At 37.3% G+C, this 72,089-nt stretch overlaps 1 protein-coding gene across 1 annotated transcript; it reads left to right on the forward strand.

The window, feature by feature from the left end:
* Positions 1-24,046: 24,046 nt before the first annotated feature.
* On the forward strand, positions 24,047-39,780 carry LOC111155129 (deleted in azoospermia like). Its single transcript, XM_022515200.1, has 11 exons — positions 24,047-24,066; positions 30,714-30,860; positions 31,130-31,221; positions 31,978-32,029; positions 32,447-32,510; positions 32,599-32,738; positions 34,126-34,197; positions 34,964-35,014; positions 35,729-35,842; positions 36,921-37,019; positions 39,727-39,780. Exons 1-11 carry the CDS (start codon positions 24,064-24,066, stop codon positions 39,778-39,780), a joined length of 888 nt encoding a protein of 295 aa, XP_022370908.1. The 5' UTR covers positions 24,047-24,063.
* The last annotated feature ends 32,309 nt before the right edge of the window (positions 39,781-72,089 follow it).

Raw genomic sequence — 72,089 nt, forward strand, 5'->3', positions numbered from 1 at the left:
CCACTTCACTGTTCATGAAGTGAAGGAAGAAAGTTCTCATTTTCCTCCCCCTTAACTATTCAAATAATTACTCTGGCCTCGAAAACACCCTGTGGATTGTGACTCTTACAGACACGGGACTTTCTCCCTGCCTTGAGGTAAAATGTCCGGTGGGATTACAGTGGCAATGCCAAGAGAGAATTCATCAGACTTCTTTTACAGGCACCCACTGCCAACTAAACCTAAGCCTAAGGCAGGTCTTTCTAAGTTCTCCGAAGCTGCCTGTGTCACTCAACTTAGGGGACTACAGGGCCCCCTTTTGCCAATGGCTGCTCAGTAATGATGGAGTTTAGGGGGCTAGCCATCCTCTTCTTGGAAAAAGTGGCCCCAAACATGTTACTCTACAGCCTACTGTACAAAAGGTCTATTTTTCTTGGGGAAAAAAAAAATCCAGCTCTTGTCATGATAGCCCATGTCATCCTAACAAGAATCTTGAAATTTGAGATTTTAAAAGGCTCTTTCGAGACTATCTCATCTAAGCATGCCATTTTACAGATGAGGAAACTGAGGCCCAGTAAGGCCACATGACTTATGTAAAGCCCTCTAACTAATCAGTATCCTCTGGAACTGGAGCAGAAATCTCCAGGTGCTAGTCCAGTCCTTCTGGGGTTCAAGATAATAGGCCGGCAAGAAGCAGAGCCTTAGGGTTAACACAGCTAATTTTTCCTGAGCAGTTTTCATGCAGTAATAATCTAGAAAACATTGTTTCATACTGGAATGTACAGATTAATTTTTTTATTAAAGATTTTCAAGGAAGTTTCAAGCTTATGGTAGTGTTTAGAGCTGTGTTCCCACGCCATAAACAGTAGTGCTGTCAGTATGGTAGCCACTAGCCATGTGAGGCTACTGAGCTCTTGAAATATGGCTAGCACAAGTCGAGATATACTGGAAGAGTAAAATGCACACCTGAACTGAAAGACTTAGCTCAAAAAGAATAGAATAAAACTTCTCAATAATTTCTTATGATTACATGTTGAAATAATATTTAGATACATTGGTTAAAATAAAATACACTATTAAAATTGATTTTATAGATCTTGGATATCAGCCCTTTGTCTGTGGTGTCATTTGCTAATATCTTCTCCCATTCCATGGGTTGCCTCTTTGTTTTGTTGACTGTTTCCTTTGCTGTGTAGAAAAGCTTTTTATCCTGATGAACTCCCGAAAGTTCATTTTCACTTTTGTTTCCCTTGCCTTTGGAGACATCTCTTCAAAGAAGTTGCTGTCGCAGATGTTGAAGAGGTTACTGCCTGTGGTCTCCTCTAGGACTTTGATGGATTCCTGTCTCACACTGAGGTCTTTCATCCATTTAGAGTTTATCTTTGTGTAAACAGGTATAAGAGAATGGTTGAGTTTCATTCTTCTGTATATAGCTTGCCAATTTTCCCAGTGCCATTTATTGAAGAGACTGTCTTTTTTCCACTGGATATTTTTTCTATTAGATATTCCATTCTGTATTTCGAAGATTATTTGACCATAGATTTGAGAGTCCATATCTGGGCTCTCTATTCCATTCCATTGGTCTATGTGTCTGTTTTTGTGCTAGTACCATGCTGTCTTGGTGATCAAAGCTTAGTAATATAGTTTGAAATCAGGCAACATGATGCCCCCATCTTTTTTTTCTTGGGGATTCAGGGTCTTTTCTGGTTCCATACAAATTTTAGGATTGTTTGTTCCAGCACTTTGAAAAATGCCATTGGTATTTTGATCAGGATGGAGTTGAAAGTATAGATTGCTCTGGGCAGCATAGACATTTTTTGTTGTTGTTACTCCATAATTTTTTTTTATAAACATATAATATATTTTTATCCCCAGGGGTACAGGTCTGTGAATCGCCAGGTTTACACACTTCACAGCACTCACCGTAGCACATACCCTCCCCAATGTCCATAACCCCACCCCCCTTCTCCCAACCCTCCTCCCCCCAGCAACCCTCAGTTTGTTTTGTGAGATTAAGAGTCACTTATGGTTTGTCTCCCTCCCAATCCCATCTTGTTTCATTTAATGCTTATTCTTCTGATCCATGAGCTTCTCAAACTCAACATCAAAAAAACAGATATTCAAGTCAAAAAATGGGCAGAAGGCATAAGCACTTTTCCAAAGAAGACATACAAATGGCTAACAGACACATGAAAAAATGTTCATCATCATTAGCCACCAGGGAAATTCAAATCAAAACCACATTGAGATACCACCTTACACCAGTTAGAATGGCAAAAATTGACAAGGCAAGAAACAACAAGTGTTGGAGAGGTTGTGGAGAAAGGGGAACCCTCTTACATTGTTGGTGGGAATGCAAGTTGGTGCAGCCACTTTGGAAAACAGCATGGAGTTTCTCAAAAAGTTAAAAATAGAGTTACCTTATGACCCAGCAATTGCACTACTGGGTATTTACCCCAAAGATACAGATGTGGTGAAAAGAAAGTCCATATGCACCCCAATGTTCACAGCAACAATGTCCACAATAGCCGAACTGTAGAAAGAGCCAAGATGCCCATCAACAGATGAATGGATAAAGAAGATACGGTCCATATACACAATGAAATATTACTCAGCCATCAGAAAGGATGAATACCCAACATTTGCATCAGCATAGATGGAACTGGAGGAGATTAGGGTAAGTGAAATAAGTCAAGCAAAGAAAGCCAATTATTATATGGTTTCACTTATTTGTGGAACATAAGGAATAGCATGGAGGACATTAGGAGAAGGAAGGTAAAAATGAAGCAGGGGAAATCAGAGGGGGAGATGAACCACAAGAGACTGTGGACTCTGGGAAAGAAACTGAGGGTTTTAGAAGAAAGGGAGGGTAGGCGGATGGGTGAGCCTGGTGATGGGCATTGAGGAGGACATGGATTGCATGGAGCACTGGGTGTTATATGCAAACAGTGAATCATGGAACACGACATCGAAAACTAATGATGTACTGTATGGTGACTAACATAACATAATTTTAAAAATAAATAATAAAAAATAAAATTAATTAAACCTGCTTTTTTTTTTCTAATATTGCTACTAGTAAACTGGAAATTACATTTGGGGCTTGCATTATACTTCTATTGGACAGTGAGTGGACCAAAGGGTAGATATTAGGGCTGGTCAGTAGTTGAGTTCTCTTCCTTCCAGGTTCAAGGTAGGATTGTAGGTCTCTGTCCCCTTGGAAATTAGGTGTGGTCATGTAATTTACTTTGACCAATAAAACATGCGTGAAAGAGACAGGTGTTCTTCTGTGCAGTGCATTTAATTGCCCATGCAGGGCATTGCAGTGCACTCCAAGGAAATTGCAGATATGGAGACTGAACCCCTGCCATGCTGACTGCCAGCTGAGGCTCTTGCTGACCCACCCAAGATATGGAATGTGAGCTCAAAATAGACTTAAAAAAAAAAAAAAAGCAGTAGAGATTTGGGGATTGTTCATCCCTATAGCATAACCTATTTCTAAATATAGCTTTCTGGTGTGAAGGTGGGTAGAGAAGGATGTCACTGCAGCATGGCCCAAGCTTGCTTAACTGCAGAACACTTTTGAAAGTCTAACTTACTGACTAGATAGTAATTAGAGCTCATGAGATAATCATCCTTAGATTATATTAGTAAAGACAGAAAAAACAGATCACACAGATCAATTAATTGAGCCAATGATCGAAATCTGATTTCCATGTCTTATTATTCTTAGAATAAAACCAAAAATAAGTCATTTTTATGTTAAAAATAAACAAATCAAGATAATTTCTTTTGCTTTTCAAAGTTTTGTTTCATCCAGATTTTCTTATGTGACTTTTTAAAAGTTGTCCGTGCCATCAAAAACAATGTTGCTGATCAAGGGCAGCATGTAGTCTATTCCTAAATTTTTTCCTTAATACACTATAATCTGAAAAAATTCACATTTTCCAGAAAATTAAGAACAATATGATCAGTGTGCTTTGCTATATTTGGGGACTACTGAAGCAGGGCTCTCCAAATTTCAATTATTTCATCCTGAATAGCTCACTTCCTTCTTTTTGTAGAAAACAAAGTCTGCGATTTTTCATTTTCACTTTGAAGCATATTACTTTTTGCTTATTTTAGACTAACACAGTTTCCAAGCTATCAAGATTGCTTTATGTTTTAAACTGTCTTTTTTCAATTTCATATCTACAAAGAACACATTTGGTACAAATATTTTTATACACAATCAAAACTAAATATTACAAATTAATTTTTATCAAGATATGTCACAGCCTCTTAAAGTGGTTTTTAGTATATTCACAAGTCATACAGTCATCACCACTAATTTCAGGACATTTTCATCAACCCACAAAGAAACACTACCCCGTTACGCACAATTAGCCACTTCCCTCAATTTCTCTCCTCCTGGCAATCACTAATCTACTTTGTCTCTATGGGTTTGCCTTTTCTGGACATTTCTTATAAATGGAATTTAAATAAGATATAGTTTTTTATGTCTAGTTTGTTCACTTACCATGTTTTCAAGGTTCAACCATGCTACAGTATGAATCAGTACTTCATTCCTTCTTATGGTTCAGTCATATTCCATCGTATGGAGAATATGCCAAAATGTGTTTATCCATTCATAAGGTGATGGACATTTGTGTTGTTTCCACCTTTGGCAATTATGAATAATACTGCTATGAACATTCATGTACCAGCTTTTATGTAAAAATATGCTTTCAATTCTCTTGGGTCAAATTAAGATTTTGAGACAAAAGAGTAATTTTTAAGACAAAATACATAACACAGACGTGGGTAAATTCTGCCATTGCAGCGAAGTGCAGATTAATATTCTCATCTGCACATGAGCACCAAGTATTTCTGGGGAATAGGGGTATGCTGGGAGATTTCCAACTGCCCTTTCTGGTCCCATCCTGGTGAGGCAGGAAATTTCACTTTAAGCCCCCATCATCACCCTACCCCACTCTCTAATCCAAGGAGTTCCTGAGCATCTGGGCTGTTATGTACTTGCGATGAGTCATAGGGGGACCTTGAATAAAATCTCAGAGCCCAGATGGCCATCACTCCTGCTAGATGACTGGGAAGCACTGTGCTGGCAACTATCAGCAGTCCTTCTGGACCACAACAGTGAGTACAGATAAGCCTGTGCTTGACTTCTGGAGGACCCCCTGGAACTGAAAGCATGTGTTGATTCTCGTGGGGCCTTACGGGCTCGCTTGTAAGCTGCACCCCTTTCAAGTAGTTCCTCCCAATCCTTCTCAATATATTTCTCCCCATCCCATTTATCTAGTCTGCCTTTCACTTCCTCTACAATTGTCTACTTTTCACCAGCATATTTTGAATTCAAGACTCAAACATACCGCCTTTATTTTCTTGTCTTCAGTGTCTCTGTCCATTCAGAAGAGAAGGTAATTCATGTCTGACTGCCTGGGTTAGGAGAAGAGGCAAAAGATGCAAGTAAAGGAATTTGATTTTAAAACACAATTTTAGCGTGGAAAGAAGAATGTAAGAAGAGCATCAGTTGATTATTCTCAGTATTATCCCTCAAGAGCAGTGTTCTCAGTAACGTTGTACCATTTCTTAATGATAAATTATCCCATGAGACTATAGGTTTGATATTTTTCTTAGCTATTTAAAAAGAAAGAAATTCATCAGTGTCAGTTTCCTCCCACCAAATCTTAAAGATGCCCTGTGCAAACGTAATCCTCTGTGGGACCCAGTTTTGGGAATGAGGCACCCCAAAACATGTAGCCATAAAATGTCTTTTTTGAGCTTTGTATCATTAAATGCCCTCAATTAGTCCCAGTTGAGGAGTCAAAATAGCTGTTTCAAGAAACAAAGGACTCCAAACTTGAATTGGCTTATAATAACAAGGGTTTCTTTCTTTTTTTTTTTTTTTTAAGATTTTATTTATTTAACACACAGAGATCACAAGTAGGCAGAGAAAGAGAGAGAGAGAGAGAGAGAGAGAGAGAGAGAAAGAGGAGGAAGCAGGCTCCCCACCAAGCAGAGAGCCTGATGCAGGACTCAATCCCAGGACGCTGAGATCATGACCTGAGCTGAAGGCAGAGGCTTAACCCACTGAGCCATCCAGGCACCCAACAAGGGTTTATTTCTTACATAGCCATGTGCTCATGGAGGTTTGCTGTCACTCTGTTCCATGTCATTTTCACTCCAGAATCCCCAAGGACATAGCAGCCATCACAGGGAACATTGCCAGCTGGAGCTAAAAGAGCAATGTAAACCACACACTGCCTCTATGCCTTGCCTAAAAGTGACACACATTACTTCCTCCTACATTTTACCGACCAAAGCAAATCACTCAGCTATGCAAAGGGTCATAAGGTGGGAATGTATAATCCTCTCAAAGGGAGGGGCATAATAGTGAGGAGCCTTGAATTTGAGTGAATAGTAAATAAGTCAGCTACAGTACCAGAATAAGCAAGACCCACAAATCTTTGGAACTTTGTGTGGGACCTGTCACTAAGCCATGCTTTCTCTTTCCCTCAGTGAGTTCTTCTTTGAGATCATATGAGTCCTTTTATACTGGGACCACATCTCCTGGTCAGAGCCATCTCATTCTATACCATCTTCCCCTAACTTTGCATCTCAGAAAGTAGGGATTAAGTTCTCAGACTCTTCCCTCCGAGAAGGCCCTTGGTCCTTATGCAAATTGGCTTCCCTCCTCTTTAGCAGTGGGCACAGCATTCTGTTGACTGGCTATTCTACTCCATACTCAGAGGCAATGTCAAGGGCAGGAAAGCCATCTCAACAATTGGCTACATAGCTAGCTCTGATCCCAGGCTGGGTCATGGAGAACTCCAAAGTTTGAGCCACTGTTTTCCCCTGTTCATGATTACCTCTATATGACTTTGACCAGTTCTAAGATAAATGCCATATCTTGGATATAAAACCATATGATCAATTAACTCATGTTAAGAGGAGCAGTAATAAGTTGACAGCATTCAAGAAGTTCTCTCAAACATACATGCTTGTATTTATATATTTATTCTAAATCTAAAACCCTTCCCTTCTTTGGTCACTATATCAATTAAGATTGTATTTGCCTGCAAATAACAGAAAACCCCCAAAATGACTTAAATCACTAGATGTTTAAGGGAGTATGTTCTTTTTCATGTAGCATGATGTTCTAAGCTAAGCAAAGCTAGTACCAAAGCCCAGTGATGTTATCAAAAGATCCAGGCTCTTTCTCCTTTTCTACTCCCCCATCTTAATGCAATGATTTTCACATCTACGTTTGTCAGTTCATCGTTCTCCAATGGTTGCTGCCCCTCCAAGCTTCATGACCATGTTCAAAAGAAAAGAGCAAGGCACAATGGGCAAGGAGCTTTCTCTTCGGGAGGCTTGGCCTTTTTATCCAGGAAGTGACACGCTAAGGGCTCCCCCTTATGGACTTCTGCCTGTATCTCATTAATCTGAAGTGTGTCATTTGGTCCCTAACTATAGCAGACACTGAAAAAGAAAATTTCAGCTTTTACAGCCTCTGTAGTTGAGACAGATAAGGGAAAAGAAGACTGGAGGTCGAGTTCGGGTCAGGCAGCCTACATCTGCCACAATCCATCTTTTGTGAAGTTTTGCCCACTATCTCAGTCTGGTCTGTATGATTCCCCTAATGCCACCTACGTCTGTGCCCAAATTAAGCATTTACGTGCACTACATGATTATACTCTTGGGAGTGGTTGGTGTTCCAAGCTTCCTTAATACCTCTACAGTCCTTCCTTGGTAAATACCCTAAAGCAGTTGGTTTTCACCTAGTGTGTATAAGTCATATTATTCTTGGGTGATCAAAATTATTGAAATAACTATATGTTTGTTTTCTTTTCTATCTCAGAGACACCAGTTGGTACTAATCTGACCTGATTTTGCACCATCCTTGTATTTTTAATTCTATTCTTGGTTTAAGCCTAGTTTTCCTCATACAGAGATAAATTTCTAAAATACTAATTGAACCTCATCACATTTAAATATTCTCAGTTTTGTCCTCACTGTTTGACTTCCTAACATGCACCAATATAGCCCATGTGAAGACCTGATATTAACAAGGCATAGAAAACTTCTATTGTACTCTTCCCTCAGAGAAGTGGATATGTCTAGTTAGATAGTAAGAAAGACCATTTTAAGTGATTCTTCCCTGAATAAAAAAAAGGCATTACAAAGTAATTTGTTGTGTCTTACTTAGTAGAGTATTTCAGCTACAAATAATATAACAATTAGTTGTAAAAAGAGCAGCACACTTTCAAAAGGGGGTGGACAAATAAAAACTATTTGTTCAAATAGTCTGTGTGCTGAAGCCAATAGTAAACAAAGGTTAAAAGGAAAAGGCAAAAACAAATATAATTACTGTCAAGGTACCTATGACCAATATTCTTTGAATTTAGTAAGATGCAGGAAATCATGGAAAAAGATAAAAGGAATTCGTATCTCAGTCTCAAACAAAAATGTACACGCATATTTAAATTTGAAAGTTCCATCTATTCGATGTAACAGAGTTAGCTGCAATATATCTCTACTGATTCTTATAGCACCATCATTCCCCTTCCAAATTCTGGGTGGCTTCCAACAGACACATTGATGGTTGTGTTGAAGACAGCAAAGAGAGAGCTTTTCAAGATGTCTATCTCTCTGTCATCTGCTGGTCTTCAAAGGAGGATATGGCTTGGTGGCTGCTGTCCTTAGATCTTCTATCTAATGCTCAAGGGAGAAAAATCCCAGAAATAGAGACAGACAAAGGTAGTCATTTAATTTTGAGTTGAGAAATTTCAGAAAATTCTGAACATTAGTAGATAAGCATGATTTCCAGGGAGATTGCAAACACAAACTGAAGTTTCATTCCTGTCATCTTCTCTATCACTTCTCTGTCCTCACCAAAAATATACAGTAAAAAGAAGAAAACCGACTTTGGAATTTATATTCTCAGAAAATCACCTAAGGTAGGAAATATTCTCCATAGAGAACTTGAAGATAAAACAGATATGAAATCCATATATATATCCATACATATACACTTAAGATGAGGGGAGCACTTAGGCAGTGAGAGTAACTTTGCCCTTGCTAAAGGACACATTCAGTCTTTTAAAATTTCCAAGCTATGTCTGGACTTTATTTGTAGGTCTAATTCATAAGCACATTTAAAAATGACATTCAGGATCAAAAAAATGGTTTAACTAGACAATTATTTTCTCCCTGATGATATGCAGTCTTTAGAATTCTAGGGGAATCTAGTTAAACTACATGACCTCAATCTGAGAGACTAAGAATATGTAACTAATGCTGACATCTTTTCTTTAATAATGTTATTTATTATAAACTTAACATCAATAAGACATTCATATCATAATGAATTATATTCATATGCCATAGAATATAGATATAAAATTTACATTATATATTATATATATTATAACTGTTACATGTAATATAGTCACATCATGTGAATATTATTCAAAATATATTTTTGAACAAATACCTATAGATAATATGTTCTGTAGTTATCAATACATATATCTATCTTGCTACGACCATTTAGGTTAATATGTTCTATTATCTGCCAACAAATCAGTAAGATTTAAATTTAAAAATCAGATCAAAGACAATTATAGTCAAGTATTTAGGATAAAAAGTATGGGGGATATTGGGCAACTGCATTATATTAACACAGTTTTGTAATGTGCATACAATTGAAGAGTCTTGATTCTTCAACCCATTGTTGCCTGCCATGATAAGTTCTGGTATTTCTATGAAGTGAAAGTAGGAATTATAAAACATGGGTCTTTAAAATTAAGGTTGGATTTGTAGACACAGGTACAATCTGGGCTTCAAGAACGTTCTGAAGCATCTAGTACACCTTATTTTGTAGAAAAGGAAATGAAAATCAAAGAAGCATTGACTTCCTCAAAGCTATGCAATAAGCTGGAGAAAAGCTAGAATTAGAAAGTAAGGGTTTTTTCGCTTGTTTTCACTTCTAGTCAAATGCTCTTTCCACATAACCATAAATTTGGAAACTCGAGAATGTTTTCCTGCAACTTGTTTCAGGATGGAATAATAAAAACTTTTCAAGTCAGAGACTTCTGGCTACCTCTCAATAACCATGTTTCCTCCTTCCATAGGGAAGGAGTCCTCATTTTGGGTGGGCATATATTTGCCCGCTATGCAATCTTCATTCACAGCATTCCTTCCAGCTAGATGTGAGATAAGTGTCCTGTAGCATCTTCTTGAAGCTTCCTTTTATTTCCTTTTTAAGATCGATTTATTTATTTTAGAGGAGGGTCAGGGAGGGAGGGAGAGAGAATCTCAAGCAGACTCTGCACTGAGCACAGCCTGACTTGGGGCTTGTTTTCACGACTCTGAGATCACAACCTGAGGCAAGAGTTGGATGCCTAACTGACTGCACCATCCAAGCACCCCTTCTGGAAGCTTCCTTAAAAGCCAGCTGACATTTACGAATTGCTTTTATTTTCCTTTTTTTTTTTTCTGAGAGAATCCATATCTTGTCTTGGGCCATAAGATGCTCTTGAGACTAAATGTCACACATGGTAGACTAAGCAGAGCCAAGCAGCCCTCAGTCATGGAGTGCTTCCTGGGGCCATATCTGCCCTGGAACTCCCACCTCCAGACTTTATATGAGAACAAGTCATCTTCAATCTTATTTATTCCACTATTGCTTTGAGGCAGTACTCCAGACAACCCTAACCCTGAAACACAGTTGAAATACTTAAACAATTCTCCCAGATTTTTATATTTCCTTTTTGGGTGATCTGACTTTTTCCCATTTCCATCACAACCCCAGGAAAGGGAGGTAGAGCTTCTGGAAGAAGGAGGAGGAAGTTGGCAAGACAAAGGGAAAAAAAGGCAGCCCTTTCTGCAAAGGGGAGCACAAGCTAGGAGAGCAGTATGTCCTCACATTCCAACTCAGGTCAAAGCCCCAAAGGGCCAGGATGTGTCAGATGAAGGGAGGCAAAACCAAAAACAGAGGGGTTCTGATAGGAGGAGCCTCACATGTTGACTGGTGGGCATGTGGCATAGTGGTGACAGAACCAGGCTGGGCAGGGAGAAGGAACCGGTTAGCCCTGAGACCTCCCTGAGCCAGCTTGTCTCCTCTTCCCTTGCTGTGCTTTGTAGTAGGGACTGTGGTGGGGCTCATAGAGCTGTGTTGCGGGGGTGCTGCCCAGGCCAGCCACCGCATGAATCGCAGACCCCTCGATCTCAGGCCAGTGAGGACTCACATGGAGCTAGGTAACCAGGGAGTCAACCCTGCCTGAGGACCCAGACAGAAGGGTCTCTGGAAAACCCCAGAGAGGAGAACTGGCTGACCACACTGCAAGTGTCACTCAGGAAGGTCCAGCATAGGTCAGAGGCCCTTTTCTTCCAACAGGAGGTCTTATAAAATCTCCATCTACCAGCTGTCATTTTGTATTGAAACTGGAGAGAAGATTTAGTCTAATCCTAACACATAAATCCAATGAATTCACCCCAAAGGGATGCATTAGCGCCAGAAGAAACTTGCGTATTGGCAGGCCAGATTAGAGTTTGTCTCCCCTTCACTCACACCTTCCTTTACCCGCCACAGCCTGTGACCCCCATGGGGACCTGTTGAAGAAAGTTAAACTTAAGGAAGCTACCTTTTTCTTTGCACATCAGAATGTTGCATGGGTGAACATTGGGCACCAGTAACCCTGATATCAACAGCAGTGGATCTTTAAGGATGAGAACTCTGTGTATAGGCTGCCAGTCCTGTGATAGGAAGGTGTGGTACTTACATAACATCACGTCCTGAAGCACTTTACTAAAACAATAGTGTTTATTTACTAGGTACAAGAGTACAGTTTTTTGTGGCCTCAACGTGAATTCTTAAGTGGCAATTGTTTCTGCTTGGAATCAAAACAAAAAATGTATTTTCTTTATTGTTATTTTGGATACATCTGCGGTCCAGTTGCAACATCTGGAATGTGTTGAATTTAGCTCTTTTTATAAAGAAAAAGAATTCTAATATTAATTTTGTTTTTTAAAGAGATGGATATTTACTTACACTGGAGCTGTTTGATATAAACTGTTCAGATGTTAGGAAAAAAACAGATTTGTCTAATTTGTGGCTTGAAACAAAAGCTTTTGGGATACTGGATTCTGGGAGAGTTTTGGTTTTACTTGTCAGACTTTGTACAAATGCCCATTAAACTTTTGAATGATCTGCTAACAAAGTAGCATTCCTTTTAAACAATGAGCAGAGATGTAAGAAAAGCCAAATGATTTTAGACTAAAAACATAGCTAAACAGTCTTTTGTTCATTTTAAAATCATGTTTTAAATTAAATAGGAAACGAAGAAAAAAAATAGGAATTTTATTTTAAGTTCTTTAAGGGAAAATTTATAGTTTGGTATCACGTGAGTTTTAAACTGTGTTAAATTTTGCTATAAGATTAATACTATTCTAAGTTAAAAGGAAATTAAAATCCAAAACTTATACTACAAAATGAAGGCCAAAGTTGGTATCCCTAATAATAAAGTTTAGTTGTATCATACTGTTAGACAAAAGAAGGAAAGTAAAGAAACATGTACTAAATGGCCAAATATTTTTTCCCAATTGCTTTACTTGAAATTAACTTATTTCTTTTTAGATTCTGAAAGTAATTCATGTCCTGCATAGAAAATTTGAAAGGGATTAGTATGATGAAGATGGATTTATAGTATTACCTTTCATACGCAACACAACTACTGTTTTTATATTGAAGTAATCTCTTTATTCTTCTGTCAATTTGCTATATTTTAAAAGATCTTAAATTTACCAAACCAGCAATTTGGAGCTGTATCTAACTAATCTGAGGAATAATATATCATCATATTTTGCTCTCTCTCTCTCTCTCTCTTTTTTTTTTAAGATTTTGTTTATTTATTTGGCAGAGAGAGACACAGCAAGAGAGGGAACACAAGAAGGGGGAGTGGGAGAAAAACCCGATGTGAGGCTCCATATGAGCTTGATCCCAGGACCCTGGCCTGAGCCAAAGGCAGATGCTTAACAACTGAGCCACCCAGGTATCCCGATATTTCCCTTTTTATCTACTTCTGGAATAACAGAAGATATTAAAATATTAAATTTTTAAAAAAATATTTTAAAAATACTTTTAAAATATTAACTAAAAAGAACAGAAACTAAAAAAAGTTAGCAACCAATCAAACAAGCATTCAACAAGTATTAAGGGAACTGATCATACTTTGTAGTTAATAGTGTTTAAGAATTATGGGAAATAAAGTACACAGTTGACTTCTGCCTTAAGGAATTTATAGGTAATATGCAAGATGAGACTAATATGCATGAAGCCATTAAAAAACAAAACAGGGTGGTAAATATTATAATAGTTATTATTTTAGTGATTATTAATTGAGACCATTTAAATGAGTTTGTGGCTTAATCAGGATTCATCTGATTTCAAGGAACAGAAATCCACTAAAAGGAGACTTTATTGGAAAGATACAAGGTATACCATAGAATGTAAGATACTAAGACACTAAAATCAGGAAGTAATTCCTGATTCTTGAGCTCTTAATTCAAATTATAATGGGAGAGAATCTGATTAATTCAGTTTAGCTCACTGTTCATTCCCAATCAGTTGTGGCCAGAAAAAAGAGGTGATGTGGCATCTTGAGTTGCCCAAGGGGCAGACATGGTTGACACCAACATTATAACCATCCCCTCTTCTTTGATAATAGAATCTACTTCTACTTTTAGGCAGGAATCTGCCCAAGTCCAGAGGATGAATCATGACTCGTACAGATTAGTTACTATAAATGCATTTCCTTGGGACACCTGTATGGCTCAGTAAGTTAAGCATCTGCCTTCAGCTCAGGTCATGATCCCAGGGTCCTGGGATCAAAGCATGTGTCAGGCTCCCTGCTCAGCAGTGGAGTCTACTTCTCCCTCTTCCCCTCCCTCTGACTCTGCTTGTGTACACTCTCTCTCTCAAGTAAATAAATAAAGTCTTAAATATATATTATTAATATATTAATATAATATACTAATATAGTGTATATATAGTAATTATATATATATAATTGTATTTCCCTTTTGCCAGATATGCATTTATCTAGACTCCTTTTGAGCTGAAAGTGGATACATCACACAGTTCTGTCCGATGAGATACAAAAAGAAGCCTGTTAGAAAAGATTCTCCTCTCAAATAAAAGAGAGATAGAAGAGAATCCCTTCCTTCCTTCCGTACTCTTGACTCTGAAGATAAGTCATCCTTTATGGAACAAACCAAAGAATTCCAGAGGTGCTAATTCAGAGTCCTGATATCACTGAGCCTCAGAACTAATGCTGGAACTGCTAACATCTAGAGTTCGCTTTAATATATATTTTTAAAATATGTACTATTTAATCATTTTTAATCAGGCATTCTGTTATCTATATCTAAAAAGCTAGGTATCTCTTCTGGGGCTGTGACAGAAGTAGGTTCTCTCAGAAAGTGGTATGAGGACAGGAAGAAAATTACTGGTATAGCCGGTATAGTCTTTTATGGGCCAGCCATGGTGTTAAGTACCACATAGCTATCCTTTCACCTAGTTTATCCTTCCCCTGATCTTCTAAAGTAAAACAGTATTCTCTCCCTTTCATGGACAAGAAAATGGATCTTCAGAGAGGGTAAGTAGCCTGTCTACTGTCATTAAGTGCTGGAGACAATGCAAAACAAATGCAAATCCAAGAACTTGCTATACTCCTCCAATTTCACAGGTGTCACCATCCAAAATGGCACATTACATACTTTGGACATTGAAATAACCATGAGAGAAGAAGACAAAGGTGGAGTAAACAGAAAATTTCACAGAAAAGGAGAAGCTTGACTAGACCTTCAAGAATAGGCAGAATTGGGGTGCCTGGGTGGCTCAGTGGGTTAAGACTCTGCCTCCAGCTCAGGTCATGATCCCAGGGTCCTGGAATTGAGCCCCACATCGGGCTCTCTGCTCAACAGGAAGCCTGCTTCCCCCCTCTCTCCGCCTGCCTCTCTGCCTACTTGTGATTTCTCTCTTTGTCAAATAAATAAATAAATACAATTTAAAAAAAAAGAATACGTAGAATTCAGAGAGGAAAAGCATGGCTGAAAAAGCATTCTAAATGAAAGGAATACAGAAGACAGAATGAGAAGGGAATGTTGATGAGACAGTCTGATTAGGCCTATGTAGGGTGAGGTCATATATAAAAGGGTTCTAAGAGGCTGAAAAGTTTAAATTTAATATGATAAAGTTGGAACTAGAGAACACCAGAAGGTTTGTGAGCAGAGCAAAAAGCAAAATATTGACAGTAGTTGATGGAGACTTAATTGGCATGGATCCTAGTCATATAGCTATTGGAATCCTCCAAGCACAAAACAAAGAGAACATGATCTGATTGTTTTTCTTAAGCAGGTTACCTGCTATGGTCTAAAAGAAAGTGATAAATTAAAGGAAAACAAAGAACTTAATGACTGACCAGATATGGGAAATGATAAAAGAATGTTTCCTTTAACTATTTTTCTTTTTCCTTTTCTTTTCTTTTTTAAGTATATGTGCATTCTCTTCTTTTCATGTGTCTTTTTTTTCTTTCCTCTGTGATTTTCTTTCAAGTTACGTTCTACTCTTCTGTCCTCTCATTTCATTTTTCTTGTCCAGGCTACCTGAAATGCTAGCTGCAGCTACACAAAATAAAACACTTTCCAAAAGGGAAGCCATGGTGGTTCTGAAATCATAGACAGATATTTTTTTTCAGTCAGTTCCACATAGAAACTGAAGGAAAAATTCTTGCTGGGGAAAGGAAACATCTTAGCTTCTCCTTCTTAGGGTGATCAAAGATTAATTTATATTTATTAATGAAATTATTTTCAGAGAGACTTACCTGCTAAGCTCTACATCCTAGCCCTGTGAATGTTGTATTTATTCACCTAATGTCTCATTTTTCTCTACAGATATTCTCACTCTAAACCAGGGGCAAGAACAGAACATCAGAAGTTGTTGGACCTCAGCACATTGTTGGCCTCAGCAGATTTCTTTAAGACTGTCACATTGCCTAAGGAAAATGCAATATATAGAAAGGCTCAGCAGAAATCACACCCCTAACAGCTCTTCCTCTCTTTGGCAATTCCTTGAGATCCTAAAAAATGTTCTTTGAAAATAAGGGACAGACTGATTTAAATAAGAGCTCTAACTGGTTTGTTTAGGAGGATGTTCAGGAAAGGGTAAAGTGCAAAGGCATCGCAAGGGTCAACAGTTGGTGTTTACACTAGACATTTCCTTTTCTCTCTTGTTTGTGGCTTCATTCTGGGGAAAGAAATTCTTGGAAATGAATGTAACTCTAGTTCATTACATTGGACTAGAACTTCAAGGAGGCACCAATACTCTTCACCCATTGCCCAAGAGGCCAAGGAGGAAAAGAAAAAAAGGAGTCAGACTCCCACAAAACAATAAGGAAAAAAAAAAACAATCCAGAAGAAAAATGGCTAAAGGCTATGAACAAACCATTCACAGAAGAACCTGAACATTCAACAAACAGTAGAAAGAGGCTCAACTCCGCAAGCAATCAGGGAAATGCAAAGTAAAATGAAAACAGATGCCATTTCTTGCCCATCAGGGTGGCAATTAAAGTATGATAATATCAATATTGGCAGGTGAATAGACAAATGGGACTCTTAGTCACAGCTGTAAATTGATATATACTGGCACAGTATTTTAAAGGGTAGTTTCATGCGATCCATTAAAATTTGAAATGTGCATATCCCATAATCCAGCAGTAATACTTCTTGGTGTTCACTGCAGCAAAGGACTCATGTGGCTCCAATTAGATAGGTTTGTTGCATGTAATTTGTAACAATGAAAAAATGAAAATAACCTAAATGTCCATTGACCAGGGAATGGCTAAATAACTATGATATATCTACATTATGTTAAATTACGCCAGAGTTATAAGGAATTAGGTAGGTCTAAACAGATATTAGAAGTCTGTTGTTAAAGGAAAAAAAACAAGTTATAAGATGCATAAAGCATGATACTATATGTGTTAAAAACATATAACAAAATACTATATATTCTAAATATATATGTACTTTAAGTATATATAGCATAAGTATGCATTTTCTACAAGTATACTAAAAGAACTACATATTCTTTATTAGTACAAGTACTTTCTGTAAGTACAAACACCAAATATTTTACATAAGTACACAAAAGGGAATGCCTAGAAAAAGGTCTGAAAGGATTCATACCAAACTACCAGCGGTAGTTACCTCTGGAAGAGATCTGGGAAACATCTGGTGGTCAAAAGGGGACTTAAGTCTTGCTTTCCATGCTTTAGTGTTTTTTAAGAAAGGGAAATATAGGGGCACCTGGGTGGCTCAGTGGGTTAAGCCTCTGCCTTAGGCTCAGGTCATGATCTCAGGGTTCTGATATGGAGCCCCGCATCGGGCTCTCTGCTCAGGAGGGAGCCTGCTTCCTCCTCTCTCTCTGCCTGCCTCTCTGCCTATTTGTGATCTCTATCTGTCAAATAAATAAATAAAATCTTTAAAAAAAAAAAAGAAAGGGAAATATATACATGTATTCTCAAAAGTGGGTAAGGAAAGGAAAAAATTTAAACAGAGAAAGAATAAAACTATGGAAATGGAGCTGAGAGTGACTAGGGGTAAATAAAGGAAGATGGGTAAGTTCTACCAGCTTTTTCTCCCTGCACCTCCACAAGCATTCAACAACTTCTGCTTCTCTGATTTACAAAAGTCTGCTCAGTGATGCCTCTTGACTCAGAAAATCAGTTTCAAAGTGATTGGGAAGAATATATGTGTGAGTAGGAAGCCAATGGTGTAGGCCAGGACTGGAGATAAGGTTGTCAGACATTAGATTTAATTCCAACACTTGAGAAAAGGACTAAGACATTCTCTAACAGGCAAAATTCAGAAGGAAATTTCTTTTATGTTAAGTGGGTAGCCTCCTCAAGGGCTGACTGTGTTGGAGCAATTCACTGGTATAGGCTGGTTTAGGTGTCGATTTGGGGGGGTTGCTTCATTTTGACAGAACGTCTGAAGTTCTGATTCTGATCCTTATTAATGTAGATATACCAATGTAGATATATCAGAAATGACTAAAAAATTTTTTTTAAATGGGAAAAGACTTGCACAGCTTCCCTTTTTATTTGGCCATTCTCATGGAAACCAGGGATTTAATATACAACTTTGTCCCACTATATTAATTTTCTTCCACCACGTAGTTTGCTAATATAGCATAATGGTTAAGAACTCACATTCAGGGGACCCCTGGGTAGCTCAGTCAGTTAAGCATCTGCCTTTGGCTCAGGTCATGATCTCCAGGTCCTAGGATTGAGCCCTGTGTCGGGATCCCCATTGGACAAGGAGTCTGCTTCCCCCTCTCTCTTTCTCTGTCCCCCTCCGTCCACTTGTGGTCTCTCTCAAATAAATAAATAAAATATTAAAAAAAAAAAAAAAAAAAAGAACTCACATTCAGAAGCCTAACTAGTTTAAAAGCATCACTCTGATATTTACCACCTATGTGATCCGGGGCAAGTTATCTGACCTCTTTGTGCCTCTGCTTCCTTCTCTATAAAATTAGAATAATAATAGTATCTATTACTGTCATAAAGATTAGATGAACTGGCATGCCTGGTGGCTCAGTAGGTTAAGCGTCTACCTTCTGCTCAGGTCATGATCCTGGGGTCCTGGGATGGAGTCCCTCATCAGCATCCTTGCTCAGTGGGGAGCTTCTCCCTCTGTCTGTAGCTCTCTTTTGCTACACGTTTGTCTGTTTGCACGCGTTCTCTTTCTCTGACAAATAAATAAATAAAATCTTTAAAAAAAGAGATAGATGAACTAATAGAAGTAAAATGGTTGGAATAGTACCTGGTACATAGAAAACACCCTATCAGTATCAATAATTACTGTCGTTGTTGTAACTTATTAAGTCAGCTTCGTTCAGACCAACCCCAAAATTCAGTCAACCTGCCTAAGAGATTAAGTGTTGAATGCATGAACTATTATGCAGATACTAGGGTTAAAGGGGAGCAAGCCAGGCTTAAGCAACATTGCTCAGTGGACAGACATCTCTGCAAGTATGCACAAGTGAATTGGAGATGTATGCTGCTATGCTGAGCCATGTGAATACAGGCCCAACAGAAGCTGAGGCACCATACCTTGAGATTTAAATGGAATTGGCTCAAACTCGGCCTACATACAGTGGGACTAGCACAATGTTTCTTCCTATCCCTCTGGGAATTCTGAGATTATGATTTATGCTTTCCCAGGTCACTTCTGGTGCCAAGCTTCTTTCCTGCTAAATTACTTCATCTGTGGATTGCCCTACTGTCCAGCATGCCTTCCCTGGCTGTACCACATTGCTATAGAGAGGGAAAAGAGATCACTTCCTTGATATCCCTCACAAAACACCACTGGTACAAAGCTTTTGTGTACATAGTAGAATCTTACTAAAGGTTAGGAACAATAGAGTGACATTATGTTACCGAGTCACAGACCAAAGATTCACAAATCTTCTACCTCTTAACCCTCTTCCTAAAAGTGCTTTGACTGACTTCATTTATCACCAATTTCAGTCAAGGTTCTTTGTTACAAACAACAGCCACAGAAATTTTGGCTGATTTAAGCAGGAAAGGAATCTCATAGAGGACTGAAGAACCAGGTTGGAAGTCTGTGTCTCCAGAAATGACATGCAAAATCATGCTGCGGAATTGGTCCAGTGAAGACGCTTCACTGTCCCTGCTGGGCAGTGAATTGCATGGCAGCTTGCACAACTGACAAGAGTAGACAGTGCAGCTCTAACTAATGCCATGGCTGCTGCTGCTGTTGCCACCCTTCTCCAGAATGTATTCTCTATAGTCCCTGCTTTGTGACATCATTAGTCCCCTATCCAAAATTTAAGGCAGGTGCATTTCGTTGCTGTGGTGTAGGTCACGTGCCCAAGTCTAGCTGCAAGAGAGGCTGGGAAAGCAGACTTTTTCCAAATCCATCCATGCAAGTTGTTTATTGCAATGTTCTCTATGCCAGTGCTTCCGGAACTTTCATGTGTTTGTGAACCATCTGGAGATCATGTTGAAATGCAGCGTCTGATTCAGTAAATCTAAGATAGGGTCTGAGATTCCATGGCACCCGGTTGTTGCAAAGCTGCTGGTCTGAGGACCACAATTTGAGTAGCAAAGCTCTATAGCGAAGATTGTCAAATGTTAGTTGCATATTGAAATAACTTGAGAAACACTTTAAAAAAAAAAAAACTGATGTCTGGGTCTGACCCCCAGCTGATTTAATTGGTCTGGGTAAGGCCTGGGAATATAAACCCCTAAAGGCTTCAGATGATTACAATGTACTCAGATTGCATCTTTCACTTTAGGCTTCAACTTCTTGTCACTTTTCAAGGTGAGTTCTTTTTTTTCAAATTGCAAAATGTCCATTTTTCCAGCCTTGCTTGATTTCCCTTTCAAATTCAATTACTCTCACTTATTATGCAGAACAATTTGACACTCCACCCCTTAGTTCCTTGGACCTAATTTTACACATCCAAAGATTAAAAGAATTCTCCCAGTCTAGCCCTTTCCAAAAGTATGTAACCTGTTGCTCTGGAAGAGTGTGATCTGAAGTGATCCTTGGGTGGTGTTTTTAAATTTTAATAGTTATTTATTTTGATCTGAATTGTTTTAAAAAAAAGTAACTAACACAATGAATGTGATTTCATAAATACTACTGCTTAGGACAATAAGTCATTTTTTAAAAATTAGATAAATAATGATATAGAGATTCAGAGCAGATACAACAAAAATCTTGAAAATGGTGTGTAAATGAATGAAGTTTGAGGGTGCTTATACGAATTATAAGGCTTCTGTTAAAAATCCCAGGCTTTAGGAATATAAAAAAACTGGCAGAGAAATTAATATCAGCCTTTTTTCCTCTTCTTTCCCTTCCAGTCCTTGCAAGATAAGGAAACAATATAGAGATCTATTTCTGAATTTATATGAATTATGCTACCAATCTTAATACACAAAAATGGCTACTGATTTCAATAATGGCTACTGATCTTAAATACCAATTTTTTTTCTATTATGTGAAGATTTCATAAAGTTTCAAAGTAATACCACCAACATTTGAAAAAGTCATAACCTAATCAAAAATAACTATAAGAATTGAAAACTGTGAGAATTAAAAATAGGTTAAATTCTTTAACCAGTTAATCTTTGACAAGAAAGGTGAAAAAAATTATAAGATTTTATTATTTATTTTATTATTTTTTATTTGAGAGAGAGAAGGTGTATGTGAAAGAGAGCACATCAGGGGCTGGGGAGAGGGAGAAGCAGAAGCAGATTCCCCACCAAGCAGGGGGCCTGATGTGGGGCTCTACCCCAGGACCCTGGGATCATGACCTGAACCAAAGGCAGAAGCTTAACTGACTGAGCCACCCAGCTGCCCCCAAGTGAAATTTTTTTAGAATTGTTGAAAGTTCATCCACAAACCCACAAAGCCAAAAAACTCCTAAGCAGAAGAAAATTTTCAAACTGCCCCAGTGACATCATTGTGAACTTTTTAGAACACCAAAGCAAAATAGATCTTAGCCAGTATTATATTAACAGATTTCGCAGTAGCAAAAAAACTAGAAGATGATAAAATAACAGGTTCAATATTCTGAGAAAAAAAGACAACTGTAAACCTAGAATTATATATCTAGTAGAATTATCTTCAATGATCAAGAGCAAAATAAAAGTATTTTAGGTGGGGGAAAATCTGAGCACATCACATTGTCATTAAAGGAAATTCTATAGAATTTACTTTAGGCCCAAGGAAAAGCATCCAGAAAGATCTGAGATATACAAAGAAATGGTAAACAAAATAGTTTTACAAATATTGGTGGCTCTAAAAAATATGATGTCTAATTTATAGAAGGAAAAGAATAATAATAGTTTATAAATTTAGAGGGGTGGTACAGAGTTAAAACATCTTAAGAGCTTTGAATTATTTGAAGTGAGTAAAGACATTTATTAGTTTTAGACTTGAAGTTTACATGCTAAAATAGTAGAATCACCTTAAAATATACAGAGTGTATTGCTCCAAGTGAATAGTGTGTTAATATTTTTCATTTTGAGGGTATCTCAAAGGGTCCTTTCTTATGAGTATTCTGTTGAGCGTTTTGTGGAACTATCCATCCAGGTTGGCTTTATGTTTGTCTCTGGAAGGCATTCCAGACCCCATGTCCGAGATCTTTTCGGGGAAGAGGAAAGGGTTGGGGAATCAATTTCTAAGTTTTGAGATTCTAACAACATGTAAGTGCTAAAAATTAAACTCCAAACTCTTATGAAATGCAGGCAATGGGTTTCAAAATTTCATCAGAGTTAAATAATTTTTTTTTTCATCCAGAAATGGAACAAGCTTCCCCATCTGGTTATCTACTGGGTGTTTTATATTTTCCCTAACCTATCCTTTTCCTGAGGATTATGTCTTTCAGGGACAATGGCTTTCTGTAGTGTACTCCCTTCCTGCTCCCACCTTGAACTACTTCAAACCCTTATCTTCTGCCCATATACTTCCAGACCTCTAGAGACTAACAACATCCTGCCCACATTGAGGATGGCCAACTAAATGGTAATCCTAAATGGTTTGCCTGGGACCTGGTTCTCTGGGTTTGGGGTTTTTTCCAGGGCAAAAACCAAGAAAGTCCAAGGCAAACTAGTTTTGTTGGTCATTTTACACCCCAGTCCCCATACCTAGGACTAGAGAATAATCAGTGTAAGAAGTAACTACTACCATATGCAGTTTCAATTTCTGGCATCTTCATATTTCTCTTCATTTCTTATGGGTTTGGCTAAATATTTAAAATAAGGGTAGTTATTATTTTATCCAGTAACGCTAGGTATTGGTAGTGAGAAAGTTTTCAGGTTACAGAAGTTCACCACTATTCCAGCTCACCAAGTGACATTTTTATGCTTTTCATCAGTACAAAATAAAGTTTGAAGATTAAAGTCATAGCTGGTTATCCCGTGAGTAAAGAATGCTGGCGTGGTTCCCAAACGTGTGTTATTTGCTCCACCAACTGCCCTACAGCTCACCCTTGCTCTAGGCCTTGTTTCTCAGACCCTGAGAATGTTCTAGAATTCTCTAAGCAGGCCTAGTTTCTTCCTGTAAGGCCTAGAAAATAAACTTTCGCCCTTACAATTTAAAACTCCCTGAGGTTAGAAATGTTCGCCTGTTTTCTTGAATTCTGTATCTGTGGTACTTGGCTGTAGTCACTCAATACCATCAAAACATTTCTTGGAACTGGTGAACGCCCTGAACACCAACCAAATTGGCCTGCCCTGTTTTTCAATCGAACTCCATCTACTTCAAACTTGGCAGAAAAACGCCCAAGTTTGTGGACTTTTGGGGTCTCCTTCCATGTTTTTATAAGCTTGGTTCTATTTTCTCTTTCTGTAGGCATTTAACTGATTTTTGGGGGCGATGATATGGTAATCAAGATCGGGCTAATCCTACGCGTTCAGGGCGCCATTTTGAAATTAGAGCCTAGACGCATTAAAATTTTTTTTATTTTAACATATATTTAAAGATGCATATTCATTTCAAGTGCACCTCAAAGGCATTTTCAGGGTGACACCTGTGTCGGGGGGCAGGGGCAAGGGAAGGTCTGTCAGTCTGTCTCACGTCAGTACTTCCCCGGTTGCGGAGAGCCGGCCCGCGCGCACCCCCTGCACACCCCCGATCAGAGAGTCGGCATCCCCCCTAAACCCCCCCGCAGGGGGGCGGGGGGCTGCCACCCATTGGCTGAGGCGTCTACCACGAGCCCCCGTACCCGGCGCAGGAGCCACCTCCGGGAGCCCCGCAGGCCACGCCTCAGTTCGCCAGCGCCCCTCAGCCTCGCCACTCTGCTCTTAGGGCTCCTCAGCCTCACTGCTCGCCTTTGATTTTCCTCAGTCCTCTTTTATCCCTTTGCCCAGTCGAAGTCGGGCAGTGCCACGAGAAGACCCCACAGCAGCCCCAAGAGTGGTGCCAGAAGCGCAGCCTCCGCTCCTCCTCGAGCCTCACCAGAGGGAACTGCTAGCTGCCGCCATCATGGTGAGCTGAGGAGAAGGCCTAAAGGGCCCATGCCGGGTTGGGTCCTCCCGGGTGGTGGAAACTCGGCTTTTCTAGCGCAGTGCCGGAGAGTGGCTGAAAGCGGGGTCACCCCTTTCCCTTCCTGGGTGCACTACGGACAAGGCCTGAGAGAGGAGGTCGAGGCAGCCCAGAGGGGTGGAGGAGGGGCGGCATGCCCGCGGGTGTCGCAGTGGGGGGAGGCCCTGAGGGCTCGCTGTCCCACCCGCTGCCTGCTGACCACGTGCGGGGTCGCGGCCTTCACGCCGCCCCGCCTGCCTCCCGCCCTGGCGGGCTGGGTTGTGAGGGGGGCCCTTGGAGTGGGCCTCCGGGACTCAGCCGGGGGAGGGGGGCACCGCGCGCCTGCCCCACCCCCACCCCGCAGGCCTCCCTTCCCGCGCTTACCCTGTGGGGAGGAGGCAGCGCGTCGGCCGCGAGATGGCGTCGGGCTGCCGCCTACCGAACGCCAGCTGGCACCGACTCTCTGAGGGAGTCGCCTTTTGACTTGGAGGGCCGGAGTTTCCTCGGCTTAGGGTTCCTTCCTGGTGGGTGGGTAGGGTGGGGTGGGGTGGGTGGGCGTGTTGGGAGCGGTGTGCTCCTGCGGGAATCGGGCGGCTGACGGGACTGGAGAGCCTCCGTGGCGACCCCTTGTTCCTGACTTGGCGCTGGGGCCTCCCTCGTGCGGCAACCAGGGATGGCAAACTCGCCGACGCCATCATCTGCGCACGAGGTCGGGCCCGCCTGTGCTCCTCCCGGACCGCGGCCCTGAGCAGTTGACAAGTTTTGTGCTTAGGAGGGACCCTTTTTCTCCGGATAAACCGAGAATTTCGACATAACGTACCTACGGTAGTACTTCCTCTTTGGGGTGTACGTTTATGTTGAGTTTGGGTAAATGTAGAGTTGCTTCACCACAAGATGCTACACTTTTAACCAACCTTACCTCACAGATGTATTATATACTGTGTGGATTTATAGTATGATCGTTAGTCTCCAATTTTCGAGCTAAAGGGAGGAAATTTATGTAGTTTATATTCCTATATAGAAGTACTAAAATGAAAATGTATAATTATACGTATTATTCTGTAGTGATTATTTGTGTTACGTCATTATCCATGTTACTAATTACTTAATAACCACTTTGTTACTATAAAAAAAATTCCAGTATTTTTTTCACTATATTTTTAGAGGGAAAGGGGGAGATGCTAATAGCTGGGTTTTTTTTCCGGATTATAACAGTAGCATGTTAACTCATTTGAAAGTAATCAGTGTAAGAAAATATTGTCCCAACACCTCTAACCACTAGTCAAGTTTTGCTGTATGAATGCCCTTCCAGATTGTTTTTATGCATGTATTGCATTTAGAGAGGTGAACTTTAATTTATAGAATTTGGACCATGTCACATAATACTTTTATTTTATATCCTCTATCCTTCACCTAATATAGTGGACCTTATTTCAAAGATAAAATGATTTTAAATATGTAATGTTAAGACTATAAGATTATATCATTTATTTTTATCAAATTCCCTTATAATGAATACTTTTTTTGTTTAAAAAACAATACTGTAGTAAGTATATTTGTGCAAATGTTTTGGCATGCCTATTCCATTAGTTCCTTGAAATTAATTGCCAGGAGGGGAAACAACTGGGTGAAAGGCTGATGCCCATTTTAAAACAATTTTAAATTATAGTATATCCTTCCAAGTTACTCTTAATGGAACCAGGTCCCACTGTGTATTCCCACTGTATGTAGAGTGATCTCTTCTCCACACTCTTTCCAATGAGAATTGTTATAGTTTTTGAATTGCCAAACTAATAGCTGGAAAATATGTTTTAATGTGTTTTTTTTCTTTTTGATCATTAAGTTGAAGTCATTAGTTTTCAAAATTTCTTTCTCATAAATTTTTAACTCACCTTTCTATTTGGATGTTTATCTTTTTTAAAGGATTTTTAAGAACTCTTATTAATTCTTTGTAATTTACAGTGGTGGTACAGAGTTGCCTTTATTTCCTAATTATAGTGGAAGTGGCGGATTCATTTTAAGCCCCATGTTAGCTTAAAACTACATCAACAGAAGATTCTTCCCTTTTATTTAGGTTTTTAAAAATTAAAAAATGAAAAAAAATTTAAAAATGAATGTTGTAGTTTTTAAAATGCTTTTTCATTGGTGAGTTACAGTAGTAGCTTTCCTAAGAATGAACCATCCTTGAATTTTCAATATTAGAGATTGAGGTGGACCATTTTAATAAGGCTTTGTTATTGAGGTGTTAGTTTTGTAAAATGGTTTGAGTAATTCTCTTTTCCTATCTTTTCTCTGGAATTTTTTTTCAGTTAAAGTGACTGATATTTTTTAAAGTTTGTTTATTTAAGTGATCTCTGTACCCAAGGAGCTGAAACTCACAACCCTGAGATCAAAGGTCAGACACTCTACCAACTAGGCACCCTTGAATTTTCTTTCTCCTACCCTCTGTCATCTGTCTACCATTGTTTCTGTCTTGGTGCCCTGCACATGCACAAATAATCAGTTTCTTTACAGTTTGAAAAAACTCCCAGTGAAACTGAGCCTAAGAATCAAGTATTCTTTCCTTTCTTTAGATTGTTTTTTAAAATTGACATTTTTCTAGAAAGTTGACTATTTCATCAAGATTTCCAAATTTACTTCCAGAGAGTTTTTACATAGCATTACCTTACAATCTGTGGTCATAGCACCTTTTTCAAGAAAAATGTATATTTATGCTTTCTATTTTGATTTATTGTTTGGATTTCTCCCCCTAAGAGTCCACTCTTGGATTTACTTAGGAGGTCTAATTCTGATTTTCATTTCCTATTTCCTTTTAGCTTTTCTCTTTATTAGCTGCTACTTTTATGGGTAGAATTTTGATGACTACAAATTAGACCTTTTTTGTAGTCAGTTTTAGATTTCAGTTTGCTTGCATGTAGATATAATAGTTGAATGAAATAATATTAGTTGACAGCCCAGGAGCTTTAGTAATGATACAGCTTTTTTCTGGCTTTTAGTTAATTTTGTCATTTTGTTATCCAAGTAGAACAGTGAATGTATTACTATAAATAGCAGTGATGAGTATTGTGTATATGATGGCCTCCAAGTTCCACCCTATTTAATATCCTAGCATTACTCATCTCAAAACCCACCAACTCACTTGAAGGTATAATTAAGAAAAATAATTACTTATTATGTTAAATCTGCTTTAAATTTACTTTCTGTATACTATTGATGGTTAAGGTGAATACTTTTAACATCAAACTTTTGCTTTAGCCTAAGCATTTATTTGTGGAGTGTTTTTAGCAATAGTTTAAAAGTATTAAAAGTTGTTTATTGGTTGTGGATGTTGCATATATAAATTGTATATTAATCATATGTATAAATTATAATTATGTGTAAATATACACAGAGTAAAAGTTTAAAAATCCCTTAAAAATCAGTCTTGGTAAAAATGGAATACTTTGCTTACTTTGTTAGCTTTGAGCGCTCCCTGCTGGCTGAGGACTAAGACAGGCTAGTGCCTTAAGATGTTAAGACACTAGTAAAATGATTTGATGAATATTACATTTAATTTCTCAATTAACCAAACTGAATTTGAATAAAGCAATCCCAAACCAAACTTCCTATAATATGCAATGGACTTCCCCCCAAAATTATTGTTTAGTGTCTCAAATATCCATTTTACTTCTATAAATAGAATATGAGAATCAGAACTTTGCTTTTCAATTCCGTACACACTATCACAGTTTCTCAGTCATGACTCTGTTCACATTTTGGGACAGGTAATCTCTTGCTGTGGGAAGCTGCTTTTGCATTATAGGATGTTTACTGTATTCTTGGCCTCTACCACCAGATATAAGGAGTACCCCTTAGCTGTAACAATCAAAAATGTCCCTGGACCACAAAATCTCCCCTAGTTGAGAAATAATACATTATCATAACTGTATATAATCTGGCACAGATTTCTGGCCTGATACTATATACCTCCAAATTAAAATACATTAATCCATTGTCGTTCGTGGATAGATAATACTAAACAGTTTGTCAAATAGAAAGCTATCCAAAGTTCATCCACAGATGAAGGGGAGATTGAGGAGAAAAGAAAGTCTATAAGAATTTCAGAACCACTGTTTTATTTGTTTTGACTTCCGAAGGAGCTAACTGAAAAGGATTGGTAAGTTGTTTATAGTGAAGGGAAATCTAGTTAAGTTTCAATGGTTTAAGATATGTGGCTTATGTAATACAGTCCCACGTAGAAAAAACTAAAAACAAAAAATGAGAAAAGTTTAGCAACAGGTTTTTATACTACTACATTGTCATGAAATATTACTATACTAGAGTTACAGGAAAGAATTAGGAAGTACCCAAATAGAAACACATAAAAGTAAGTACAGTTGACTTTTTTTTAAAAAGATTTTTATTTATTTGACAGACAGAGATCACAAGTAGGCAGAGAGGCAGGCAGAGACAGAGGAGGAAGAGGAAGCAGGCTCCCTGCTGAGCAGAGAGCTCAATGCAGGGCTTGATCCCAGGACCCTGGGATCATGACCTGAGTCAAAGGCAGAGGCTTTAACCCACTGAGCCACCTATGTGCCCCTACAGTTGACTCTTGAATAATACAGGGATTAGGAATGCTGACTCACCCTCCCTCCACACAAACTCAAAAGTTGGCATGTAAATTTTGACTCCCCCAAAACTTAATTACTAGTAGCCTACTGTTGATTGGAAGCCTTACTGATAACACAAACCATTGATAAACACAATTTGTATGTTATATGGATTATATACTATATTTTTACAATAAAATAAGCTAGAGAAAAAATATTTAGAAAATTATAAGGAAGAGAAAAATGGATTTACAGTACTGTACTGTTTTAGTTTTTTTTAAATCTGTGAATAAATGACCTGGACAGTTCAAATCCATGTTTTCAAGGGTTAATTGTATGTGCACAGATTAATAGAGAAAAACCCAAACACATTTGGTGATGGGACAGTTCGGATTTCATCTCTAAATAGTATAACAATTTGTAGAATCTTAAATTTATCAGAAACTTCAAAAATCTAACAAAATAAGAATTCTAATTCAAAAAAATACTCTAGTATTGTTACTAATTTCTGTAAAAATCACTGTGCTCCTCTTTTAAAAAATATGTATCCATTGTTTTTTTTTTACCCTGTTTTTCTCCATAAGAGGAAATAGAATAGGTTTCTCTCTTTTGTAGTCTTTTGTATTTCCCTCTTAAAATCAATAGGCACTTCATAAATGAACTTCAAATAAGTGGATATACCATAAACTAGTTCCTTGAAGTTCCAGTTGAAAGTAGTTGTTAATTAATAAAACATCACAAAATAAGTAAATAGTAAAACTAGGAAAGAAAGTTTTTATCCTCTTGAAAATAAATTCAAATAACAGGACACTAACTTATATTGGCATACCACATTATACTTTACAAAATGGATTTGCAGATGTTGTCTTACTTCATTCTCGAAGCAGTTTTCCCAGATATAAACAGCTGCCAAATAAGTGGCTTCTAACTTAGTAAGGCAAATGAATCTTGATCCCCTGACTAAATCCATTTTTCTTTCACTATGTTATACTACTTTTCCAATATATATATTACCAGTAAATTTTGCTTCAGAAAAATTTATATTAATATTAGTATGGAAAGACTAAAGATAGAGGTCTGAATTAGAATCCAGAAAAATAATGAGTTTCATGTGTGGGTCTCTTCAACTGAAAATAAAGATAATATCATTTTTTCTATTAGCCCACTGTGAAAATTAGAATTATCAGTGGGACTTACTTAGTGTTATTGAAGAAGAAAAATGTTATTTCAAAAGATGCTTTGAAAACCCTAATACTAGAGGAAAAGATTGTAAGCCTTTTTCAGCAGGAGCTATGATATGTGAGCAAATAATGTTTTCATTTCTAAAGTAAATGCATACTAACACATGGTGTAGTTAATTATAAAATCCATGTTGATTTTGGTGACTAGAAAGAGGAGGGAAAACAAATCAGTTTAAATCTTTGATGTGTACTTTTGATATAGATTTTTGAAAAGTTCATTTATATTTTTCAAAGATTTCCCGTGTTTTTTAATAAGGCACTTAATAAAGGGAAAGTTTATTTACTGGCATACAACAGGATGACTTTAAGAGCTATTTTTACAAATCTGAACTTTCCAGTTCACAAACTCAGTATAAAGTCAGTATTCTACTCTATGTAAGAGATGATGAGCAACACTGGTTTTAAAAGGGTCCTATATTCTTTTGTTAAAATTTCATGCTGATTTAGTTTAGTTTACTTCAGTTTAGTTTTAGAGAGGGGTGGGCTTCCGGAGAAGGCGAGGGAGAGAGAATCTTAAGCAGACTTCACACCCAGCAAGGAGCCGACATGGGGTTGGAGGATCTCATGACTGTGAGATCATGACTTTGACTGATTAAGCAACACAGGTACCCCTAGTCTGATTATTTTTAATCCTAAACCTAAACTGAGCTGTATTGCTGGCCAATTTACTGTGAAAGTAATTTTTATGAAAATATTTTGTATTTTAAATACAAAGATTTTATTTCATATATATGGTTTTTGCCTGAATGTCTAGTGATGAGATCTACTTTCCAAATTACAGTCTGCTGCAAATCCTGAGACTCCAAACTCAACCATCTCCAGAGAGGCCAGCACTCAGTCCTCATCAGCTACAACCAGCCAAGGCTATGTTTTACCAGAAGGCAAAATCATGCCAAACACCGTTTTTGTTGGTGGAATTGATGTTAGGGTATTGTATATTTCATTTATTTAAAAAAATATTTAGTGAATAAGGAGGTTGGGGCCCTGTTGTAAACATAAGGTTTTTTGGAATTTCATTCAGGTTTGGAATTGGGTTTATGTTTAACGTATAGGACTAAAACTATCATTGACAAAGATCTACAGGTGGTTTGGGGATACTTGGGGGAGATATTTCCACATCTTCAAATCTTCTTTATAGTATACTTAAAAACTTTGAATGTTGAGTTTTTACTCTTGAAGTCAAATTCTTCTCTATAGATGGATGAAACCGAAATTAGAAGTTTCTTTGCTAGATATGGTTCAGTAAAAGAAGTGAAGATAATCACGGATCGAACTGGTGTGTCCAAAGGGTAAGTACGTGTTCAGTGTGAAAATAAAAAATAACTAACCTAGAAAAATTCAAAATTTGTGTTCTTACACTTGTATAAATCTGTTGCTTTGTTCCTTTCTTTTATATAGAGGGTAAGTTTGTTGTCAGCTCTTCTACTTGTCATTTTCACAGTGTTTATATGTAAATATTTTCCATTATTTATTTTATTTAAGTGGATTAATCAGTTTTATCCAAGAGTTATTTTCTTTTCTCTCTCTCTTTTTTTTTAAAGATTTTTATTTATTTATTTGACAGAGATCACAAGTAGGCAGAGAGGCAGGCAGAAGAGAAAGGAGGAAGCAGGCTCCTGCTGAGCAAAGAGCCCAATGCAGGGCTCGATCCCAGGACCCTGGGATCATGACCTCAGCCAAAGGCAGAGGCTTTAACCCACTGAGCCACCCAAGTGCCCCACAAAGAGTTATTTTCTTCATGTATTAAGCAGTATTTTAAATTTTAACCATCTTGCCTTAGATAATAAATTCAGGTTCATAGATAGGAATTTTCTGTTAACAAATGATGTTCTACACTACATTAATCTTTACACATTCTGACATAGATCGGGGAAGAAAACAAAAAACAGTAATATTAATAGAGGATCAATCATGTACATCTAACGTATTTATCTCAGTACATTCTTCATTTTTTATTATCATTTCTTTCAATCATTTCATGGAATATTAGAAGTTTTGTACTATTATGCTGGTGATTTTTACACATTATTTATCTGTGTTTTTAGCTATGGATTTGTTTCATTTTATAATGATGTGGATGTGCAGAAGATAGTAGAAGTAAGTAATCTTATGGCAAAATCTCTTAATTAGCTTAAGGATGCAATGCTTAGTGTTGTTTGAGTCCTGAATATATATAGCCTTGTATAAAATACAGAAATAACTTCCTGTTTGAAATCCAAACCTCGAGTAATCTTATGTAACTCATCAGACCTGTTTATTTGTAATTGGACATCTGGCTTCATGAACTAGAGACAGGAAAGGTTTCAGACAGAGTGTAAAATTTTTTAATCCAAAACTCTTTTCAACACTTGAGTGGTGAGATGTTAAGGTAGCTTCATGCCGATAAATTTTGATTGAGTATGTTGTTACTATTGATCTTCTCTGAGGGTATAGATTTTAGAAGACCTGGGGTGTTTACCAAAGTCTCGAAAGTAGACTTTGAAAATTGATTTTAGTTTCGTTGTTTATTTTCAGTCACAGATAAATTTCCATGGTAAAAAGCTGAAACTGGGACCTGCAATCAGGAAACAAAATTTATGTAAGTAAAGAGGAGAGTTATTCTTTTTGACATGTATAACTTCAGAAAACTAAAAGTGGACTTTATTTTCATTTTATTCTTTAAAAAGGTGCTTATCATGTGCAGCCTCGTCCTTTGGTTTTTAATCCTCCACCTCCACCACAGTTTCAGAGTGTATGGAGTAATCCAAACACTGAAACTTATATGCAGCCTCCAACCATGATGAATCCTATAACTCAGTATGTTCAGGTAAGAATTACCTATATTCTTCTTCCTTTATTTTTTAATGGTTTTGGATATTTTTATTGATGGGGCCACCTTAAAAATAAGCCAATCTCACATTTTACTCTCTGAAATGAGAAATGGTGGAATTTCCATAATAAGTGATATTACTCTCTGAATACTTTGAGTGATGGGAAGGAAATCTGTTACTTTTGTTAGAAATCTTTTGTTCTTAGTTTTGTTTCTTATACCAAGTTAAAATCTGCTGCTATATAGTTTGTAAACCTTTATCTTAGAACTGACCTCTGTAGCTACAAAAACATACTCATCTGTTTTTCCCTGCCATGTGGTAACTCCTAAAATATTTGAAGGCAGCTTTTCTTACATGTTTGCCTGGTTTATTCTCTAAGTTTGGCAGTTCTAGTTATTCTTTATTTGCAGTGATTTTCAGATGCCTTCTCATACAGATTCCTGGCTTCTGGATGTGTTCTGGTTCTAGAATGGGGAAAGGTTTCTAAAGACAACTGTATTTGTAAATTCTGTGAGTTTCTGGTATATAATTTGTTTGGTCCTGGTTTCTTTAATATTTGTAATGGGCTTTGGAATACTTATTGATGATGAGTAACAATGATTTTTTTCTTTATTTCTTCAGTTTAAAAAACTTTTATTTGCAGGAAAAGAGAAATAGTAGTGAAGTAGTTCTGTAGTGTCTCTCATTAGTTTACATTTTCCACCTATCTGAAATGTAGGGCATATATTTGTTCTTTTTCTGGCTCTAAACATGGTTAGAAGAAAACCCCTACTTGTTCCTAATACTTACTGTGAAGTATTATTTACTTGGTCTATTCATGTATATATTACATAGACGATTTCAATCAGTTAATATTGAAGGGTGTAAGACATTCTATTAGGGGTTTTTTTCCCCCTTCAGTTTTAGGTTAAATATGGCCTTTACCTTTTAGAAATGAAATACAGAGCCATTGAGTATGTAAGAGGACTACACATTGGCTACACATTACCCAAAAGGAATACAAAATTTCTTGAAAATGTTTTAACAAAGAAATAACAGGTGTATTAATATAACTTTAACATGGAAGTCTATTCTATTAGAACTTTATCACCAGTTAAGGAAGACACTTCTTAGTGGAGGTAAATATACAAGTAAGATAAAGATAAATGGGTAAAGTCAGTCACTTCCCTCAGTTATCTCTTCCTCCTCCCCAACCAAAAGACTTAATATTTGACAAAGAATTTTTCTTCATGAAGCCAATCACTCCAATAGAATTCTGCATTTGTGTATAGAAAAATAAGATTTCTTTGTTTTCATACTTGGGTTGTATTGAGAATAATACTTCTTTTTAATTTTTAGGAATTTTGTTTGTTAATGCAGTCTTTCTACAAACTTTATTCTCAGGCCTATCCTCCTTATCCAAGTTCACCTGTTCAGGTCATCACTGGATATCAGCTGCCTGTATATAATTATCAGGTAATTTAAGAGGGAACAACATGATTTACTTTGGAATACTATTGAGGCCTTTATTCATACATATTTCTGTAATAGTTTGTTTAGTTGAGTATGCTTAAAATAAGGTAAAAAGTTAGAATGAGTCTAGGATTAGGACCTCTAGTTATTTAGAAAACATGGAATGTATTTTAACAGGAATGTACTTAGCACAAAGTTTTGTCTTGTATTGTCTTAGAACATTTGCTGTCCTCTTCTGTATTTCAGCATACATTATTCCATCCTTGTTCTCAAATAGCTGAAATGTCCTGACTGACTTTTACAATTTCTTCTAGTGGGATTGGTCAAAATCAAATGATTACTCAATTCTTAGAGCATTGGATTCCAATTATATTTGGTAGTGTTTATTTTAGCTGACTACTACAAGGGAGTAGGTCTCTGATTTTCTACCATAGATATGGCCGTATCTGTGACCCATGACCATTATCTATGGTCATAAATTCAAAGCTATTTTTTTTTTATTTTTTTCTGAAAGCCAACAGAAAATTGAGAAAAACTTAGAGTTTATATATGAAAGTAACAAACCCTCAGGTATTAGAAACATAAAGTCCTTTTTCCTTCCATTATGTTTCTGTTACTACAAGTTCAAGGATCCAGCTTGATAAATACCTCAACATTGTCTTTCACATTCGTGAAAATTTGTAGGAATGGTTAACTAACTGTTACTGCCTCTCTCTCTCTCTCTCTCTCTCTTTCTCTCTTTCTCTCTCTCTCTTTTTTTTTTTTTAAGATGCCACCACAGTGGCCTGCTGGAGAACAAAGGAGTTATGTTATACCCCCGGTAAGGTGAATTAGCCAAACATATACTTTCTTTGATTTTTTATTATTTATTTACTTATTTATTTTTGGAGAGGGAGAGAGAGTGGAGGGGAAGAGGGAGAGAGAAATTTAAGCTCTTTCAGAGCAGACAATGGCTGCTCTGCATACAACAGGTGCTAAATTGTATATAGTCCAAGAAAAATAGTATTAATACCTATGCTAATTCTAATTCAATGAATTTAGAATTAGTATTGAAACTGTCTCTAGTTTTCTACCCATAAAAACATCTGTTGAAGAAAAGCATATATTTCACTGTTAATACTGTTATATGAGAAATAAAAGAGGCTGTTAGCTCTGAAACACTTGAGCCTTTACCTTTTTTTTTTCTTTTCTTTTTTTCCCAAGCCTTTACCTTTTATCAGTATTGGACCTTTGAATAATATAACATGAGTTAAAATTCTCAGGCACTGGTAAATTCTTATTCTATTACTACATGTTAGAATGTCTTTTTCTTAGAGTCCTTCTAATCTAATTTTGTTGAAGCTTAGAAGACTTTTCAAATAAAAGACTATCTTAGTGCTTTTCAGCTATTCAGTTTAAAGTTTCTGAAATAATACAAAAATGACAACACAACCCACATTTAAATGCTAAATATAAGCTCACTAATTTGAAGAATAAATTGTTTAGAAATGTATCTAATGTACATCTCTTTAATTATACTTTTATTGTAATTTAGGCTTATACTGCTGTTAACTACCACTGTAATGAAGTTGATCCAGGAGCTGAAGTTTTGCAAAATGAATGTTCAGTTCATGAAGCTACTCCATCCTCAGGAAATGGCCCACAAAAGGCAAACATCTAATTTTGTTTATTGATACTTATATTTTCACAATTATTTTTTGAAGTTTTAATAATGGCCCTTTGAGATGTAAGCATCTTTTTTCAAATTTAAGTATGGAAGCCAAAAATTACAGAGCTTAAGTAACTGACTAATAATTTGGCAGTTTTTATAAAAGTTGATGAAATTTCGGTACCCCCAAGCTTTCAGTGTTTACGTATAGTTTCTGATATAGTAGACCTTTTCTCTCTTATATTTTCATGGTTTTTAAAATCATACTTAAGTAACTATTAATGTAATTGGTAGAATGCAGAAGACAGGTAGGTTTCCTCAAGAATCCTCTCTTCAAGAGAGATTAGTATGAATTACACCTACCTTTTTTCCCATTTAAACATTTATTTAGCTGAATAGTAATATGTAATTATTTATTGTATTCTCTCCATAACATTATATATGGTAGCAGCTCTCAAGAGTGGTGGAGTCACTAGTTATAATTGAAATACTGAAATAGGTGGAGTTGCTTCTTTTTTAATCATTAGAACAAACTACTAGCAGTGCTCTCTTCAGTGCTCCTATGTTTTTCTTGAGTGTGGGAATGTGGAAGTAGTTGATGTGATAGGAATGTATCTAATAATATTGAAGATTTCCCATTGGATTGTGTGAAATTTGTCCTTGTGTTTCTCAATGGAAGAAGCTGTTGAGAACTACTCAACTACAGAGTAAAAAAAAAAAAAAAAAGCCTTGATTTGAGTGATAAATAGTTAAAATTATCAGGTTTTATCCTGGATGTTTTTTCTTGGAATGTTGAAGTTCACTGTTTCTTATCTATCAGGAAAAATTAAAGAGCCTTGAGCAAATATCTGAGGGTTTTACTAAATTGAGCTTTACAACTAGTACTGTTAAGATTCTAAAAAAATTTTATTTGATAAAAGTTACATATTGACATGTAATGAATTATATGAAAATGTAATATATTATAAATTACATAGTATTTTATAGATTACATAGAATTCTTCAGAAAGAAGCACATGTATTCATTCAACTTTCTTTAAAAAGCTTGTTAAAGTGAGTAAAATACTTCTCTTTTCAGAAATCTGTGGACAGAAGCATACAAACTGTGGTATCTTGTCTATTTAACCCAGAGAACAGACTGAGAAACTCTCTTGTTACTCAGGACGACTACTTCAAGGTATGACAGAATAGTATACAGGATAAAAAGCATATCTGTCAGCTATGAAGCATCTTTTTTTCTGTGGTATATATGTTTTGAGATTACAAAGAGCATTTAATTGAACTCTTGGATTAGACTGTAACTAAGAAAACCTCTGTGAGTGAGTTTTACCTGGCTATTTTATGCTGCTCAAACCTTGATATAGTGTAGTTTGTCCTTAGGGAAGATAGCAGAAGTTTATAATTGAAAAGGTTGTGAAAGAAGAGAGTTGAAAGAGAATATTGGCTTGACCAAATGGAAAAAGAGGAAATTTTAGGTACACAAAGCAGAACATACCTCAGAGATACCTCAGGTTCAGTTTCATACTGGTGCAATAGGATAAATATGCAATAAAGTAAGTCAAATGAATTTTTTTGTTTCTTGGTACATATAAAAGTTATGTTCACACTGCACTGTAGTCTATGAAGTGTGCAATAGCAGTATATCTAGAAAAAAGTATATATATATCTTAATTAAAATATACTTTATTGCTTAAAAAAATGCTGTCATCTGAGATTTCAGTGAGTCAGAATCACTGACCCTAGATAACCATAACAAATAACAATAATAATAATGTGTGAAATATTAAGAGAATTACTAAAATGTAACACAGAGACACAAAGGGAACAAATGCTGTGGGAAAAATGGTGCCAGTAGACTTTCAGTTCACTCTAATGGGGGAGGAATATTGTGCAAAAGAAAGTTTTTTTTTTTAATAACAGGTTTATTGAGATATAGTATACTACCATACAATAAACCCATTTAAAACAATTCCATTTTTTAGTGTATTCACAAAATTGTGCAATCATGACCACAATCAGTTTTAGAATATTTTAATCACCTCTTAAGCCATCAGCAGTCACTCTTTATTTCCCCCCAGTTCCTCTACCCCTAGGGAGTCATTAACCTGCTTTTTTTTTTTTTTTTTTTTTTTTCAATAAAGATTTTCCTATTCTGGACATTTCATATAAATAGAATAATGCAATATGTGACATTTTGTGACTGGCTTCCTTAGCATAATGCTTTTAAGGTTCATCATTGTTACAGTGTATATCAGTACTTCATCTCTTTTTATTTATGGATATACTACCCTTTGTGTATTTATTACTTAAGAGACAACTTGGGTTGTTTCCACTTTCTAGCTCTGATGAAAAATGTTGTGAACATTCATGGACAAGTTACTCTGTGGACCTATGCTTTTATTTCTGTTAGGTATATACCTGGGAATGAAATTGCTGACTAATAGTAACTATGTTTAACCTTTTGAGAAATTGCTAGAATTTTTCCAAAATGACACCATTTTATATTCAAAGGGAAGTTTTTAACTATTGTTTTCTGTCTTACAACAAGGAAAGGATAATAGCTTTTTTTCTGCCTATGAATGGGCATAGGATGAAACTTAAAGCCTTTTTAAAGGATATACTAAGGACTTCTTAATACAAAAGAAGAGCAGAGCCATAGCAGGATTAAGTTATCGTCATCTTCACAATAGGAAGTAAAACACATTGATTTAAAATTTTGACGTTTGTTCTCTTAGTATTTCATTATACACAGACAGTATAATTTAAAAGGAAAGAACAAGGGTTGTATGGCAGCCTACCTTTCCCAAAGTTCTGAAGGTTAAATAGGTAGTACTTAAATGATTTGTTTGCAAAAGAGAAGGTACTCTTTAAACTTGAGTTTTTACCCGGTATTAGGCAAAAACCTTACTTTGAATCTTCAGTTTTCGGTTCTTCTGCACTAGGAGTCAAAGGTTGGTAGTCTAAAATTGTCTGGTATCTAGACCTCTTTTGATTGGCTAAATGTTATTGTTGTTTTAACTGAATTTGAATGTATCAAGGCAAGGTATATACTTTTCCATGTTGTCTTTAAAATCTTCACATCCTACCTGACCTCTGAAGATAACTTGAGTTTGTGACCACTTTTCTGGGCTTTAACCTAAATAGGATATTATCCTGTTGACAGATTGCAAAATTTCCAGAAGCCACTCTTCTTTATATGACAAGTGAATTTAATCTTAGGAAAAGGGCACAGTTAAGCTCTTAGAGAAAAGAAAATACCATCTTGTTAGTACTAGTTCATTCAGCTCCATTCCTTTTTATAAGGCCTTACTTCCTAATATTTGCACATTCGCAGGCAACATAAAGTGAAAGGAAATTTTATGTATTTTTTTTATTTATCTCTTCATTTCCTGAAGAATGATATATCTTGATCACAAGTTAAGGGTATGCCTTTAAATACAGCAAAATTTTTGTTTTTTAACCTAAAAGCATAGCATTTCAGTTCGAAGTGGAGTGCTGTACTCAAGCTGTGATTTCTACCAGATGCACTCTGTTAGTAAAAACAGTACTTTTAAAAAATTACATGTTTTCCAACAGCTGTCTTTGGTGACATCACTGCCAAATCATTAATTAAGAATCTTAATAAAGTGACATTGACTCCCAAGTCCTCTGTTTCGGAGTTTACTGAGATTTCTTTTTAAATTGTTGAATAAAACTAGGTCATTGGTATATTTGTTATCTTAAAGTTCAAGAAAGCTTCCCAGAAAGGATCATTTTTCTCTGGTTATTTATAGTTTTTTTTAAACCCAGAATAAATGCTTTAAGTATTTTGCAACTATCTTAGGTCATAGTGATAATACAAAATTTCCAATGAAGTAAAAAAGGACTGTTTCTGTCTTTTCTAGGATAAAAGAGTACATCACTTTAGAAGAAGTCGAGCAGTGCTTAAATCTGTTTGATCCTCTCTGCTAACTTTCTAGTCTCGTGGAAAGTTGCTGGTTTTGAATATTAAGAAGAGACTGAAAGTTTTCACTATTATAGACGTTTAATTCTGAATTTTGATAACTCACACTCAGACTTTCTTACATAAGTTGTGGTAGATTGCCTAGTTTTATTTTACATTGAAACTGTTCATTAGATATTTATTTAGAAACTGGTTCTGTGTTCAATATATAGTTGAAAGTAAAAAATAATTGAGACTGAAAGGAATAACTTTATCTGTAAGGATTTTTTTAAATTGAAACTGACATTTTAAGAGTTTAAAAGCAATTGCTGATTTTCTGAAAATTAGAAAACCTATTTTGAAAGGTCAGAATTTTGATAGTTTGAATTCAAGCATTTCACTTCTCCAACAAGTACTTGTGAACAGTACAATATTTACAGTATTGTTCTTTACACTTTGATTTGTCTCGAAATTTACCACAAAAGCAGAGTTTTTAAAACTGTATTTTTAATCAGTGGAACTCAATATATAGTTAGCTTTATTGAAGTCTTCCTTGTCTAAACCCAGTAAAAGAGAGTCTAAACAAACAGTCCAATCAGTGGGTCTTAAGTTTATTAGTTCAAAGTACTTGTTTTTTATCTAGAATCCACACATAGATATCTTATTTGATTGGGATGCTAATTAGGATAACTAAAATTCTGGGCATAATTTTTTTAAAAATCCAAAACAAACAAAACTTTACTAGGTACATAAGCTGCTTCTCAGTGAGTTACCATTCTCCTTTTTTCTTTCATTTTTTTTCCCCTTGAAATGCTAAATTCAATGGCTGTATCTTAAATTGTGCAAAATACTGCTATTAAAGAATGCTGAAACTTTTTTTATGTCACTTAAAAGGTTAATCAGAGTATCTGAAAGGAATTGTTTTTATAAAAACATTGAAATATTAGTTATTTGTTAAAGAGCAAATAGATTTTATTTTTGCCTGTTAACCTATTATAGTTCCCTTTTTAAAGTAAAATATGTTTAAAAGAGTCAAAGTGGTTGTGTTTCAAAACCACTAAAGTTTTAAGTGTATCTCTAGAATATACTAGGACAGAGCTAACAATCATTTCTAGATTAGCTAGTCTCCTTGTTCGATGTTGTAAATTGTGACAGACAGCTAGAGCACTAGAGCCCCTTTGCTGCCCTTACAAGTCTTGATTTTCCAGTCTGTAGCACCATTCTTCCAGGAGGTTTGCTCCTTGAACAGATGATATAAAGAAGAGAAGTAGCAACTTGAACAGTTTGAGGGCTAAGCCTTGAAAAGGTGGCAACAGGACAAAACCTTTCTAAGGGAAACACTGGATCAGCATCATTTGACCTGCCATGAAAATGAGTTTAAAGTGGCTTCCTGGCCTTTCTTTCATTGGTCCCTTCACTAAAAACATGGAGACTCTATTTAGCCCTAACGTAAGGCAACTACTGTAGGCCATATCATCAGTCTTCATTGTTGTCTTATAATCCCTAATAATTTTTACTCTGAATCTGAAGGGAAGAGTCTTTTAACTTAAGGATCCCTGAGAGGGCTTTCTTATGCCTCAGAATTTGAAAGTGCCCTGAAATTTGTCCTTTAAAAAATTCTCTGTACTTTTTTTGGGGTGTGCTATAACATTCTTACATGTATCATTCTGTGATTAAATTTCAAGGTTACTCTAAATGATACCTAAATTTGAAAGAGCCAATTCTAATTATCCCAATGTGACCTTAAGAAAAGTAAGAGAATAAACTTTATTTTTCTGCTTTTTTGTTGGACTGAAGTATTTAAAAGAGTAAGGTAGAAATAAGAGACAAAAAGTCCTGAACCTTTCAAAATGGAAAATTAATTTTAAACTTATAAGTATGTTCCTATTTCCTATTACCTATTGTTGAAACTGTTTTTGCATAAATGAATAAACAGAAATAAAGAAACTTTTTTTTTCCCAAACGCATTTCAACCTACTTATTCATGTCATATCAGCTAAAGAGATAGTGGGGAGTTGGGTGGGTAGTGATGTGAAAAGGTTTAGATTCTTAAAATTCAAAAGTTGTAAATATTGTTCAATTTATTAATCTGTTGGAGTTACTTTATGAAAGCAAATTTTGATACACTGCATTTTATTGCTCTCTTATGAAATTAAGAGATAGGTTTTTGTGAGAAAATAATCCCTCATAGGTTAAGTTGGAAATGGTTAATGGGTTCCAGTGCCATGAATTAACAGAGCGGTGCCTAGTGAGAATGCTGGTAAGTCACATGTAACTATAGTTTCATGACCAAGGTCCCTCTCATTTTGGACTCTCTATGTGAATATTTTGTGTACTGCATACTTCGGACCTCACCTCTGTGACCCTTATTTGGAAGTATTGTAGTTGTCTATGATAGAGCTTAAATTTTTCATATTATATGTACTTCATATGAGGATGTATCCAAAAGATCATTACTCAAGCTCCAGTACTCAAGAGTTCTATAAACTAAGGCCAGAAGAGAGGAAATTCTCCCCTTTGGACACTCTTATGCTACCTTTCATAACTGACTCATTACTATAAAAATAGATACTAAGTTTTTCTAAGAAAAAAAGAGTGCTTTCTGAATCACCAAAAATTAAGTTTTGATATTTAAAGTATAATTTGTTGAAGATTAGTAATCCTGAAATGTACATGTGTATGTATGTATACACACATACATATATACTGACCGTTTTTCAGAATATTTGATTAGCCCTGACTAAGCTAAATAAAAATGTATAACATTTTGAGACCGTAAAGCTAGACTACATATGTCTTAAAAGAGTTGTTCTAAACCTGCTTGAAGGGGCACCTGGGAGGCTCAGTGGGTTAAAGCCTCTGCCTTCAGCTCATGATCTGAGGGTCCTGGGATGGAGCCTCGCATCAGGATCTCTGCTCAGCAGGGCGCCTGCTTCCCCCTCTCTCTCTGCCTGCCTCTCTGCCTGCTTGTGATTTGTCAAATAAATAAATAAAATATTTTTTTAAATGTCCTCAAACGTATTTTCAGGGCACCTGGGTGGCTCAGTGGGTTAAGCCTCTGCCTTAGGCTCAGGGCATGATCTCAGGGTCCTGGGATCAAGCACCGCATTGGGCTCTCTGCTCAGCAGGGAGCCTGCTTGCTCCTCTCTCTCTCTCTGCCTGCCTCTGCCTACTTGTGATCTCTCTCTGTGTCAAATAAATAAAATCTTAAAAAAAAATCTGCTTGATATTTATTTTTTTTTTTACAATTTTGTTTATTTATTTGATAGAGTAGGCAGAGAGGCAGGCAGAGAGAGAGAGGGGGAAGCAGGCTCTCTGCTGAGCAGATAGCCTGATGCAGGGCTGGATACCGGGACCCTGAGATCATGACCTGAGCTGAAGGCAGAGGCTTAACCCACTGAGCCACCCAGGTGCCCTGAAACCTGCTTGATATTTTAAACATGTTTGCAAGTTGAGGATTACCTCAAAATTCTCAACACAAAACCAAGTCTTTGGGATTGAAAAAGAAATTTCATATAGCAGCTTTTTTTGGTAAAATGTTGCAAATTATGACAAAAATTAAGTGATGTCAAAAAGGTTGGTCAGCCCTGTAAGAAATACATTGTGTGCTTTTTCCCTCTTAAGAACATGTAACCTTTGTGTGGTTTAAAATAACTAATACTGATTACTCTATTTTAACTGCAAGGTATTTGTTGACTTTCAAAAATAAATACTGCACAGCAGTTCCTTGTATTCGTAAAGGTCTCTATCCACTTTCCTAAAATTCTCTTGGTTGTCTTTAAAGGTAAACTCATAGAAACGGGCCGCCACATTGCTTAATCGTCTTGCCTGCTTTCATGACTGTTGTTTGAGGGTAATAAGGAGCAGCAGTGATAAGGCAGCGTGCCACTCTGCTTTTGCAAAGATGGCAATAGAGAGGGTGGGGGACAATAAGGGGGAGGAAAGCGGCAGTATTTTCCATTGACCAAGTCTTGCAAATAGGCCCAGCTGTTGAGTAGGATCATTTGGAATCCCTGAAACACTTCCAGATGAGGATTGCTCCTGTACATACATTGATAACTGTATAATCTAGCTCTTCCCGACATTACATGTAATATGTCTCTCTGTGTGTAACTGAATCTTCTTGAGCAATTCCTCACCACCCATCATCAAAGACTCTGAGTTTTCCATCTGTAGACAGTACATTTGGTAGTAGAAAACAATAAACATAAGAAGTTTAAACTATAAACATGCGTTTTTGAATGCTCATGCAAAATATTCAATCTGTAGCAAAGAAATGATAGGTAATTCTGCTTTGCATTTAGAGTTAAAAACATCTGTCTAATATGGCTGTAGCTGTGGGCCAATCCCAAGGAAATGCAAAAAATTGTCTCTTGATACAGAAGTTGAAACTAGCACTGTACAATTAAGCTCTACGGTAGCTATATTTCATGTTTTAAACTGGTCTGAAACTGAAACTTTCCCACTTAGTCTCTAGTTCATTTCCCCAAGGCACATGGAGGCTTTGTATCTTATGTGTACCTCCATTAAGGCTGCATGCCAGGAATATGCCTTTTCCCACATAAAATTCCCAGATACCAGTTCAGTAGGTCTTTAACAATAGAACAAATGCTTGCATAGCTGGGATATTGGGGTCATGAAAGCTCCTTATAAATTTGAAGCAATAATAACATTTCACGCAGTTCAGAAAGTTGGAGGTTTTATAATCCTTAATCAGTACTTTTTTACAGAAAACAGATCTAGCAAAAGTACATGAAGGTTCTAATCTCATCTATTGTCTTTCCCCAGAATAAAATGAATAGAAACATACTCTGTTCTGGCTCAATCTTGGGTGGAACTATTTATTGTAGAAGAAAGGCAGGTCAAGTCAACTGATCTTTACTGGTATAGCCAGATCAACTGTTTACAGTTGGGCTGGTCCCCTCTGCCCTTGCACACTTGTTAAAAATGTTTAATATTATCAATTTACCACCATCCCCCCCCCCAGAATAAATGGCTAGACTAGTAGGAATGGAGAGAAATCATTTAAAATACAGAGGCCATTTTCTCTTTGTTTTTTCCTAAGCTTATTCCCTACCTAGTGTTTAGTTGCTTCACTGTGTAAAATCTGAACACTGCTTAAGTAATACACCTGCTAAATGAGAAAAGTTTTAACTGCATTTTTTTCTTCTGAACATAGTTTGGTTACTGTTCATCGTCTTGGTTTTGGTGGTATGTCAGTCTTTGACAAAACAAAAACCTATACTCTTCGCTTTGCAAAATTATACCTATAATTAGATCAACTTTATGTTTGATGGGGTAAGTTTCCTCAATGATACCAATCAGGAAAGTCAGAGAACATCAGAACCATCATTTGGGATGCTTTTCAGAGATTAGATTCCTGGGTCTTAATCTCAGATGCTTTTATTCTGTAGGCCTGGGCTCAGAAATCTGTATTTTTACCATGTCCCTCGGGGATTCTGATCTCTGCAATACTTTGAGGAATACTGCCCCAGATGAAGATCTCTCAGTATGTCATCTCAGGCTACCTCTAACTTTGAGATAGATAGATTTGGAGATCAACTCTGTTAGGTCCATTTTGACTCGTTCACAAATTATTTTGTTGGCATAATTCATCTTTTCCTGCCAAGCCAACAGGTTCAGGAGTGTCTATTGTCCACACACAAGGGAGACTCACAAAAGGCTGAAAAGTGGATCGAATGAGGTCTGAAAGTCAAGATATGTAGCCAAAAATAAATGTTAAGACAGAAGAGGGAGTGACTGCAGAAGAAAAACTGGATTCTGAGGCCAAGTGTTGGTATGCCAAGGGTATGGAACTAGGCTCAGTTGGGAAGGGGCAGAGTGCACATTAAGGAGGCAGAGATAATATACTTGCTTCCTGGAGAGAGGAGATCTACCTTTGGCCCACTTGGAAAATTTCAGTATACTACCCATGGATTTTAGAGGAGCATGGCCTGTTCATTGCTTATTTTCCGACCTTGGAATTAGTATCTCTCATCCTTAACAAGAATATTAATAACGAATATTGTTTTCTGTTTTGTTTTTTAGATGCTAGAAGCATTCATACTTTTTTCCTCAATTATTTTTTATTCCCATTATTAAAAACTTAGTCAAATTCAATCAACATAGTGTATTATTAGTTTCAGAGGTAGAATTCAGTGATTCATCAGTCTTTTATAACACCCAGTGCTCATTACATCACATGCGCTTCTTAATGTCCATCACCCAGTTACCCCATCCCCACAACCACCTCCCCTCCAGTAACCCTGTTTGTTTCCTATGATTAAGAGTCTCTTGGGGCGCCTGGGTGGCTCAGTGGGTTGAGCCGCTGCCTTCGGCTCAGGTCATGATCTCAGGGTCCTGGGATCGAGCCCCGCATCGGGCTCTCTGCTCAGCAGGGAGCCTGCTTCCTCCTCTCTCTCTGCCTGCCTCTCTGCCTGCTTGTGATCTCTCTCTGTCAAATAAATAAATAAAATCTTTAAAAAAAAAAAAAAGTCTCTTATGGTTTGTCTTGATTTATTTTTCCCTCCCTTCCCCTATGCTCCTCTATTTTGTTTCTTAAGTTCCACATATGAGTGAAATCATGTAATTTTCTTTCTCTGATTGCCTTATCTTGCTTGGTATAATACCCACTAGTTCCATAAATGTCATTGGAAATGGCAAGATTTCATTTTTTGATGGCCAAGTAATATTTCATTATATATATATGTATATATATATATACACATATATATATACATATATATGTATATACATCTTCTCTTTCCATTCATCTGTCAATGGTCATCTGGGCTCTTTTCATAGTTTGGCTATTGTGGACACTGCTGCTATAAACATTGGGGTGCACATGCCCCTTCAGATCACTACATTTGTATCTTTGGATACAATAAAATACCCAATAGTGCCATTGCTGGGTTGTAGAGTAGCTCTATTTTCAATCTTCTGAGGAAACTTTGTATTGTTTTTCAAAGTGATTGCACCAGCTTGGATTCCCATCAACAGTGTAAGAGATTTCCCCTTTCTCCACATCCTCACCAACATCTGTCATTTCCGGACTTGTTAATTTTAACTATTAACCTCACTGTTGTGAGGTGGTATCTCATAGTGGTTTTGATTTATATTTCCCTGATGCTGAATGATGTTGAGCATTTTTTCATGTGTCCATTGACCATTTAGATGTCTTTGGAGAAATGTCTGTTCATATCTTCTGCCTATTTCTTGATTGGGTTGTTTGTTCCTTGGGTGTGGAGTTTGTAAGTTCTTCATAGATTTTGGATACTGCCCTTTATCTGATACATCATGTGCAAATATCTTCTCCCATTCTGTCAGTTGTCTTTTGGTTTTGTCAACTCTTTCCTTTGCTGTGCAAAAGGTTTTCATCTTAATGATAACCCAATGGTTCATTTTTACCTTTGTTTCCCTTGCCTTTGAGACAATGTCTAGCAAGAAGTTTCTGCAGCCGAGGTCGGAGAGGTTGCCGCCTGTGTTCTCTTCTAGGACTTTGATGGATTCCTGTCTCACATTTAGGTCTTTCATCCATTTTGAGTTTATTTTTGTATATAGTGTAAGGAAATGGTCCAGTTTCATTCTTCTGTATGTGGCCATCCCAATTTTCCCAACCCCATTTGTTGAAGAGACTGTCTTTTTTCCACTGGACGTTCTTTCCTGCTTTGTTGAAGATTAGTTGACTATAGAGTTGAGGGTCCATTTCTGGGTTCTCTATTCTGTTCTATTGATCTGTGTGTCTGTTTTTGTGCCAGTACCATACTGTTTTGATGATTACAGCTTTGTAATAGAGCTTGAAGTCCGGAATTGTGATGTCCCAGGTTGGGTTTTCTTTTTCAACATTCCTTTGGCTTTTCTGGTTCCATACAAATTTTAGGATTTTTTTGTTTCAGCTCTGTGAAAAAAGTTGATGGTATTTTGATAGGGATGGCATTGAATGTATAGATTGTTCTAGGTAGCATAGACATTTTAACAATATTTGTTATTCCAATCCATGAGCATGGAACATTTTTCTTTGTGTCTTTCACAATTTCTTTCATGAGTGTTCTATAGTTTTCTGAGTATGGATTCTTTCCCCCCCCCCTTTTTTTAATTTTATTTATTTATTTATATGATAGAGACCACAAGTAGACAGAGAGGCAGACAGAGAGAGAGAGGAAGGGAAGCAGGCTCCCTGCTGAGCCGAGAGCCTGATGCGGGGCTCCATCCCAGGACTCTGGGCTCCATCCCAGGACCCTGGGATCATGACCTGAGCTGAAGGCAGAGGCTTTAACCCACTGAGCCACCCAGGCAATCCTTTGACCCCTTAGTTGGGTTTATCCCTAGGTGTATCTTATGGTTTAGGGTGCAATTATAAATGGAATCAACTCCTTAATTTCGCTTTCTTCTCATTGTTAGCAGAAATGCAACTGGTTTCTGTGCTTTGATTTTATTTCCTGTCACATTGCTGAATTCCTGAATGAGCTTTAGCAATTTGGGGGTGGAGTCTTTTGGGTTTTCCACATAGAGTATCATGTCACCTGCAAAGAGTGAGAGTTTGACTTCTTTGTCGATTCTGATGCCTTTTAATTTCTTTTTGTTGTCTGATTGCTGAGGCTAGTACTATGTTGAACAATAGTGTTAAGAGTGGACATCCCTGTTGTATGCCTGACCTTAGGGGAAAAACTTTTCAGTTTTTCCTCACTAAGAATGATATTCACTGTGGGCTTTTTATATGTGACTTTTATGATATTGAGGTATGTTCCCTCTATCCCTACACTGTGAAGAGTTTTGATCAAGAAAGGATGCTGTACCTTCTTAAGTACAATGATTTTTCTGCATCTGTTGAGAGGATCATTCAGTTCTCATCCTTTTATTAATGTAGTGTATCACATTGATTGATTTGTAGATGTTGAACCACCCTTGCAGCCCAGGAATAAATCTCACTTGGTTGTGGTGAATAATCCTTTTAATGTACTTTTGGATACTATTGCCTAAAATCTTGGTGAGAATTTTCACATCCATGTTCTTCAGGGATATTGGTCTGTAATTCTCCTTTTTGGTGGGGTCTTTGTCTGGTTTTAGGATTAAGGTAATGCTGGCCTTATAAAATGAGTTCAGAAGTTTTCATCCCATTTCTATTTTTTGGAACAGTTTCAGAAGACTAGTATTAATTCTTTTTTCAATGTTTGGTAGAATTCCCCTGGGAAGCCATCTGGCCCTGGGCTCTTGTTTGTTGGGAGATTTTTGACTACTACGTTAATTTCCTTGCTAGTTATGGGTCTGTTCAGGTTTTCAATTTCTTCCTGGTTCTATTTTGGTAGTTTATAAATTTCTAGGAATGCATCTATTTCTTCCAGATTGCCTAATTTGTTGGCATATAGTTCCTCATAATAAGTTCTTGTGATAGTTTGTATTTCTTTGGTATTGGTTGTGATCTCTCCTTTTTCATTCATGATTTTGTTTATTTGGGTCCTTTCTCTTTTCTTTTTGATAAGTCTGGCCAAGGGTTTATCGATCTTACTAATTCTTTCAAAGAACCAGCTCCTAGTTTCGTTGATCTGTTCTACTGTTCATTTGATTTCTACTTCATTGATTTCTGCTCTAATCTTTATTATTTCTGTTCTTCTGGGTTTAGGCTATATTTGCTATTCTTTCTCCAGGTCCCTTAAGTGTAAGGTTAGGTTGTGTATTTGAGACCTTTCTTGTTTCTTGAGAAAGGCTTGTATTACTATATACTTCCCTTTTAGGACTGCTTTTTCTGCATCCCAAAGGTTTTGAACAGTTGTGTTGTCATGTTTGTTTCCATGATTTTTTAAAAATTCTTCTTTAATTTCCTGGTTGACCCATTCATTCTTTAGTAGCAACCTCCATGTATTTGAGTTCTTTCCAAATTTCCTCTTGTGACTGAATTCAAGTTTCAAAGCATTGTGGTCTGAAAATATGCAGGGAATGATCCCAATCTTCTGGTACAGGTTGAAGCCTGATTTGTGATCCAGTGTGTGATCTATTCTGGAGAATGTTCCATGTGCACTCGAGAAGAATGTATATTCTGTTGCTTTAGGATGGACTGCTCTGAATATGTCTGTGAAGTTCATCTGGTCCAGTGTGTCATTCAAAGCACTGTTTTCTTTGTTGATCTTCTGCCTAGATGATCTGTCCATTGCTAGGACATTGCTAGTAGGATGTTAAAGTCCCCTACACTTATTGTGTTATTATCAATGTGTTTCTTTAATTTTGTTATTAATTGGTTTATATAATTGGCTGCTCCCATGTTAGGGGCATAAATGTTTACAATTGTTAGATCTTATTGTTGGATAGACCCTTTAATTATGATATAGTGTCCTTCCTCATCTCTTATTACAGCCTTTTCTTTAAAATTTAATTTGTCTGATAAAAGGTTTGCCCCACCTCAGCTTTCTTTTGATATCCATTAGCATGATAAATGGTTCTCCACTCCCTCCCTATCATTTTCAATCTGGAGGTGTCTTTGGATCTAAAATGAGTCTCTTGTAGACTGCATATCAATGGGTCTTGCTTTTTTTTTTTTTTAAGATTTTATTTATTTATTTGACAGAGTTCATAAGTAGTCAGAGAGGCAGGCAGAGAGATAGGGGGAAACAAGCTCCCTGCTGAACAGAGACCCCCCACCCCCCCCATGTGGGGCTTGATCCCAGGACCCTGAAATCATGACCTGAGCTGAAGGCAGAGGCTTAACCCACTGAGCCACCCAGGCGCCCCTGGGTCTTGCTTTTCTATCCAATCTGATAACCTGTGTCTTTTGATGGGGGCATTTAGTCCATTTACATTCAGAATTCACTATTGAAAGATATAAATTTAGTACAATTGTATTATCTGTAAAGTCACCAGTCCTGTATATTGTCTCTGTTCCTTTCTGGTCTGTGTTACTTTTGGGCTCTCTCTTCACTTAAAGGATCCCCTTTAATATTTCTTGCAGGACTGGTTTGGTGATCACAAATTCTTTTAGTTTTTGTTTGTCTTGGAAGCTCTTTATCTCTCCTATTCTAAATGACAGGCTTGCTGGATAAAATGTTCTTGGCTGCATATTTTTCTCTCATTTGGCACCCTGAATATATCATGCCAGTCCTTTCTGGCCTGCCAGGTTTCTATGCATAGGTCTCTTGCCAGTTTAATGTTTCTACCCTTATAGGTTAAGTATTTCTTATCCCAAGCTGCTTTCAGGATTTTCTCTGAAATTTGCAAGCTTCATTGTTATATATTGAGGTGTTGACTTATTTTTATTGATATTGAGGGGGTTCTCTATGCCTCCTGGACTAGATAGAATGTCCATTCCCTTCCCCAGATAAGGAAAGTTCTCAGCTATAATTTGCTCAAATATACCTTCTTTCTCTCTCTCTCCCCCCCCCCTTCTGGGACCCCAATTATTCTAATATTGCTTCACTTTATGTTATCACTTATCTCCTGAATTCTCCCCTTGTGATCCATTGATTGTTTGTTTCTCTTTTTCTCAGCTTCCTATTCTCCATCATTTGATCTTCTATATCATTAATTCTTTCTTCTGCCTCATTTTCTTAGCAGTTAGAGCCTCCATTTTTTATTGCGTCTTATTAATAGCCTTTTTTATTTTGACCTGATTAGAGTTTAGTTATTTCTCCAGAAAGGGATTCTCTAGTCTGTCCTATGCTTTTTTTCAAGCCCAGTTGATATCATTATAATTGTTATTCTGAACTCTAGTTCCAACATCTTACTTATATCCATACTGAGTGGGTCCTAGCAGTCAGTAGTGCCTCTTGTTCCCTTTATTTTTTTAAAGATTTTATTTATTTATTTGACAGACAGAGATCACAAGTAGGCAGAGAGGCAGGCAGAGAGAGAGAGAGGAGGAAACAGGCTCCCTGATGAGCCGAGAGCCCAATGCGGGGCTCAATCCCAGGACCCTGGGATCATGACCTAAGCTGAAGGCAGAGGCTTTAACCCACTGAGCCACCCAGGTGCCCCACTTGTTCCCTTTTTTAATTGAGTTTTTCCATCTTGTCATTCTATCCAGAGAAGAATAGATGAACGAGAGAACAAAATACTAAAATAGCAACAATGACCCCAGAGAAATAAATACTAAACAAATCATAAGAAACCAAAACCAAAGAAAAGAAAAGGGAGAGAATATAATCATACAGATGAACAGAACTGAGCAATACACTATCCTGGGTGTATTTTGGTCTGTTTGTTAGAAGAAAAAGGATCCCAAAATTGTAAAGAAAGAAAAACTTCTATATATACAAAAATGAAATTAAATACAATGAAAGAATAGAATATAGGTGTAAAAATTAAAATTAAGAAAGACTTTTTTAAAAGATTTTATTTATTTATTTGAGAGAGAGCATGAGAGGGGAGAGGTCAGAGGGAGAAGCAGATTCCCTGCTGAGCAGGGAGCCCGATGCAGGACTTGATCCCAGGACTCCAAGATCATGACCTGAGCCGAAGGCAGTCTCTCAACCAACTGAGCCACCCAGGTGCCCCCAAAATTAATAAAGACTTTTAAAAAAGAGTTGATAAAATAAGAAATTAGTTGAAAAGCAAAAATAAAAGAAAAAAATTAAAATTGAAAGACTAATGAATCATGAGAAAAAAACACAATTCTATATACTATTTTCCCTTAGCACTGGAATTTTGCAGTTCTCATTGATTGGTAAACTTGGTCTTGGCTGGATGTTCTTGCTCATCATCTAGGGGAGGGGCCTGTTGAATTAATTCTCAAAAGTCTGCCCAAGGTGGAACTGCACCGGCCCTTGCCAGGGGCCGGGCTGAGTAATCTGCTTTGGTTTGCTCTCTGTGGCTTTTGTTCCCTCAAGGCTTTCCAAGCAGCTGTGGAGGATGAGAATGAAAATGGCAGCCTCTCCCTCTCCAGCTCCCAAGCTGATAGTTCACACCCGCCCCACTCATCCAACCCTTACGGAAAAGCAGTCAGTCACTCCTCTCTCCCTGGTCTACATCTGCACTCTGCTCATCTGGCCTATGACCCAACATTTCTATCTCAGACACGTGACCCCGCTTTCAGTCTCCAAACCCTGGAGACTCCTGTAGTGTGCTCCTGTGCTGCTCCTCCTAGGGGTAGGAATGGAGGTCTTGCCATGATTCTGCTACTTCCTGGGCCCCTGCTCAGAGAGTGGTTGCCCAACAGTGCCACGGTTCATGGTTTATAGCAACCCTGACCTGAGAGGCCACTCTGGGGCTCACTGATTGCTGCTGTCTTCCCCGTTCTGATGCCTGGGAGCTCTGCCACACTCAGGCACCCCCGGTCTTTCTGTGACTCCAGGGATCCAGAAACCACACTGCTCCAGTGAGGGTTCCACCCCCGTTCACCACTTGAGTGCCTTTCAGGCCAGGACATCCCTCACTGGATCCAACTTCTAAAAGTTCCAATTTTGTGCTCCACTGCTCTCTCACTTGCTGGGAGCTGACTGATGGAGACTCCCTCCCACTATGGTCTATCTTCCTGTAGATCGCCTAGGATTCACTTCTCCGCACCTCCTACCTTGCAGAAAGTGGTCACTTTTCTCTTGTAGAGTTACAGCTATTCTTTTCTTAACATCTCAGTTGAGTTCGCAGGTGTTCAGAATGATTTGATAGCTATCTAGCTGAATTCCAGGGAGCAGGTAAAACTAGGGTCCCTTACTCCTCCACCATCTTCCTCCTGCCACAAATAAATATTATTAATGAAATGTTTAAAAAAAATCAAGTTCCAGAGACAATCTAGGGCATATTAAGATTCATATGTATGTGTGTGTGTTTAAAAAAATTTCACCTGATTTGGAACTCCTGGGTGGCTCATGGGTTAAACATCAGCCTTCAGCTCAAGTCATGATCCCGGAGTTCTGGGATCAAGCCCTGCAGCAGGCTTCCTGCTCGATGGAGAGTTGCCTCTCCCTCTCCATCTGCTTCTCCACTCCCATCCCCATTCATGCTTTTCTCACTCTCTCTCAAATAAGTAAATCTTTTTCAAAATTACATGTAATTCATATAAAAGTATAAAATAAATATACCTTTGTTTAAAACAATTTTTTAAATAACTATGTTGAAAAAAGAATAATAAAAATAAATACCCAAATTGGCTTAAGGAAGAGAACATTCCATTAATTTAGACCACATCTTCTCCGACCACACCTTCTTTCTCCTCAACAAGAGGTAACCACTAAATTGAATTTTGGTTTAAACCACTAAACAATTTGTTGTTTCTTTTCACGTGTTTTTGTGTGTGTGTGTTTAAGGCTTTACTTTTTAAAAATGACTATTTAAAGACATTTTTTTAAGAGCAGTTTTAGGTTCACAGCAGAGCTGAGAGGAAGATACAAAGGTTTCCCATCACCCTCTGGCTCCCCACACACATAGCCTCCTCCATTAACATACCACAACAGAGCAGTTACAATTGATGCACCTCCATTAACACATTATAGTTACCTAAAGTCCATAGTTTTCTTTAGGGTTCACTTTTGGTGTTATACTTTCAATGGGCTTGGACAAAATGTATAATGATGGTGTTCCAACATTATAGTACTATACAGAGTATTTTCACTGTTCTATACATCTTCTGTGCTCCACCTATATATGCCTCAAACCCCACTGTTACCTTTAACCCCGGAACCACTCATCTTTTTGGTATCTCCATAGTTTCACCTTTCCTACAATTTCTTAAAGTTGAAAAAATACAGTATGTAGCCTTTTCAGATTGACTTCTTTCACTAGTAATACACAGTTAAGTTTCCTCTATGTCTTTTTATGGCTGGCTGGCACATTTCTTTTTAGCACTAAATGGTATTGAATGTACCACAATTTGTCCATTCATCTACTGAAGGACGATTGGTTACTTCCAAGTTTTGGTAAATATGAATAAAGCTGCTAGAAACATCCACATGCAAGTTTTTGGATGGACAGAAGTTTTTGATTCATTTGCATTGATGCCACAGAGTGCAGTCGCTGGACCATATAGTATGTTTCATTTTGTAAAAATATGCCAAACTGTCTTTCAAAGTGGCTGTACTATTTTGCATTCCCACCAGCAATGAAGTAAAGTTCCTGCTGTTCTGCATCCTTGCCAGAATTTTGTGTTGTCAATATTCCAGATTTTGTCCATTCTAATAGGTGTGTAGTTATATCTTGTTTTTTGGGGTTGCATTTCCCTAATGACATGGGATCTTTCTTATATGTTTGTTTGTCATCTGTATATCTTCTTTGGAGTGGTGTCCATTAGGTTTTTGGCCCATTTTTAATTGTCTTATTTTTTCTCGTTGAGTTTTTAGAGTTCTTTGTATATTTTGGATAACAGTTGTCTATCAGATAATGATGTTATCTGATTATCAGATAATGATATTGAACATCTTTTTATGTGCTTGTTGGCCATTTTTATTTCTTATTTGTAGAAATGTCTATTTGGTCCTCTGCCCATTTTTTGTTTGTTTTTTAAAATAATTTATTTATATTTGTCAGAGAAAGAAAGAGAACACAAGTAGGGGAACTACAGGCAGAGGGAAAAGCAGGCACCCCACCAAGCAAAGAGCCCATTGAGAGACTCCATCCCAGGACTCTGAGATCATGACCTGAGCTGAAGGCAGATGCCCAACCAACTGACCCACCCAGGAGTCCCGTTTGCCCCTTTTTTAATTTGGTTGTTTGTCATTTTACTTTTGAGTCATTAGAAATCTCTCTTTCTTCATCCCTCTCTCTCTTAATATATTCAAATAGATAGATCGATCGATCCATCTACAGATGTATTCACACAAATACCTATCTATATTTTCCTGGATACTAGACTCTTATCAGAGATAATTTACAAATATCATTTGTCATGAAGATTTATCCCTGCATGTTCTTGTTAAGACACTATAAGCCCTAGAATTTCATAAATTTCCATAAATGGAATCAGGCAGCCTAGATTTTTTCACTCAGTATAATGTTTATGAGACTCTTCATATTGTTACATGTTTTAGTAGTTTATTCTTTTTTTTTACTGCCAATTAGTATTCCATTTGATGGAGGTACCACATTTTGTTTCTCCCTTCACCTATTGATGGCCATCTGGGCTGTTTCCAGTTATGAACTGTTATGAGTAATGTTTCTGTGAACATTCATGTAAAAGTTTTTGTGTGGAAAATATGTTTTTACTTCTCTTGGGTAAATACCTAGAGTAGAATTTCTGGGTCATATGCTAAGTGTCTGCTTCACTTTACAAGAAACTTCCAAACTGGTTCCCAAAGAAGTTGTGTTATTTTGCATTTTCATTAGCAATGTAGGAGTGTTCAGTTGCTCTACATTTTTACCACAACATGCTAGGTGTTGTCAGTCTTTTTAAATTTAACCATTCTGTGGGGGAGCAGTTTTTATAAGCTCCCCAAGATTATCTGTGCCTTTCTGTATATAGTACACCAATTAAAAGTTGAGGGGGGAAAAAAAACTTCCTGCATGATTGTAATGTGCAGCCATGCTTGAGAACCGTTGAGTTCTCCAGACAAATGAGTTCCAAATACTTAAGTAATGACAGGTATTTGTGCTTCTGTATTCATGGTTTATTTGTTTTCACTCACCTACTCATTTACTCAAAAAGAGCTGCACTGACTCTTTACTAAGTGTTGGGAATATAGAGATACTATGGTACCTTTGCCCTCAAGAATCTCAGTGTAAAGGTTTTTTTTTTCCTTTCTCTTAAGAAAACCAAATTTCACATGCATGACCAGTATTTCAGACAGTTTTTTTTTGTTCGTTAGTTTGTTTATTTTGTTTTCTACTGATCTATCTTGGAATTTTGAAGTCCTGGCCTAAGTTCAGTCCTGATGAGGGAGAGAAAAGGTAATGGGATCCTTCCTGGTGTTTGAGATGTTGCTTTTTTAGTTTTGTACTTTCCCTTCCCTGATTCCTATGTCTCATACTTCCTTTAATATAATTCAACTTTGGGCACAATGTCTTTAAATGAGTTAGGTAGGGAGTTGTAAAAATAAAGATAAAATGGACATATTTTACCCCTGGTATTTGCACTCTGGTGCCTGAGCATCGTAGAGCCCATGGCCGGGTTTTGATCTTTGTATTTTATTTCTCCCTTGTTTGTTTTTTTGATGTAGACATTCTTCAATAAACAGGATATTCTAATAAAAATAAGACAAACTGGCAAAACATAAATCCTCACCAGAAGCCTCATAAAGAAATATAGTAGATGGGTGAAAATAATTTGGCCTATAAGCCAAACAAAACTCACATGTAAAATTGTGTCATTAAATAGTAAAGTATTTTCTCATTTGCTGTTAAATTTACACTATAGAAAGACTTTGGAATGGTACAACAATTCCCACCTCTTTGGAACTCTTAGAAAATAAAACCTAAGGTAGAGGTCAGTGTGAAGGTTGTTAAAATTGGCTGCCACTTAGTTGGAAAACAAATTCTGCACAGAGCAACTGGGGCCCTAGTGACTCCAGAGACCACAGAAATCTTGTAGGAAAGTGGCTAATGAAAAAAAGTCTGACAAGGGGTAGAAAGCTATTAGTGAAGCTCTGGTATAGAGAAATCTCATCAGCAAAATGGATAAATTTTCATCAAGAAAATGTTTTCTAGAGCAATCTCAAGCCAGTTTAATTGCTTGATTGATATTCTTTACAATGCAGTGAAACCATTCTCAATATTTACTATATTTTATTTTTATTTCCTTGAATATTTTTACTGCAATTATTTTTCTATTTTCATTTTTTAACACAAATTGGATTAATTGATCCATTTTCCCCAGCTTTATTGAAGATATGATTAACAAATAAAAATTATATCTCTTTAGGTTGTACAATGTGATTTTTAAAGTGTACAACTGATGATTTAATTCATATACATTTATACTATAAAACAATTACCACAATCCAATTAATTAATATATTCATTGCCTCACATACTATTTTGTATATGGTCAGAACACTTAAGATCTATTCTCTTAACATATATATGCTAAGACATAATATATAATTTAAACATATTATTATATTATATTATTATATACTATTATATATGGGCTCAGTCATTAAGCATCTGCCTTCAGTTCATGATCCTGGAGTCCTGAGATTGAGCCCCATATCAGGCTTCCTGCTCGACTGGAGGCCCGCTTCTCCCTCTCCCACTGCTCCTGCTTGTGTTCCTTCTCTCGCTGTGTCTCTCTCTGTCAAATAAATAAAATCTTAAAATAATAATTATAATGTTATATATAATAGTATATATTACATGTTAATATATAATTATATAAATATGTGTATTATTACATGTATGTATAATATATAATATATAATATATTACCTATTAATATATAATCATGTATTATTACATATAATATATTTCTATTATTATATATTATATATAATATAATATGTACAATTTTTATATAAATAAATTATATATAAATATATAAAAACATACATGTTTATCCACATATACATACATATATAGATATACTGACTTCATTTTCTTTGAGATATATTTCATTTTCTTTGATTATATACCCAAAACTGGGATTGCTTGACCAAATGGTAGTTACTTTTTAATTTTTTTAAAAAGATTTTATTTATTTATTTTTCAGAGAGAGAAAGCACAGCAGGGGGAGCAGTAGGCCAAGGAAGAAGCAGGCTCCCTGCTGAGCAAGAAACCGAATGTGGGACTTGATCCAAGCACCCTGGATCCTGAGCTGAAGGCAGATGCTTAATCAACTGAGCCACTCAGGTGGCCCCTCCTTTTTAATTTTTTGAGAAGTGTTCATATTCTTGTCCGTATGACAGCGCTAATTTATATTTTCACCAACACTGTATAAGGGTTTCCTTTTCTCCACACCCTCACCAACAGTTGTGATCTCTTATCTTTTTTATGCTGGCCATTCTAATAGGTGTGAGGAGATACACATTTGTGGTTTTGATATGCAATTCCCTGATTACTAGTGATATTGAGCATCTTTTCTTATACTTGTTTTTGTTTGTATTCTTTTTGAGAAATGTCTCTTTAGGGTCTCTGGATGGTGGTTATTAGTATTATTGCTGTTGGTTTATTTGGATTCCTTATGTATTTTGGATGTTAATCTGTCATCAAATATGGAAAAATGGATGTGGCTCAAGAAATTGATTTAGGAATTTGTCCTTTTATTGGACATGTGTCCCAAGATGTGTATATGACTTCTTTCATCAACAAAAATTGGCAACAAGCTAAATGTTTAACAGTAGAAGAGTAATTCAATTAGGACATTTTTACACTGTTTTAATACTCAGTCACAAAGCAAGGGTTGGCAAAAGCTTCTATCAAAGAACAGATAGTAAATATTGAAGGCTTTGTGGGCCATATGGTTTCTGTTACAATAATCAACTCTGCCATTGTAGCATGAAAGCAGTCGTAGACAATGTGTGAAGGAGTGGGCATGGCTCTGTTCCAGTAAAACTTTATTAAAAAATGGAATTTGTTTATAGACCTTAATTTATAGGCCCATGGTTTAAAGAAATGATACAGATTTGCATTTATTGACATGGAGAGTTTATCATCATATACTATTGGGTAAAAAAAAAAAATTTTGGCGTAAGTGATGGTACTTACGTAAAATGAAGGTGTATATGTGTATATATGCATAAGTGGAGAAGTGTCTAGAAGGATGTTCAGCAAAAATTAATGGAGGTATTATCTCTAGTTTGAAGGGTCTGGGATGATTTTTTTCTTTAAATTTTTGCATATTATTAGAAAAATATTTTCATTTAATAACTTCTGTTCTTTGTCAAAGTAATTTTGTGGCTGTTTTTAGAATCATCACATAGAGCTGTGAAGTGTGCACATTGCAGAGTTTCAGAAGATGCCATTGTCACAGCATGATGGAGGCTGTCCCCCAGAGCTGTGTAATGAGGCGGCCCTCATCTCTATTCCCATCTCTGGGCAGCTTTGTCCAATTGATTCAACAAACATTTCTTTCACATCTGTTGTGCCAGACATTGTTCTGTATGCTACAGAAATACCAGCAAAACAAACAAAAATTTCTGCCCTTCTAGAACTTACATTCTAGCAGAGACATGAAGAGTAGAGAGTGAAGTATCTAGTACATTAGAGAGTAGTAATAGAGCTGATTGATAGGAGGATCCAGAATGTTACAGCAGAGATGGGGTTTCCGTTCTAAGGAGGATGGTCATTGACACAGAAAGCTGCAATTGAGCAAAGACTTGAAAGGGGTCAAAGAGGAAGCCATGTTGATGACTTGGGTAAACAGTGTTCTAGATCTAGGGGCCAGCCAATACAAATAAAGACCCTGACGGAAAAGCATGCCTGGTGATTTTGAGGAACAGCTAGAAGGTGAGTGTGGCAGGTAGATTAAGGGAGGGAGAGAACAGGAGGAGATGAGGACAGATTGGTGACAGGTAGCCAGATCACATAAGCCCCTGCAGGTCAGAGCCACTGAAGTATTTTTGAGCATGGCAGTGACCTGATATGACTGACACATTTAAAGGGCCACTCTGGATGCTGGGCTGAGAACAGGCTGTGGAGTACCAGGAGCCCTTGACACAGTGGTTTGTAATTTCCTTTTTTCCCCCTGTCTCTCATTGGCCTGTAGAATTCCGAAAGTCAAAGGGTGCTTTGTTGTTTTCCTCTGTTCCTAGCACAGTTTTGGCAGAAGGAATAGCTAGAACAAAGGTACTGAGGCCTTTTTACTGAATGAAAAAACGCAGGCAGAGTAAATACTACTCCTGTTTTACAGAAGAGAAAAGTTAGAACTTAAAAATGTTTCAGGGACGGCCCAGGGTCAAAACAATGTCAGCACCACAACCAAGGCCTTTCAACTCTGAGGCCAGAGTTCTTTCTGCCCTGGGACAAAAGACAGACATTACCTACAAGATAAGGTGGAGATGAATGAAGAAGAGGTGGCTTGAGTTTATTCTGTGGACTTTTATGACAGGCCAAAGCATTTTGGCTTCCTGTAGTGAGAAGGATTATAGCTATATCATATTTTTAAAAAGATGTATATGAACATGTCAGGAGATCTACTACACACTGCTGCTTGGAAAAGGCAGATTGAAAAATAGCATTAGAGTATGATTCCCATGTATTTAATACAGGAAACCATTGGTGGGAGGATGTTCACCAGTGTCAGTGATGTTTACTGCTTGATGGTAGGATTTCAGAGAGCTTAACATTTTCTTCTTTCTTCTTTTCTGGATTGTTTGAATTTCCTACAATAAGAGGACAAGAACAGAAGAAATAAAATACAAAGTGATGTGAAAAAGGTAACATTCAGCTAACATTTATATGCACTTTGCAGTTTCACACCACCTGTAGTTACCCTATTTCTTTGTAAATTCTTCTAGGGCAGGAACTGTGTTTTATTCATTGTTATAGGCCCAGCATGCAAAGCTTGGCACAACTAGGTGTTCAGTAGGGCTTGTGGAATGAATGCAAATTGCCTTTGTGAACTGTAGTTTTTATGATCTTCAATAGACACTTAGGGGGTCCCAGGAATGACATGAACAAAGGTTCGAGCTGAGGGGAGTTTTATCTCTTTCCTGATTGGTGTTGCCATGGTACTCAGGAGACCAGGAATCCTTGTACAAAAGTTTTAAAAAGCTCAAATGGTAAATTTACAGATTTGTGATGCTTGGTCCCAAGTCCTACCTTAGCACTCTACAAAAATTGAGCTTTTTAGTGGAAGAGGCTTAATAAAGAATCAGTGGTGGTGTCAGCCTTTACTCTGATAATATTTCAATCTAGTCTTTGGGTTGTTTTTTTTTTTTAAGATTTTATTTATTTATTTGACAGAGAGAGATCACAAGTAGGCAGGGAGGCAGGCAGAGAGAGAGGGGGAAGAAGGCTCCCTGCTGAGCAGAGAGCCCAATGCGGGGCTAGATCCCAGGACCCTGGGATCATGACCTGAGCCGAAGGCAGAAGCTTTAACCCAGTGAGCCACCCAGGTGCCCCTAGTCTTTGGGTTTTAATGACAGTTGTCATTACTATTGAGTTATGTCATTCCCAGGAAAGCCTTCCTTTACAATCAATAGCTCAGGGTTCATTTGCTGACAGTCAATTGCCTGATTATCTGAATTCCTCAAAAGTGCTGGGTTTTGTTTCTTGAATCATCTGTTTGGTTTTTAATCATTGTATAAAGATAATTAGGATTGAATGGCGTTAGGCTACTTGTTTAAAATTAGTAGCTTTAAAAATATTTGATTCCTGTTTTTTACTACTTATATTACTTATTGTTTACATAAATTAGAAAAAAAATTGTTATGTTATTCACCATAGTACATCATTAATTTTTGATGTAATGTTCCATGATTCGTTATTTGCGTATAACACTCAGTGCTCCATACAATACATGCCCTTCTCAGTACCCATCACCAGGCTAACTCAGCCCCTCCCCTCTAAAACCCTCAGTTTGTTTCCTAGAGTCTGTAGTCTCTCATAGTTCATCTCCCCCTCTGATTTCCACCCTTCATTTTTCCCTTCCTTCTCCTAATGTCCTCCATGCTATTCCTTATGTTCCATGAATAAGTGAAACCATATGATAATTGACTTTCTCTGCTTGACTTATTTTACTCAGCATAATCTCCTCCAGTTCCATCCAGGTTGATGCAAATGTTGGGTATTCATTCTTTCGGATGGCTGAGTAATATTCCATTGTGTGTATGGACCACATCTTCTTTATCTGTTCGTCTATTGAAGGGCATCTTGGCTCTTTCCACAGTTTGGCTATTGTGGATATTGCTGCTATGAACTTTGGGGTGCATATGGCCCTTCTTTTCACTACATCTGTATCTTTAGGACAAATACCCAGTAGTGCAATTGCTGGATTATAGGGCAGCTCTATTTTTAATTGTTTGAGGGACCTCCATGTTGTTTCCTAAAGTGGCTGCACCAACTTGCATTCCCACCAACAGTGTAAGAGGGTTCCCCTTTCTCTACAACCACTCAACACTTGTTTTTGCCTTGTCAATTTTTGCCATTCTAACTGGTGTAAGGTGGTATCTCGGTGTGGTTTTCATTTCAATTTCCCTGATGGCTAATGATGATGAACATTTTTTCATGTGTCTGTTAACCATTTGTATGTTCCCTTTTGAGAAGTGTCTGTTCATGTCTTCTGCCCACTTTTTGACTTGATTATTTATTTTTTGGGTGTTGAGTTTGAGCAGTTCTTTATAGATCTTTGATGTAGCCCTTTATCTGTGTGTCATTTGCAAATATCTTCTACTCTGTGGGTTGTCTATTTGTTTTGTTAACTGTTTCCTTTGCTGTGCAGAAGCTTTTTATCTTGATGAAGTCCCAAAAGTTCATTTTTGCTTTTGTTTCCCTTACCTTTGGAGATGTCTCTTCATAGAAGTTGCTGTGGCTGATGTTGAAGAGGTTACTGCCTATGTTCTTCTCTAGGACTTTGGTGGTTTCGTGTCTCACATTGAGGTCTTTCATCCATTTTGAGTTTATCTTTTTTTTTTTTTAATTTCATCTATTTATTTGACAGAGAGAGAGAGATCACAAGCAGGCAGAGAGGCAGGCAGAGAGAGAGGGGGAAGTGGGCTCCCCACTAAGCAGAGAGCTCGAGGCGGGGCTCTCGATCCCAGGGCCCTGGGATCATGACCTGAGCCAAAGGCAGAGGCTTTAACCCACTGTGCCACCCAGGCGCCCCTTGAGTTTATCTTTTTGTAGGGTGTAAGAGAATGGTTGAGTTTCATTCTTCTGTATATAACTGTCCAATTTTCCCAGCACCATTTATTGAAGACATTGTCTTTTTTCCATTGGATATTTTTCCTGCTTTGTTGAAGATTATTTGACCAAAGAGTTGAGGGTCCATATCTGGGCTCTCTATTCTGTTCCACTGACCTATGTGTCTGTTTTTGTGGCAGTACCATGCTGTCTTGCTGATCACAGTTTTGTAATATAACTTGAAATCAGGTAACATGATGCCCCCAACTTTGTTTTTCTTTTTCAACATTTCCTTGGCGATTCAGGGTCTTTTCTGGTTCCATACAAATTTTAGGATTGTTCCAGCACTTTGAAAAATGCCATTGGTATTTTGATTGGGATGGCTTTGAAAGTATAGCTTGCTCTGGGCAGCACAGACATTTTAACAATATTTATTCTTCCAATCCATGAGCATGGGATGTTTTTCCATCTTTTTGTGTCTTCTTCAATTTCTTTCATAAGTGTTCTGTGGTTCCCTAGAGTATAGATCCTTTACCTCTTTGGTTAGGTTTGTTCCAAGGTAGCTTATGGTTTTTGGTGCTATTGTAAATGGAATCAGTTCTCTAATTTCTCTTTCTACAGTTACATTGTTAGTGTAGAAGAAAGCAACTGATTTCTGTGCATTGATTTTGTATCCTGCCACATTACTGAATTGGCTATATGAGTTCTAGTAATTTAGGGGTGGAGTCTTTTGGGTTTCCCACATAAAGAATCATGTCATCTGCAAAGAGAGAGAGTTTGACTTCTTCTTTGCCAATTTGAATACCTTTTATTTCTTTTTGTTGTCTGATTGCTGTTGCTACGACTTCTACTACTATGTTGAACAATAGTGGCATGATTGGGCATCACTGTGTTCCTGATCTTAGGAGAAAGGTTCTTAGCTTTTCCCCATTGAGAATGGTATTTACTGTGGATTTTTTATAGATGGATTTTATGAAACTGAGAAATGTTCCTTCTTTCCCTATACCTGAAGAGTTTTAATCAGGAAAGGATGCTGTATTTTGTCAAATGCACTGTCTGCATCAATTGAGAGGACCATGTGTTTCTTCTCTCTCCTCTTATTAATGTGCTCTATCACATTGATTTGTGAAAGTTGAACCACGCTTGCATCTAAGGGATAAATCCCACGTGGCTGTGATGGATAATTCTTTTAATGTGCTGTTGGATCCTATTAGCTAGGATCTTGTTGAGAATTTTGGTGTCCATATCCATCAGGGATATTGGTCTAAAAATCTCCTTTTTAATGGAGTCTTTGTCTGGTTTTGGGATCAAGGTAATGCTGGCCTCATAGAATGAGTCTGGAAGTTTTCCTTGTGTTTTTGTTTTTTGAAACAGCTTCAGGAGTGTTTACATAAATTTTGACATAACAAGGAAGTCATCACCCAGTGTCCTGTCACCCCATCACATAAATTTTTTGTTTTCCAAAGTATTTTTCCAGTTCTTGACCAAAATGCATGCATAATCATAGGGTGAGGCACAATTTCTCAGTCTTCTTACTTAGCATTAAACAGTAAACATTTTCACAATAATTTTTTAAATAGCTGCATAGTTGGGGTGCCTGGGTGGCTCAGTCAGTTAAGCATCTGACTCTTGACTTCAGCTCAGGTCATGATCTCAGGATCATGAAATCAAGCCTCACATCTTGTCTTGAGTCTGTTTGTCCTTCTTTCTCTGCTTCTCTCTCTCTCTCTTGCTCTCAAATAAATAAATACAATCTTTAAAAAAAGTGAAATATCTGCATATTATTCTAATTTGTAGATTTATACTGTACAAAACCATTACACAAATTAGCAAACATTCTAATTAGTCCCTATTTTCCACTGACATTTAATTGGGTTGAACAAGCAAATTTTGCCCATTTGACTTTATTTTCCAACTACAGGCAAAATCTTAACAGATGTTTCCTTCTATCAGACTATTATTGAATTAATCTGAACTTATTTCTTTTTTTAATAGTATTTTGAGGGATAATTGAGATAAAATAAATACATATTTAGTGTACAGTTTGATAAAGTTTGATATATGCATTTACCTATGAAACCATTCTCATAATCAACATAGTGAACATATCCATCACCCCCAAAATTTCCTTTTGTGCCTAAGTAATCCCTCCCTCCTATCCTTTCCTCTCCACTATCTCCCCAGGGAATTGTTGATCTGTTCTCTGTCATATAGACTAGTTTACATTTTCTAGAGGTTCATATTAATGGAATAATACAGTATGTACTCTTTTTTTCCCTGGCTTCTTTCATTCCACATAATTGCTTTGGCATTCATCCATATTTTTGTATGTTCCCTTTTATTGTTGAATAGTATTTCATTGTGTGAATATATTGAAATTCCTTTATCTGCTTACCTGGACATTTGGGTTGTTTCAAGTTTGAGGCTTTTATAAACAAATACATGTTCTTTGGAATAGTTCTGTATAAGTCTTTGTGTATGTTTTCATTTTTCGTGGGTAAATACCTAGGAATGCAATGGCTGAATCATATGGTAGATGTATATTTGACTCTTTAAGTAAATGCCAAACTATTTTCCATTTTGCATTCCCACCAGCTAGTAGGAGAGTTTCAATTCCACTACATCCTTGCCGACACTTGGTATGGTTAGTCTTTTTAATTTAGCTTTTTAAATACATGTGTAGTGATTTTAATTTGCATTTCCCTAATGACTGATTTTGAACATCTTTTCATGTGTTTATTGCCATTTATATATTTTCTTTGTGAAAGTTCTGTTTAAATGTTTTGCCGATTTTTTTTTTATGGATTTATTCCTTTTTTTGTCCTTGAATTTTGAGAGTTCTTTATTCTGGATGCAAGTCTCTTATCAGATACATTCTGTGCAAATATCTTCTCCAAGTCTCTAGCTTGTTTTCTCATTTTCTTAATAGTGTCGTCTGAAGAACAGAAGTTCTAAATTTCGATGAAATCCAACTTATTAATTTGTCCTTTTATGAATCATGGTTTTGGTGTTATATCTAAGAAGAATTGCCTAACCCAAATCCATAAAGATTTTCTCTTGTTTTCTCCTAGAATTTTTATAGTTTCAGATTTTACATTTAGGTTCATGACCCATTTTCACTTCATTTCTATAAATGGCATGAAGTATTTTATTATTATTGTTATTGTTGTTATTATGTATGAGTATCTAGTTATTCTAGCAACATTTGTTGAAAAGACCATCCCATCTCCATTAATTGTATTTGCAGCTTGAGGAAAAAAAATTAATGTCCCTAATGTAGGACTCTTTCTGGACTGTCGGTTCTGTTTGGTTGATCTTCTTTGTCAATACTTGATGTCAATACCACACTATTTTTATTACTTTAGCTTTGAAGTAGGTCTTAAAATGAGGTAGTGTTAACCCTCTTAGTTCTTTTCCCAAATTGTTTTGTCTAGGGTAGGTTCTTTGGATTTTTATATTAATCTTAGAATCAGATTGTTGATTTCTAGAAAAATTTCTGCTGAGATTTTGATTGAGATTGCCTTGAATCTATCATTAATTTGGAGATAATTAACATCTTAACAATATTGAGTCTTTATAAACGAGATCTCTCTCTCTGGTTATTTAGGTCTTTAATTTTTCTCAGCAATATCTCATGGTTTATAGTGTACAGATTTTTCACATATTTTGTCAGATTTAGCCCTATTTCATATTTTTGATGCTATTTTAAATGCTGTTTTTAAAATTTAAATTTTGATTGTTTACTGATTATTTGCTTACTGAAAGACTCTTGATATTTATGTTGCTCTTTTATCCTACAACCTTAGCTAAAATCAATTATTCTCCTAACCTTTTGTGGATTCCATTGGGTTTTCTACATAAATGATCACGTCAGCTATGTATAAAGGAAGTTTTACTTCTTTTCTACATTGAATGACTTTAATTTCTTTTTCTTGTCTGATTGCCTGCTCTAGGACCTCAAAGCAATGCTAAGTACAATACAATACTTATTTTGTCCCTGATCATAGGGAGAAAGCATTTAGTCTTTAAGTATGATGTCAGGTATAGGGTTTGTGTTGTTTTTTTAATTTATTTATTTGAGAGAGATCCGGGGGTAGGGGCAGAGGGAGAGGGAGAAAGAAACTCAAGCAGACTCCCTGCTATGTGCAGAGCCCAATGTGGGGCTCTATCTCATGACCCTGAGATCAGACCAACAGTTGGTTGCTTAACTGACTACACCACCCAGGTGCCCAGGTATAGGTTTTTTAATAGACACCCTTTATCGTTTTGAGGAAGTTCCTTCCTATACTTAGTTTTCTAGGAGTTTTTATTAGTAATAGGTACTAGATTATCACCAAATGCTGCTTCTGCATTTGTTGAGATGATCATATGGTTTTTCTACACCACCACCCACTTTCTGATACAGATGCCCTCCTCTACCACCCTTGGAATCTGATACCCTGTTCCAGGACACCAGGACAACCTTCTGCGGGGATACCTTCTCACCTTGCTTGAGCCTCTGAACCCACATTCTGGGCCACATTCCCCCAACATGGAGGCCAACCTCACTCTGCTTGGGCTTTAAAACCCCATGTCATGCTGCTTCTCTGAATGAGCTCCTCTTCACCCGTCAGCTTATTGTAGGCCGAACCTATGCATGGACATCCTGCTCACGCTGCTGAAGCCCTGACCCCGTGCCAAGGCAGCATTTCTGTGTGGAGTGTGTGGACATCCTCCTTTCCTTGCTTGGGCCCTGTCACCTGCTCTGGGCTACTATGCTACCCAGGCTTGCCCTCCTTGTATTCTCAGCCGCTGATGCAGATGCCTATCTGGCTTTGTTCCAGCTAATCATTTTAGCAGAATCGTATGTTAAGGGAAAGGAAGACAAGAGGAAAGAATATTTGTGTTTTTAGTAAGTTCCCCAAGTGATTTTTATGATTGTTACAGTTGATCAATAGACCTTACTTGGATAAAAACTGGATGAGAACAATGGAACCCAAATACTTTGATATTAATAATAATTGGGGAATGTAATTTAGAAGGCGCACTGACACCATGGGAAATAGCTCATTGTTTTCTTTAATAATTTTACCAGTAAGAAAAATAGTTTATATGAGATTAAGAGACCATCTCTGATGTCAGTAAAGCAAAGGATTATGTAAAAGTGCTGTAGTTAATAACAGTTTCTTGAGAAATCCATAGATGAGCTTTACATGGATAATGATAAGGAGTGGCAGTGCTGAAATATGTTCTGTGCTTTTATTAGGAGTATCTGCAAAGTCACATGGCAAAAGTAGTCAATATAGGAAGGTCTGAAAGAATCTACCATCAGCCCTGAGGAAACTGATCGTCCATCTCTTCTTCAAGGCTCTCCTCATTAGGGCACCTGCTCCCCTCCATATCTTCCTCTTTCCCAAACTGTGTATGAGATAGTCCATTCATCCTAGCAACCTTGTCTTTTTTGGCACCCTCTTCCCATATTCCTGGTTTGTTCTCCCAGAATTCCCATTTTCACTTTCATCTCTCCCCTTTCTCTCATTATTCCAGCAGCTCACAGGAGTGATGAACAGGCACAGCTCTGAAGGTGGGCAGGGAGGCAGCTGGCGAATGCTCACATGTTGCTGGTGTCTGCCTGCTACAGTTCAGTACTAACTATTAACATATCTGGGGACTCAGGCATTTGCCTGTGCAGATCACAGTTGCAGAAGAAATACTATAAGTGTTTCCATGGCCTTGTAATTATACCATATTTCACCTTGATCAAGTTTACATGTCACTTCGAGATTAGTCAGGTCCCCCCGAGGTTCATTGTGTTTGATGTCATCGATAGCCAGTATAACTAAATACTTGTGAAATTCCTCGCTTACTGCTTGTTTGTTTCACACATTAGAATTGCGCTCTTAAGGATAAGGACTGTGTCTATGCTATTCACCAGCTGTATCTCCATCTTTCCTGCACAGCCAATCCATTAACAAATGCTGTGAGCCCTGATCCAGCACCTACCCCAATCTGTCTACACTTTGCTGCTCTATCACTGTGCTAATCCAGGCCCCTCCATCTCCAGCCTGAATTTCACCACGGCCTTCAAGGCCAGTCCTGTTGTCACTGTGTCCAATATATAGTCTATTCTCCACATGGTAGAAGACTGTTTTTTGACAGATGGATAGAATAGATAGCAAATCATGTTTCTGCTGTGCTCAAAATCGCCCTGCAACTCCTCACTGTTGGAATCTGACCTCTGGTTCCAGTGGTTGATGGGAATAATCAGCCCTTGGAAAGAAAGGACCCTGATTTGTAGTTTGTCAGGGTTAGTGGTGTAAATAATCTCATCATGGCCTATTTCAAGCTTTTTTCTTTCCTTCCTCCTTTCTTTCCTCCCTCCCTCATTCCCTTTTTGTCTTTCCCTCCTTCCTTCATCTCTTTTCTTATTCTCTGCCTCCTCCAGAATGTGCATGCCATGACAGGAAGGTCCATGTATGTCTTAGTCATTGCTTAGAGGTGCCAGATACATAACAGATGCTCAATAAATATTTGTTGAACGAACGATTGATTAAATAAATGGGTGCTCCATTCTTAACGCAGTATTGCCAGCATTTAAGAATTGTTCATGGGTGGATGGCCTAGTTTTCAAATAACCAAATAATGTTCAGCACTTTCACGTTCACCCTGTACTACCTCACACATCTCATATGACCCAGGCACCATTCTGAGAAAAAGCCAGGGAAGGTGTTTGTCTCCCCACTTTACAAATGAGGAAATGAAGACTCAGAGAGGTAGAGGTGTCCCCTTCCAGGTCACACCACAAGTCACAGTGTCTGCAGGGTCTGACTCCCAGTCTTCCTCCTCTTCCCCATAGCTGCCCAGCAACTGGTTCTTAGGAGGGGCTTAGCAGGGAAGCCTGATGCTTTGGAAAGAGTTGTCCCAAGAAACAGGAGAGAAAGGGAGGGAAAGCCGGAAGAGGCAACTGATAACAGGGCAGACCTACTTAGGCCTCCACCAGCTGTTATCTTTCAACTCAGGGTCAGTACAATGGGAATTTCAGACCCACTTCCCATTCCTGTTATTAGATTCAGACTGCCCCCTCCCCCAGGAAGGCAGGGCTGGGCTCACTCTAAGTCTCCCTGTCTTCTTACCCTACTATAGAACTGCAGCAGAGGTTCCAAGCTGGAGACCTACAGGCTGAATTCTGTTTCCAGGTGTGGCTTATTTAGCTCCTATACAGTTTTTAAAATTGAGCCCATTTACAAAGCAGGAGATTCCACATGAGTAAGTGGGTGTTTTTTGTTTGTTTTTTTGTTTTTGTTTTGCAAATAGGAAACTGGCCGTTATTGATGGGGCTGACAGTGGCCTCCCCCTGAGACCAGACAAGTGTTTTTCCAGTTCACCACAGTCCTCACAATTTCCTATCACCTCTCCAACCTGGAGGAGAGCTACCAACTGCCATTTATTTTCATGCTTGTACTGTTGTTTTCCTTATTGTTGAGAAACATATTTCTGAACTTAACTCTCTACCAAAAGGAGGAAAACAAAATACATAGGGCCTCGTGATGTTATTACATGATGACTGACAGTCCCGAGTCCCTGAGCCTTGGATTACATCCCATTTTCAAATACACCCTCTCTGAATCCTCTCCACAATCCCACAAAGAAGCCTTCGAGAACCTCTATTTAGGCGAGGATCCTGGAGTCCAGACAGACTGAGGGGTTTGCACAAGGTTTCATAACTAAGCAGAAGCAGACCTAGAACTTGAAGACAGCATCTACTGGGCATGGAAATCCACATTAAATTGGATTCACAGCTCCACACTTTGCCTTTGTGTTCACGGTAAAGCAGTGTGGGGCCCCTTGAAACAGCCCTTGTGTAAGCTGCCATGTGCCCATTAGGTGGCGCCCTAAGCCAACAAAGCTTTCCAGAACAATGCCTTTGTGGAAATTGGTTTTCTTCCATTATTACAGGATTTTAAGTCAGAACGGTTTATCCTTTCTTTTTCTCTTTCTTTTAAAATAATGGCCTTTCAACACACACACAATATAGTGTGGATTTTGTGCCAGGCATAAAATGAAATTTGCCTTAATCCATCACCTAGGGAGAAAGTATTTGTGTCACAATTGACATCTGTTAAATTTTAAATGAAGTAAGTAAGCAGTAAGAAGGTCTGAAATACAGTCATTGTTCTAGAAGTCATGCAGACACTGATCAGCTGCTCTGTACAATTAGGAATAAAACAAGCACCTTTTCTTCCCCAAAAAGCACTGCTGAAAGCCTCAGTCAGGAAAAAGGCAGAGGATGGCTGGACTTGCCCTCCGTGAAGTTAACACTTCCATTTCAAGTTCAGGCAAATTGGCTGGGCACAGCAGGGATAGTTACTCTGACAGCTCCATTGTCCTGGCCTGGGCTCTGCCCAGAGGGCTGAATGGAAGGAAGTGCAGGCCTCCCCTCCTTACCTGCTACTTTTTTTTGCAAAGTATAAGGCAGTGTGAAGAGTTTCATCCAGATTGGCCAGATCCGTTTTAATCATCCATATATTATTGTGGTGAATCTATTCTTATATCAAAATACATTTGTTCTTTTGTATTTCGTACTAGCAAGGAATTTGGAACCAATCTCTCCAGTGCTAGCCCATGCCATCTATTATTCAAGCTCCATTATTAAAAAGAGAGCAATAGCAGATACAATTCTGATATGCATCTTAAATATTAGTTAATTTATTCCTT

The sequence above is a fragment of the Enhydra lutris genome, unplaced genomic scaffold (genome assembly GCF_002288905.1).
Source record: "Enhydra lutris kenyoni isolate GAN:26980312 unplaced genomic scaffold, ASM228890v2 scaffoldscaffold39, whole genome shotgun sequence".
Classification (NCBI taxonomy): Eukaryota; Metazoa; Chordata; class Mammalia; order Carnivora; family Mustelidae; genus Enhydra; species Enhydra lutris.

Bases quoted from the DNA above. Each gene is read 5' to 3' on its own strand.
- LOC111155129 (XM_022515200.1), top strand. The intron at 31,222-31,977 runs GTAAGTACGTGT...CTGTGTTTTTAG, and splicing joins CGAACTGGTGTGTCCAAAGG to CTATGGATTTGTTTCATTTT. The intron at 35,843-36,920 runs GCAAACATCTAA...TTCTCTTTTCAG, and splicing joins CAGGAAATGGCCCACAAAAG to AAATCTGTGGACAGAAGCAT.